Source organism: Paralichthys olivaceus, chromosome 8 (assembly GCF_024713975.1).
Source record: "Paralichthys olivaceus isolate ysfri-2021 chromosome 8, ASM2471397v2, whole genome shotgun sequence".
NCBI classification, from domain to species: Eukaryota; Metazoa; Chordata; class Actinopteri; order Pleuronectiformes; family Paralichthyidae; genus Paralichthys; species Paralichthys olivaceus.
This window is the reverse complement of record NC_091100.1, coordinates 12,790,467-12,849,481: the sequence shown is the minus strand read 5'-3', so window position 1 is coordinate 12,849,481 and position 59,015 is coordinate 12,790,467. Positions and strand designations below refer to the sequence as shown.

General features: G+C 40.3%; 6 protein-coding genes across 9 annotated transcripts; 3 read left to right on the top strand and 3 right to left on the bottom strand.

Moving 5' to 3' along the window:
- Positions 1–580: 580 nt before the first annotated feature.
- hgsnat (heparan-alpha-glucosaminide N-acetyltransferase) lies at positions 581–9,618 on the top strand. Of its 2 annotated transcripts, none has more exons than XM_020100370.2 (18): positions 581–871; positions 1,692–1,807; positions 1,953–2,089; positions 2,596–2,714; positions 2,856–2,925; positions 3,237–3,306; positions 3,573–3,676; positions 4,007–4,083; positions 4,227–4,257; positions 4,944–5,104; positions 5,270–5,385; positions 5,505–5,626; positions 5,952–6,078; positions 6,279–6,365; positions 6,485–6,562; positions 6,754–6,824; positions 7,542–7,654; positions 7,940–9,618. In XM_020100370.2, the coding sequence occupies exons 1-18, from the start codon at positions 778–780 to the stop codon at positions 8,119–8,121; spliced, it is 1,875 nt and encodes a 624-aa protein (XP_019955929.2). In that variant the 5' UTR covers positions 581–777; the 3' UTR covers positions 8,122–9,618. The 2 variants fall into 2 exon arrangements, with proteins under 2 accessions (XP_019955929.2, XP_019955930.2); XM_020100371.2 differs by lacking the exon at positions 581–871 and adding an exon at positions 892–1,394.
- A 516-nt stretch (positions 9,619–10,134) lies between these two features.
- On the top strand, positions 10,135–18,477 carry rbpja (recombination signal binding protein for immunoglobulin kappa J region a). The gene is made up of 11 exons (XM_020100373.2): positions 10,135–10,361; positions 11,935–11,973; positions 12,056–12,151; positions 12,244–12,409; positions 12,777–12,951; positions 13,101–13,238; positions 13,388–13,500; positions 13,924–14,064; positions 14,792–14,947; positions 15,101–15,204; positions 16,085–18,477. Exons 1-11 carry the CDS (start codon positions 10,342–10,344, stop codon positions 16,425–16,427), a joined length of 1,491 nt encoding a protein of 496 aa, XP_019955932.1. The 5' UTR covers positions 10,135–10,341; the 3' UTR covers positions 16,428–18,477.
- Positions 18,478–19,792: 1,315 nt separating this feature from the next.
- On the top strand, positions 19,793–27,943 carry stim2a (tromal interaction molecule 2a). The gene is made up of 12 exons (XM_020100368.2): positions 19,793–20,261; positions 22,155–22,285; positions 23,292–23,403; positions 23,513–23,624; positions 23,756–23,871; positions 24,190–24,364; positions 24,466–24,643; positions 24,789–24,950; positions 25,138–25,238; positions 25,327–25,574; positions 26,110–26,296; positions 26,432–27,943. Exons 1-12 carry the CDS (start codon positions 20,138–20,140, stop codon positions 27,795–27,797), a joined length of 3,012 nt encoding a protein of 1,003 aa, XP_019955927.2. The 5' UTR covers positions 19,793–20,137; the 3' UTR covers positions 27,798–27,943.
- Positions 27,944–33,804: 5,861 nt separating this feature from the next.
- LOC138411163 (uncharacterized) lies at positions 33,805–36,904 on the bottom strand. The gene is made up of 5 exons (XM_069530254.1): positions 36,769–36,904; positions 36,268–36,636; positions 35,214–35,330; positions 34,602–34,648; positions 33,805–34,442 (listed from the first exon to the last, which is right to left on the bottom strand). The coding sequence occupies exons 1-5, from the start codon at positions 36,803–36,805 to the stop codon at positions 34,380–34,382; spliced, it is 633 nt and encodes a 210-aa protein (XP_069386355.1). The 5' UTR covers positions 36,806–36,904; the 3' UTR covers positions 33,805–34,379.
- Positions 36,905–37,831: 927 nt separating this feature from the next.
- On the bottom strand, positions 37,832–40,270 carry LOC138411161 (uncharacterized). Of its 2 annotated transcripts, none has more exons than XM_069530249.1 (5): positions 40,123–40,270; positions 39,536–39,955; positions 38,928–39,050; positions 38,727–38,788; positions 37,832–38,534 (listed from the first exon to the last, which is right to left on the bottom strand). In XM_069530249.1, the coding sequence occupies exons 1-5, from the start codon at positions 40,157–40,159 to the stop codon at positions 38,415–38,417; spliced, it is 762 nt and encodes a 253-aa protein (XP_069386350.1). In that variant the 5' UTR covers positions 40,160–40,270; the 3' UTR covers positions 37,832–38,414. The 2 variants fall into 2 exon arrangements, with proteins under 2 accessions (XP_069386350.1, XP_069386351.1); XM_069530250.1 differs by having other exon boundaries at positions 40,127–40,193.
- A 5,666-nt stretch (positions 40,271–45,936) lies between these two features.
- LOC138411162 (uncharacterized) lies at positions 45,937–49,287 on the bottom strand. Of its 2 annotated transcripts, none has more exons than XM_069530252.1 (5): positions 49,146–49,256; positions 48,557–48,976; positions 47,973–48,089; positions 47,355–47,401; positions 45,937–47,195 (listed from the first exon to the last, which is right to left on the bottom strand). In XM_069530252.1, exons 2-5 carry the CDS (start codon positions 48,813–48,815, stop codon positions 47,133–47,135), a joined length of 486 nt encoding a protein of 161 aa, XP_069386353.1. In that variant the 5' UTR covers positions 48,816–48,976; positions 49,146–49,256; the 3' UTR covers positions 45,937–47,132. The 2 variants fall into 2 exon arrangements, with proteins under 2 accessions (XP_069386353.1, XP_069386352.1); XM_069530251.1 differs by having other exon boundaries at positions 46,566–47,195; positions 49,142–49,287.
- Positions 49,288–59,015: the final 9,728 nt, after the last annotated feature.

Here is a 59,015-nt window from a genome sequence, read left to right as displayed (position 1 = left end):
CCATGTACAAATCTGCAATGCAAGATCAGTCAAATTAAATAATAGTCAAAATCTATAAATATCAGTCAAATAACATAAAACAAACGAGTCAAACTAGTTATCAAAAAATGTATAAAAAATAATTATAATCGAGGGTCAGAAAAAATAATTATTCAAAGTAAAAAAAGCGTGTGCTGACTTTTTCGTTGTTTAATTATGACATGAACATTTGGTGAGAACTCTAATGAATACAAATTCAAGAGGTTAAGAGGCTCGTTCAAATCAATGATGGTGTCTTTAGACATAGTTGTTACAGAGTGACCAGACTTGTTGCGAACAAAAATGTCTATGTCTATCTTTTGCTGACCCGGGATTATTATTATTATTATATATTTCATATGGATATTCTTTTTGTTTTTACAGCTAGTCTTTCTAATTAGCATTATTTAATTTGGTTGAGCTTGCATTGTGGATTTGGATTAGATTGTCTATACATGGCTGATTGTTTCCACATTCTGCACATTGGTAAATAAAGTGAAAAAGGGGAAATACATGAATGTCACCATGGCAACAGGCAGTAAATATGACACACACTACAACGCACAGGCTTCAGTGTGGTGTTAATGAACCAGAGGCCTGGCTGCGTTAATAATGAACTTTGTCCCTTCTCGCTCTCACTACAATGTCAAAACAAGGAAGAGTCGGAAGTGGAATCAGTTATGGAAAAGGGGAAACTGGAGAAAAGTCTAAAAACACATCCTCTTCGGTCGAGGGGGGAAACAGCCAACACAGACAGACATGACACGACTAGATAGATACATGTTGGTCCTCGCTGCCGCTGCTCTGCTGGTCGCTGTATGTGTGGCTCCACCGGCGGCTGAAGCTTCTGCCTGTGAGTAACCTGCAGTGTTCACTACTGAGAACCACCAGTGCTAGGTAGTTAGCAACACAGCTAGCTAACATGTCAACAACTGTTCGCATTAACGTCTACACGTGTACAGATCACATTTCACCGGTGAATGAAGGTGTCTGTCGTAAACCGAGTGAAGACAGTTCGCAGCTAGATTGAAGTGTTTGACTAGTAAGCCGTAACACTTGCTAACCAGGAGCTGACTCGAGATCAGCATCGACTGGAGAAATCGAGTCATCGGCGGAAGCCTGAGCTCTGGATGTTTGAACTTCCCTCCTGGGGGTGTTGAACGGATTAATCCAGCATGTGACCATGGAGCTGTGCAGCCGAGACTTCAGTCCGCTCACATTCTTCCCTCCTCAAGGCGGCAGACACAGCTGCTAGCTGCATGTAGCTCACACGCAGTCTGGACTGGTGGTTCTCTCCAGCGACCTTTCTGTAGATCCAGCACACACTCTTTATGTGTGGAGTCAGTTTGTCAGTAGCAGTGATCCGTTGCTTTGAGGTAAGTCAGTGAAAGTGTCTGTAGCGAAGCAGTCAGGGTTTGTTTATCTCTCGTTTGTCCACGTTGAGTTATGGCAGCTGGGGTTATTTTCATAGACTGTATATAAATTTTACAATAATGCTTTTAGTTCTAATGCAAACCCAGCGTTTTGAGTTGATGGATTATTAGGATAATGTCTATAACTGCTCAGAGACCAGTGGCTGCACAGAGGGGTGTGGTCAGACACACTGTGGAGCTGCAGCATCTTCTGCATCTGTGTTTTCTTCCTGCATTTCAACGGATGTCTCTTTTCTCCAGCTGGCTTCACTCATCACAAACACAGTGTGCTGAAGATGGACGAGGCCTCCCTGACAGTCAACAATGAGCTGGGCACAGAGGTGGTGGTGTCCTGGGTGTCAGAGCACTGCTACCAGGTACATTCACTCACTCACTCACTCACTCACAAACACATCTGATATGTTCCTTCAGTCTGCTCTGTGGTTGTATGGCTTTAATCACAGACAAGAAGGAAGATGGTGTTTTCTAATCTGTGCCTGGTCTTGTGTCTTTGTGAGCTAGTGTCTGCACCAGCAGCTGGGAGTTGTAAGAGCTGCACCCAGTCCTGGACAGCCCAGCTCTGTTGACTTTGTTGTGAGCACACAGCATGACATAACACTACAGCTCAACAGCACCCCTGTCAACCTGGAGCTGTGCACGTAAGTTTAATAACACTGACATCTTTCCCATACATGAAAAAAAGGCATCTTCTAAAATGTTTACAGTTAATGTTCAGGAATATTACAATAATATGATTTACTGTGTAATTGTTGCACCAACCAATTGGAGACAGCTGAACTAAATTTGTCCCAAACAAGTAACATTGCTTACTTTCTGTGATGCACTCATGTGACAGCTTGGCTAATCATGAATGAATATAACAATTCAGGGTCTTCACAGATCCTTAACAGTCACCATGTTGTGCCACATCTTCTAATTGAATACTGATAACCCATATCCAACCAGTATATGAGGAAAACACAATTTTTAAAATAGGCAAACGCACATTGTATCCAGGCGAATGTGTTGTGTTGAAGTGTTATCTTGTTACAGAAGCACTGTTGAATGACAGTTTTTCAGAACCATGTAAAGAATATGTCCTTTGTATGTTTATTGTCTGGCTGGTTTGCTACGTATGTGTTTAATGTACCGCGTTAATCCGCAGGGTTCCGTTCCACTTTGGGGAGCACGGGAACTACTCTCTGTGGGTGAAAAGTTTCAACGACTCCTCAGTGGCGAATTGTTCTGTGGTGACTGACGCAGACCCCATCAACAGCTACATACGTGAGTCACACCCAGTTTAACAGTCAATCTTGTGTGACATGGAAATATGTCATGCTTTATAAGTGTTGTTATACTGTTCATCCCTGTAACATTGTACCATGTACAAACTACATCTAACTGACACCATTCCACTGTTCACAGCGATATTAGTGGCTTTTCTTATCTTTGCTGGACTGACATTGGTGTCCTGCATTGGAAGGATAATATTAAGGTAATGTCATGTTATCATTTCATTCTTAATCTTTATGCAATGAATTCCCAGATAAAACTGTGATGCTACCAACAAAATCTACTCTACTAACCATGTTTTAATGTAACCATAACACGATTTCATTGGATTTGTATTTTTAGTTAGATATCTCTTGTGGTCCTCTAGCGTAATCATCTCTTGTGTCAACAAATATTATTACTAAGCACAGAGATGCACTGCTGCTGTTTCTTTGTTTTCCTGATGTATCGTGCACTTTGAGCTTGTGCGTATTATAGAAATACTCTTACACTGGTTGAACACGTCTTGTCCAGGCTCGGCGTGGTGAAGAATATCCTCTTCCGAATCAGTGGCTCGATGGAGACGGAGAGGCTCATCAACTCTGTGAGTGGTAATATGTAGGGAACTATTCATTGATGGGTAAAGAAAGAAGCAGCATCATTTTGTTAATGTGACACTTTTATTATTAAAATACCTTAAATAATATTTCCTGCATTTATTTGTTAGGTAAGTCTATTATGTGCCTTTGTGAAATCAACCAAGGCTTCATTACTCTCTCTAATCAAATATATTGAGTAGTAACTCAAAATCTGTCAAAAGCTGCTTTTAACCGAATAATGTTAATATTTAACTTTAATTTCACCATCCAGGAACTGGGCTCTCCTGGCAGGACGGTGCCACCATATACTGACAGCATCCTCCCTCCTCCACCCAACCCCAGCAAGAGGCTGCGATCTCTGGACACATTCAGAGGGTAAACCCCATTCCATCACCCCACCCCCCCTTTACCCCTGCGGCTCAACTTGCTCAGAGAAGTTCCGCTTCTTATCTGAAGTACCACTTGATCTGATGTGTGATTACACCGTGTCATTGGTTTCTTGCTGCAGCGTGACTTTTTGCAGCTGACACCAGATTGTCAGTCATTAATAAACCCTTACTAATAATATCAACATGGATCCAGTTCTCTGAAGTAGTAATATTTGTTTCAAGTAATATTTCTCTCAAGCAAACCATTTAGCTGTAGTTATGTAATCTTTCTCATGGTGCTTTTCATTAATGGTGCATTTTATTTGTTTCCCGTCAGAATTTCTTTAGTCATCATGGTGTTTGTGAACTATGGAGGGGGGCGATACTGGTTCTTCAGACACGAAAGCTGGAATGGTGAGTCCTGACTAGTTTTACTTTTATTGTTGTTTTTTTAACCATGTTAGTAGTTATTCACAGATCTTTGTAAACTGGTGCAGTATTATCCTTGGTATTGTATTTAATGTCCAAACCTGGGTTTTCCATTTGTCTCATTACAGGTCTGACTGTTGCAGATTTAGTCTTCCCTTGGTAAGATCAGTCTATCCTAAAGATTTTCTCTCGTATGTTTTAGTTCTGCAGGTTAGTGAACCCCACTCGAGCATTGGAGTTACAGTATCATGTTATACAATCATAATAAGAAGAAAAACAAGAATTACAAGTTCTTTATTTATACAGCCCTTCTCAAAATGTAGTTACAAGGTGCTTCACAAATAAAAAACAGAAAATAACAGTAAAACAACTCGGTCCGCTTTGTCTTTAGACGGGAGTTTGGAACAATTAAAGGGCCCCTACCAGAGGATCTCAAAGTGCGAGCAGGGTTGTATGGGGATAAAAGTTTTCATATGACACCATATGTGTATCTTGACAGAGAGCCAGAACCACAAACTCACTCAACCCGATCCAATGCAGTTTCCATTCATTGCAATGTGATTTCAAAATCCATTACCTCCTTTCTTGCTTTCCCAGCTGGTGTGTTGTGTATGTTACAACAGAGTTTGGTTCTTTGTGCTTGTGATATGTATTTTTAAGTGTATCTATTACTATTATTGTTATTATCATTTTACCTTTCTTGCAAAACAAAGTGTTCTTAGATTGCAATCACCTGTCAACAAATACACCCTGAATTTAACCACTAACCCAAAATAATGAAACCTACCAGTTCCCTTGAATGCACTGATCTCAGTTCCTCACATTGTGTTTCCCTCCTCCACCAGGTTTGTGTTTATCATGGGGACATCCATCGCACTGTCAACCAACTCCCTGCTGTGTGCAGGCTCAACACGCTGCTCACTGCTGAGGAAAACTGTGTGGCGGAGCCTGCAGCTCTTCATCATCGGTGTCTTCATCATCAACCCAAACTATTGTCAGGGACCATGTGAGTTAACCACTTAGTAAACCATTTATTTAAATAATCATTTATTTATTATTCTTTAACAGTGATCCAAAGTGTTGACTCTTGGTGTACTTTGTGACTTTCTTTACGTGTTTGTGCGTTGCTGCCTGCCTGTTTGCTCCCACTCTCTCCTCATCCACCCCACAGTATCTTGGGACAACCTGCGAATCCCCGGTGTGTTGCAGCGCCTGGCCTGGTCGTACCTGGTTGTAGCCTGCCTGGATCTGCTGGTGGCAAAAGGTCACCTCGACATCCTCACGACGGTCAGCCAACAGCTCCATTTTACCCACGTTCTTTGACCTTCTATTTATTGCTCTGCCGCCACATGAGTCCCCTGAAATAAGCTGAAACTTAAGTGTTTGATTAATTGTGTGTTTTCCAGAGTGCTTGGTGGTCCCCATTCCTTGACATCTTGCTGTACTGGCCTGCCTGGCTGTGTGTGATCCTCTTAGAAATCCTCTGGCTGTTCCTCACTTTCCATCTCCCGGTACCAGATTGTCCACTGTGAGTTGATCAGGGCATGTTGTTTTGTCTCTTTGAGTCCAAGGAACATTTCCCATCTAGCAACAAGTCATTTTCTCATTACAATGAGTTTGTGTGTCATGTGATTAAAACCCTTGTTTACTGCGGAGTCCAGTGATTGCAGACAGAAGCTATAAGAAATGTAAACTGATAAAATAGGTAGTGAATGAATAAATAAGCAGAGTCTAAATTGAAATCACTACTTTCCAAATCCTCGGTCCAGCTTGTATTGGTTTTTAAATCTTATTCTTGCTCTCGATGGCTGTTATCCTCCATTGTTGACACTAGAGTCACCTCTTTTCAACAGAGGCTATCTGGGCCCAGGTGGGATTGGGGACATGGGCCTCTACATGAATTGCACTGGTGGAGCGGCTGGTTTCATTGACCGTTGGCTGCTGGGAGAAAACCACATCTACCAGACTCCATCGTCGAGGGTTAGTGACCAGCAAAGCAAACTGGAAGAGCACACACACGTTCAGTCTTTTTATAACTTGGGATGTTGAGCTTCAGCTGACTTATCAGGTTTCTCTCTCACAGGCTAACACACATTTCTAATGACATGACAGGTGATGGAAAGTTAAACTGCACCAGAACTTATTTACAAGTTTCCACCTCTGTTTCCATTTTGATTCAGGTGATTTATGCAACCCGCATGCCTTTTGATCCAGAGGGTGTTCTCGGCAGCATCAACTCTGTCCTCATGGCTTTTCTTGGTTTACAGGTTTGTCACTTGAATATGTCTCTTTCTTTTTGTCTTTTGCTTTTTTTCACATATCTAACGTCCAAATTGCCATTGATAAAAGTGTGTGTTTTTAATTGTTGTACTTTTAATATCCCCAGGCAGGAAAAATTATCTTACACTACAGAGATCTCCACACAAGTATAATTTCAAGGTTTCTAATATGGGGTCTCTTTTTGGTAAGCACATTGAGTTGCTATATCACGTTTTACATGTTTGTATAAAAAATGGCTGTTAAATGACTCTTTGGGACACTTGCATTGCAGTGTAGTACCTCAGTCACAATGTTTTTGACTTTTCACTTCACACATTTATTCCGAGGACCATTTCCCCTTCTTGATTTTATAACAAACTGTCTTGTGACTCTCAGGGAGCCACATCAGCAGTTCTGACCAAGTGTTCCACAGACCAGGGCTTCATTCCTGTAAACAAGAACCTATGGTAACGTTTTCTTTTATGCACTTTCAAACAAAACATGTTTTGGGCAGCATTTTCTTTTTTATAGCACAGCTGTTGACGGAATGTGTGGGGAAGTTCTAAGCGTCCTAAATATATGTCCTATATATATATATGTCCCTGAACACACACTCGTTCCATCACAAAATAAAGTGAGACTTGGTAAGATTTTGAGCACAGGTTCAAGTCGGACAACCAGCCTTGAGAGTTGTTTATCTAAAGCCCCTGTGATTAATAATCTATCCACTAATTTCAGCAATCTCAGAAGTCTGTTTGTGGCTCCAGAGCCATTCATCTGATCAGCTTCACACTGGACATGTTGAATTTGATACAATTTGGACACATGATACGTTCAATATTAATAAATGTTGTATAAACAAGTGACAAGTGACATTGTTGATCACGACAACAACAATGTGTTCAGGAAAACAATAACTGAGTCTCCAGTTCTTGGTTCTGCGGAGTCCAGCATCACCAAACTTTGAATGAAGGGGTGAACAGCTCTTTGTGCAGCAGCGGTGCTGCAGCTTCAGGGTTCTTTGCCTCAATTACTGCAGGTCACTTTAACAGTGTCAGAAAAAAAAGCTGTAACAATGGGCCAAACAAACAGGCCGGTTTAGAGCTGCCAACTCTCCAGAACTACAGAGTTAGCCTAAAAAATGTCTGAACACTTCTGCATGTTTCTTTCCTCTTGCTTGCTAGGTCTCTGTCCTACGTGACAACGCTGGCCTGTTTTGCCTTTGTGCTGCTAGTGCTGCTCTACTTCATAGTGGACGTACAGAAGTGGTGGTCAGGAGCACCTTTCTACTACCCAGGTTTGTAAAATCATCAGACATAAAGCCGGGTAATGCAAATTTTTGAGCTTATAACCAAATGCTCGCCAAGGCAGGCTATGATTTCCCCAAATAATACAGTTTGATATGAATTTAGAAACCAGGGTTTTGTTGTTGGTTTGATATTAGTAATTATAAGAATAGTGAGTATGACACCACTGAACAGGCAGTGTCTGTCTTTTAGGGTACTGAGAATAAGATCTGCCAAATGCACCAACCGCAAATTCTGTCTGAAATTGTTTTGACTGTTGCTGTGTGTGATTCCAGGTATGAACTCCATCCTCGTGTATGTGGGCCATGAAGTGTTTGAGGAGTACTTCCCCTTCCGCTGGCGTATGGCAAACAGCCAATCCCACGCTGAGCACCTCACCCAAAACCTTGTGGCTACTTCCTGTTGGGTGTTCATCGCCTACGTGCTGTACAGAAAGAGGATTTTTTGGAAAATTTAGAGGGACCCCTAAACAACAGTAGCAGAGGACTTTGATGACATCAGAATTGCTGGAGTTCTAATCTGAAAATGTTTGGAGCACAGATAACCGGAGACAAGAAATGTATTTTATCAAAACTATGATGTTTCTCTGTTTCTGAACATATATAGGTTTCTTCTTTCAATCTGTTTAACTGCTTTTTTTTTACGACCATTTATGTTTAAAAGTTTTTTTCCCCCCAAAGATCTTCAGTTATGAAGCGTCTCATATCTGCCAAATATCTCCACAGACTCAGGAAGAACATGTCCAAGAATAGTTTGAGAATTTGAAAACTAACATTGTTAATCTACTGTTTGACTTTGTGCTATAGATGCAGGTTTCATTCCTCACCCTGGAAAACCCCAACACTACATTAAACAGGCCTCTTGTTCACTTCCCTTTCTTTTGCTGCCTAATAACAGCATTACTCTGAAAGCTGAAGTAGTTTTTTGCGAGATTGTGAGATCCTTTTCCACGACACAAGAGATTTAAACAAAAGTGAAACAGTGTGTTAAGACTGTAAAATAAGAAAGATTTGATCATCATTTATTATTGTCAGGTAGAAGGCATTCTCAATCCTCAGCACCTTTGCTTAGTAAAGATCCAGTGTTGTGATATATGATGCTGTATTTTACCAAGTAGTGAGGGAGGGCACATCAGATGATGCTTGTCTTGCATTTTGATTAAATGCATGTTTGTCATCAATGGGTTTACATAAACAAAAGTCACTGAATTGAATTACTTTTGCCTTTCCAGAAATTATTTGTCTTTCTCTTGACCAAAATCTGCTATTTTTCAATAGCTGTTTTTTTTCATTCAATTAAAATGACTCATGAATTTCGATAAAGAAAGTTCTTTTTTGTTGTCCAGCTAAAGTAGTTTTAATGAGATTTGAAAATACATAGTGTAATTTAGAGGATTTGTAGGTATTATTTAAATAATGTGTTTCAGTTCCATGGCAATGATAACTACAGCCTGAAAAATGACCATAACGTTGAATTAATGCCAGAAGAGTTTGAACACATGCTGAACATAAAGACTGTCACAAAGGGAGGATTTATCACAGGACTGTTTTTAGACCTCATGTTTTTACTGGGTTTACCTTATAATCTGCCAGAGTTTATATTTAATTATGTCTTATCTCACTGCACAACTGTTGTCATTACTCCAACCATACTGTTTAAAAGTGCCTCATCTTGTGATTACATTCTAAATATAACTCTTATGAAATGACTTATGAAAACCACGTTGTGTATGTCGAGTATCTAAAGACCGAGCGAGGTTTTTAAAATATCATCTTAACTGATGCAATTCCTTTTGTTCTACTTTTTATACACTTACATTTTTTAAAAACATTTATAAACTAAATAGTAATATCATGTAATAAATCATATTCTGAAAGTACTGCTGCTGTTATGTATGTTACTGCCACTGGATGCTTGAATTTCCTCAGGGATCAATAAAGTATCTATCTATCTATCTCGTTATTGATTACTATAAAAACATATTAAAACAATGCGAGCATGTTACACAGTGCATTATAAAAATGTAGTAGAGTGGAAATATATTTTTTGGGTATATGGAGTAAAAGTACCTGAAAATAAATCTACTAAAGTAAAGTACAGATACATGAAACGTTCACTGAAGTAGCTCCCAGCAGTGTGTAAAGGTCATGTGAAGAAGTCTGTCTGTGTTAGTGCTTGTGATAATAATCTCCAGGCTGTGTACAGAGGTGTGAGTTTGTGTGTATTGCTCAACGAGCCTCAGTGAGTCGTGGGAATCGAGTTACAGTTCGGCTGCCATGTTCCAAAAAAACAAAAACACCACTGAGGGCTGCTCTCGCGATATCTCCGCTCTGCCTCCATTCAAGTCGACGGTGAGAGTTTTCCTGCTCTCGCGCGACCTCGCAACTTTCCCACGCCTGTTGTTTTGGCGTCTGTCCTCCCCCCTCCCCCCTCCTCCCCCCGCCTCCACTTCTTCTCACCCCTTTGCCCCGTCACTCCTCCCCCCTCCACCCCCACCCCCTCTCTCAGCCTGTTTCCTCTGTGTGTGTGGGTGTGTGAGCGTGGGTGTGAGCGTGGGTGTGTGTGTGTGTGTGTGAGGGGGGGGGGGGGGGGGGGGGGGGGGGGGGGGGGGGCTGTGGGAGGGATCTCGCGATTGTTGGACTTTTCTCTCTCACAGGGGGGGTGAGTTATTCGGAAGATGGCGCCCGTTGTTACGGGGTAAGTGTTTAAATCAAGGCACCGTGTTGTTGTGGAGAAAGTTTTCTCCCGGTCAGCGTGTTGTGTGTCTGTTGTGTGTCTGTAGTGTGTGTGTAGTGTGTGTGTAGTGTGTCTGTGGTGTGTGTGTGTGTGTGTGTGTGTATGGAGCTGTTACCGGAGCCTCAGCACACACTGAGCCTGATGTGGGGTCAGTTGTGCAGAAAAAGACCCTCATTCTTCCTCTCGGTGTCTGTGCTGCGCTCCGCTCCGTCTGTTGTTCTGACACATTCTCTCACACTTCGCTCACTTCTGTGAACTCTCCACGCGCTCAGCATTTGGTCTCAACAAGCTTCGTCGGTTTCATTTCTGTGTCAGTAAAGTTGATTAAAGTCAAATCTTCGCTAACTCCTGTCGCATCAAATAGTCCCAGCAGAGAGTCGATGGGAACAAATGAGAAGAAGAAGACAGAATAGTAGATTAATCACAGTACAAATGCTTTTAAGAGTGGATTAAAAATGGGGTTTATGAATCTATGTACCATGTGTTATAAAATCACATTCAAACTATCTTACTAACTTTTTTTCCCCACGCAACAGCTTTTTCATTTCTGTTTGTAAAGTGTAATCTTTGCTCCTCACACACTGTTCACAGTCTGTTGTATTAAATATCCATAGCAGAGTATTTCAATCATTATTTTTCCCTTTTAAACAACTTAAAATCACTTTCACATTTCACCATTTCATTTTCTAATCTAAAGCTCCCACATGATAACTCAGTTTAATTTATCCATCCCACTGGGACAATTCATCTGGAACAGCTTGTACAAAATCATACTCAGACAGATATAAGGTATAACAGAGCTAAATGAGGGATATGGGGTTATAAGAACTAATATAATAATATATAATAATAGTTTCATGACAGTAAAAAAAAGTTTTTGTAAAAGTGGATAAAAAAAAAATCTTAAAAATCTTGTCTCAACAACTTCCTTCTGTCTTTTTAATTTCTCTTTCACTATCTTGAGTAAAGTGAAATCTTTATATACAGTATTGAGATATGATATGAATGGATATTGGACTTTTGTTATGTTGATATTAATGAAAATGTTCTTGGAATAATTAACCTTGGAATAATAACCTAGCCTTGGTCTTAAGGTTATGAATTTGAGTTTTCAATGCAAAAGAATAACTAGAGTGGCACTTAATAGAGCACATACCTTATGAAACCTCAGTTAAATAAACTAGATCTGGATCTGCACCTAATTGACCATCTTTATAAAATAAATAAATGTGACTTATTTAGTTCATAGAGATCCATGAATTCTTCTCTAAGAAATCAAGGAAAATAATGAAAAAACACTTGCAATGTTAAAGAAAGTGGAACACCCCCCCCCCCCCCCAAAGTTTATGGGTTCTTTCCAGACCCACCACATCCTTCCACCAAGTTTCGTGGTTATCGGTCCAGTAGTTTTTGCGGAAGGGTTATTACTGAGGTAATAACAGCTTCACAGATGTCATTGACACTGTACTCACTTGTTTTGTATGACAGGTACGTGTAAACACCTCCTCATACTCTGTTGTTTTTTGTCTTGCAGGAAGTTTGGTGAGCGTTCTCAGCCTCAGCGTTTGACAAGGTAGAGGGAAGCAATTTGATTAATGCAGATGCTTGAACAGTTTGTACTGTGATGTGTTATAATGTGTTTTTCCTCCAATCAGGGAGGCTATGAGGAATTACTTGAAGGACAAAGATGATCAAACAGTGCTAATACTACATGCAAAAGTTGCCCAAAAGTCATATGGCAATGAAAAAAGGTTTGTATGTGACTGGATGATACATTCTTGAGTGTCTGTACCAGTCAAAACAGATGCACTGGAACTCATGTATGGACGTTTGTTTACTTTAGGTTTTTCTGCCCTCCGCCCTGTGTGTACCTGCTGGGCAGTGGCTGGAAAAGGAAGTTGGAGATTATGGAGAAGGAGGGTTGCACGGAGCAGGAGGCTCAGCCATGTGCATTCATCGGGATAGGCAACAGTGAGCAGGAGATGCAACAGCTCAATCTGGAGGGGAAGGTGTGCAATAACGCAGCACTGCAGAACTTTGAATTCTACATCCTTCTTATGGCAGCTTCATATACTGACATATTCGTCTCCCTCTTCAGGCATTCTAGCAATAAACAGATTGTTTGTCAATCCACTTTAGTTCAACTTTTGTTTATTGCTCCGCTTCACAATGAAATGCAAAGCTGCTTTGCATTTTAGAGCTTTACAATATCCTGTGTTTGTTTCTGCAATGTTCCTACTGTAGCTGCTATTGTGTACAATGATGCATTTAATGAGCTTGTTCTCAGAATCGGATGAATGGGTGATTGTGGGGTGAAGTTGGAGAACAAACACTCAAATAAACCCCCCCCTAATCTGCATCTTCTCCCTGCGGTAGCACTTCTGCACGGCTAAGACGCTGTACATCAGTGACTCGGATAAAAGGAAACACTTCATGCTCTCTGTGAAGATGTTATACGGAAACAGCGCCAACATAGGAGTCTTCCTCAGCAAGAGGATCAAGGTCATCTCGAAGCCCTCGAAGAAGAAGCAGTCCTTGAAAAATGCAGATTGTGAGTCACAGGCTGTGTCAACACACTCGTATAAAGACAGCTGCATCTTTTCCCCTCAAACGTTTGATTTAGAGGCTTCATAGTATCTCTCATCCTTCACCTCTTTTCACTCTCACTCACTCACTCCTCCTCTCTTTCTGTCATCCTAGTGTGTATAGCTTCGGGGACTAAGGTGGCGTTGTTCAATCGTCTCCGTTCCCAAACGGTCAGCACCAGGTATCTTCATGTGGAGGGTGGAAACTTTCATGCCAGCTCCCAACAGTGGGGTGCCTTCTACATCCACCTCTGTGAGTCACAGGTTTTCCCTTTATACTTCATCCTTGACCAATTTTCTCGTGTGCTTCATGATCATTTACACTCATCTGAGGCGTTAATGTAACGGTAGAGCGGGACTTTTAGACATTTAACCCATTACTGTGTTTTGACATTTGTTCAGTGGACGATGAGGAGTCTGAGGGGGAGGAGTTTGCTGTGAGAGATGGTTACATCCATTATGGCCAGATGGTGAAGTTGGTCTGTTCTGTTACTGGCATGGCCCTGCCCAGACTGGTATGTATGCCTTTATGTCAAATAACATGTGAGAAAGTTTACGGTCATTCCAGTGATGTTTTTAAAATATAGTATATGTGATGTCTCTACATATACAATCGGTCAAAAGTTTTACAACACCACACTTTTTTTAAATGGTACAAAAATAAGTGGTAAAAAAATGAATTGCCCAAGATATTAAAAAAAAAGTTCTGCAACAATGTTGTTCTTTTCAGTTGTGGAAAAAACTCTTCAAATGTGTTCAGCTGCTGAATGAGTCCAATTCTTTATCAAACCGAATATTTTAAATGGATTTTCTTTCAAATCTCTGCTCTTAAGTTAAAAAAACAACTGTTAAAAAACGTATGACTGGTAGTGTAACCGTGCAATGTTTCCAAATGTGTCTGCACAAATATACAATATATAACTTGTTTTATTTCTCAGGTCATTCGCAAAGTCGACAAACAGATGGCGTTAATGGATGCAGATGACCCAGTGTCTCAGCTGCACAAGTGTGCCTTCTACCTGAAAGACACAGAAAGGATGTACCTCTGTCTCTCACAGGAGAGGATCATCCAGTTCCAGGTGTGCAATTTTACATAAATCAATTGTTTGTTGTTAGTTATTTTAATTTCTATTCTGTTTGGCACCAAAAGTTATTCAAAATTGACCCATAATCCAAACATGAACTGGTTAAAGAGGCAGATTGTGGTGCTGATCCAGGCCAGAGATGTAGTGGTGTGACTCTGCATTTGTTTGTTCATCTGTTAGTCAGCAGTGTTACACAGATTACCACAAGACTCACTGGAATCATGATGAAAAAACACATTCAATTTTGTTGTGGATTGGGATCAGGGGGCGGAGCACATTTTTTCCATCCTTTCTTTCACATTGTGAGAAAAAGCGTTTTTCACTGTTTTCCCGGAAAAAAATTATTGTTATTATTATGTTTCTTGATGAAATCAATCAGACACATTTATGCAATTGATATCAATGGGTGTGTGTAATTTAGTGCAGCTTGACTTAATTTAAGGGGACTGTATGTACTCTACTAGGTCACATTCTGATTCAGAAAATGTTATGAAGTTGAAATAATGCTTATGTTTCTGCCTTTAGCGAACAGAATATTAATATGTCTGCTGAGGGCATTGATCACAGCTGCTGTTTTTCTTCTTGACCTGAACTCCAGGAAGAGTCTAATCTTTGTCAGTAATAATAATCTCATCAAGGAGAAGCTCCTACCTGACACTCCAGAAGCTTCTTACTCTCATTAGTAGGCAGTGAAATTAATTTACTTCTATTTGTTCTCCAGGCCACACCGTGCTCCAAAGAGACAAACAAAGATATTATCAACGATGGGGCTTCCTGGACTATTATTAGCACCAACAAGGCAGAGTACACCTTTTATGAGGGCATGGGTCCCGTCCCCACACCGGTCACACCTGTTCCTGTGGTGGAAAGTCTGCAGGTATACATGCACAGCCTTTTCTGTTTTTCATCAATAAACATGAGTGACTCTGTGGTTTCAAACTACTTCCTTTTTTCCCTTTACTTCCTTTACTCAGCCTGTAGGGACATTTCTTAAAGTTATGAAACCTTTTTGTTTTAATGTTGTGTCCAGTTAAACGGTGGAGGAGATGTGGCGATGTTGGAACTGACAGGACAGAACTTCACCCCTAACCTCAGAGTGTGGTTTGGAGATGTGGAGGCTGACACCATGTACAGGTGAGTGTGTATGCACAGGGTGTATATTTACCAAGGTTCATGTCTTTGTTGCATTGGTTACATGTGATACAGTTAGTTTTGGTTGCACCTTTTAATTTAGGGAGCGGACCTGAGACTTTTGTAAGACACTTTTGTCCTGTTGTCATAACCTACATGTGCTGCACCTACCTATGCTCATCATTGATTGGTTTGTAGACAGGCATGTGTCTGATGTCGCCGTGTTGAAAATTCGGCAGGTAGTATTATTTCTGTTGTAAATTCACAGAATGAATGAACCAGTTAATGTTCATGTTTCGTTTCCAACTTCATCAACAACTTGAGGCGCAGTGCTCGACACTAGCTTAAATGTGCAAAATTAACTTCCTTGTCGTCATTTTGGTTTGGACTAAAGTGAAAAGTCTGACGGTCTGGATCAAACAATATAGATGTAAAAGTGCCCTAATACACCTGTTACTACAAAGTTAGCAGGCATACGCAGGCGTTTCTAATTGTGGGTAAACCTGCTAAAAAAAGTTGCTTGCCTTTCTGTTTTTTCCCTCTGGTGATTCATGTTCGACGTCATAAACGTGCTGGAAACTGTGACGCTGTGTCACCTCGCTGTCTCGCCAGTGCTGCATCTTGCATAGGGGGCGTTGTTCATGTTGTTTCCAAGATGTAAAAAATGATAAGTATAGTAACATTCATGGCTGTTCATGCAGCTACACCCAAAAGTTCAATGTGCGTCATAACGTGCAGCATCAGTGTCAAGAAGAAATAAGTACCTTATACCTGGGTGTCGTGTTTCTGTCGCTAACAGATGATGGTAGGTTTTTTCACCAGTGGACTTTAGTGTTTAATGGATCAAATACTCAAACCTTGTGTCATCTGTCTGCCCCATAAGATGTGGAGAGAGCATTCTGTGTGTGGTGCCGGACATTTCTGCCTTCAGGGAGGGCTGGCGCTGGGTGAGGCAGCCGGTGCAGGTCCCTGTCACGCTTGTCCGCAACGATGGAATCATCTATGCCACTGCCCTCACCTTCACCTACACCCCTGAACCTGGGCCGCGACCCCACTGCAGTGCTGCTGGCGCAATTCTGCGCTCACACAGCACCTCTTCATCATCACCGGCGTCTTCCTCTTCGCCATCATCCTCGCTGGGTGGGCTCGGGGAGGTCCAGGTGGCTTACAACAGTATTGACTCAGGGATGTCATCAGGAGCGTCCACCATGTCAGTGCTTTCGTAGTAACACCTATCGTGTGTGTGTGTGTTGTTTTGAGTGAATGAGATAGAAAATGGGGGCACATACTTTCCAAAGAGGATCATGGACCTTTGAAGAGCTGCACAGGAACTCTTCATGACAGAGCAGCTGTGGAATCATGAGGAAAGAAAAGGTCACCTTCACTGACGTACTTGGGATTACTGACTCCTCTCTTTAGCTCTATCTTGTGGTTCATTGTGGACACGACATACGCCCCAATCTGAGAAGCTTGATATCTCAAAACTTCACTTAAAAGAAGATGAATCTGCCAACAGACCTGATTTGTAAAAAAAAAAAAAAACATGTTTGTACTGTGGGGATTTTTCTGTTGTGTGTAAGGGAAACATTTTGTTGTAAGAGTAACATAGTTTTTACGGACCAAGAAATATTATTATATTATTTTATTCATATTATATTTTATAAACTTTTGCTAAGGTACATTATGACATTTGCATAGTAAGTTCACTTTTGTTACCAAATAGAGTTTTGTCTCAATTAAGGGTTTAAGGTGGAAACGGCTTTTAGTGAGTCTCTAATAGTCTGACACCGCACCTCTAGTTTTAATATCCACTGGTGTGTTTTGGAACTTGATACCCAAATTCATGCTTATTAACAGAACTTTTCACAATTCCACATGCTGTATAAAAAACAAATGATCCGACTGTGTTTTTAAGTAGGCACTTTAGAGAATGAAGACGCGTATGGTATCTGGCCCCAGTTATTCTCTTAGATCTTCTGTGATCGGTCTCTTTACATCCAGATGGCCCTTTTTGATTAGTGTAGTGTATTTGATAATATATTACACTATCAGTGTTCCGTAAGACCAGGGTCTAGATTTTCTAATCAACGATCTGTTTTCATACCAGTAAACTGCATCGAAACAAAAGTACTATATTCCCAGAGGAGAAAGTAATTGAACAAAGAAAGAATGTCTAAACTGTCTTTAATGTGACTTTTTACTCTTTTATATCCTAGATTTTAAGAAGCCTTAAGAGTCCTTTTGTGCTTACATGTTGGAAGACGAGCTTTAACACCATCTGGAGCTTGTAGTTTACCTGTAACAGCTCAGTATCCCTGCTGGGACTGAGCTGTGTCTGCTGCAGATACAGCAGATCTAACTTCAGTACAATCATCTGTGCTTGTGCTTTGAGTCTTCTGTGATGAGACGATGGCTTGTCCAGACTCAGATTCTCCACCTGCCTTGTTTAGAAAGTAAAAATGTAACTGTGAACTGATGTACTGAGCAGTTTATCTTGCCTTAAAACCACTACCTGCAGTACCTGACTCACAAAGTGCCCTGATTTCCATCACTCTGTTTGAATCATACTCTGTCGTGTTTAAATAATTGGCATGAAAGTCAGTAAATGTGGCTGGTGGGCCAACTTTTTGCTTCAGTTGTAACATATGTGTTTTCACGGTGCTAATGGATTTATTGTTGTATAGTTTTCAGTATTTACATCACAAAAATCCAGCGGCACGTCCTCAGTGGTGCCATCGAACTCCACCTGAGAGGCCTTTGTGTCCACTCCACCGTCTTCCTTCCCTGCACAGTAGTTGTATTATAGGATCACACCGTAGATGAGGTCAAGCTCGTCTCATAACTGATGTACAAACATTTCATGAGATTCTGTTACTGTAGATTTCAGTATTTCAACTGCTTCTGCAGAGGTGGATGTTTCTTTGTAATTTGTACACCTTATAAAAATCTTTGCTTATTTCAAAGAATTGAATTATTGGTCACACGTGTAGATCCACAGTCTACCCGGTCTTTGTGACTGTGCCTTGCTGTTATGTCTTGTCCAGTTAAGTAAACGGTTAGTACACGTACTGTGAGTTCAGCTGTAATCCAGCATGTTAAAACAACCTCATCATGTCATCTGACTTTATGAGCATTTACATTGATCTTGTGTCTTTACTCTCACATCCTGCCTTTTGTCCTCACTCTTTACCTTCCCTCCTCCCTCTGTCTATCCTTCCCTCTATCTGCTGAGGTTCTTCAGTGAGAGGTCAAGAATAAAAATGAGCTGAAGCTGAACGTCATTTGTCTCTAAAAATGGGAACAACACGCACATCTAGTAAAGAATCTTTTAATGGTTGCTGGATCAACATTGCTGATGCTGATGGAGACAGACACTCTACCAGACGTCTGAGGAAGAGTCTTGTGCTTTTGAACTTCAACAACAACTAAATCCTTTAACTGGACTTTTAGCTGTGCAGATTTTCTCTTTTAATTCACGTGGGCATGTTTTGCTCTTGTTGCATCACCCCCATCTCTCCTCTCTGTCTCATCCTCATCATGGAGCAGAGCAGGAGCTGTAGGATAATAACAAATACACATAAACAGTACACTGGTTACACAGGTCCTACTGAGGCCTCACTGGACACTTGCCACATCTGTTGCTCTGCAGGGTGGAGGTCAAATCTGCCTCACTATTTTTAAACTGGGAGCCAGAATGTTGGGCTGTAACCTAACACTTTGTTACTCTTAGTGTGTGTGTGTGTGTGTGTAGTTGTGCAGTCTGTTTGTGTCCCTCAACACAAAATGTTTCAACTGTTAATTTTACTTTTAATTAAGTTGCCATCCCAAGCCACATCCAGACGTCATTAGAAGCCCAAATATTTGCTAAGTCCATCCATGTTGCTTGAGGATTTGTGAACAAGCATACAACTGTCAGACCCAGACAGCCGGGCCAAGACATGACATATGACACTCTATTTCTGGAATGGTGGTCTTGATCTCACGCAACAGTTTTCCTAGTGAGTCTGGGGGCCTTTAATGTATCTTCCTTCCAAGTGAGAATCAGAGAGGCCGTAAAAAATGAGTAGTGGAGTTGGAATGTCTCTTCAGTATGTGTCACCCCTCAGTATTTATAATATTTGGGTATTTGGGTTGGAGTGTGAGTCAGGAAACATAAAGAAGTGTTGGGGGCCCTACTGAAACACACACATAAACAGAGGGAGAGGGAAGAGGGAAGAGGGAGAGAGTTCAGCGCCACAGCGTCACATCTCTGCGTCTCTGTTGGGAAAGGGCTGGCTGGACAGAGAGCAGAGAGGTGGACAGATTGAGACCTCTACGATCATCCAGCTCATGGAGAGAATCAATAACCGACACAGAACAGACTCTCACTGGACTCGAGGAAATGAGAGGGTGCATTTGACCTGAACAGGATCATAAACTTATGATTCCTCCTCAATTTAAACATCATCTGACAAATAAGGGAACTCTCCTCCTCTCTTTTTAAACTTCTGAGTCTGCTGTGTGTGTGTGGCTAAGGATGCTTCAACCTCAGGTTCATTTAATCTGATGTGTTTTTATTAGATCTAGTTTGGATTATTCATCATTCAGAGCAGAATCTGCCTTTTTTTTTGGATTAACCGCCTTTGGAGGAACTTTTACGCACAGCCTTTGCTCATTTGGATGACTCCACAAATCCTGTCCGCACTGTTACAGGCGATATTCCAGGTTGCACACTATAAATCCAGCTCGTCTGATTTCTCAAGCGAATCATCGGTATCAGATCTCACTTCTTGGCTGTGCCCCGTAATAGCAACACGGATATCGCTTAACACTTTTTCGCAGACTGACACTGGTGCGCTCACAAACGGGGGTTCGGTGTCGCGAATATTATCTTCTCCATTTGTTTTAAGGAGTTTCTCAACTCTGGACGACGATATATTGTGAGAAATCATCTGAAATGCTGCCTCTGTCGCCTCTGCTGCTCCTCGTCTTCCCCGCTGCGATCTTTGTGGCCGCGCAAGGCGCCGGGGACCTGCAGGGTGTCAGCCTCCCCGATGGGAGCGCAGGGTTCGACCCTACAGGTACGTGCCCAAGCAGCATACATGGAACAACTAAAGACTCAGATCAAAAAGTATTCAAACTTATCAATCCATCGCTTATAATGCAAAACCATAATACCAAATACACGTATTGGCACATTTCACTGCTGGAGGACATGTCACTGTTGTGAAATATGCTTTCCAGCTGGCTCTCATGGTTTTCATCTATCTTCATATCTATTCTATCTTCAAAGTTCATTCTACATTTTTATAAGAGAAACAACCATTTTTTAATATTCTATTTTAACTTTTCATAAGGAATTTTTGAAGGTGCACTTGACTTGACTAGAAATGTTTTGTCTTGACTTATTTTTCAGCCAGTTGAATGCATTTTGATGATATTGAGCTTCACTTAAAGCTCTATTATTCAACAGGCAGCACGGAAAAATAGTTCAAATTATCCGAAAACCTTTGTTCCCACCTATAACTCCTTCTTTCCATTAGGTAAAATGTTGTTCTCTGGACTTTGTGAAGGGATTTTTTTAAAGTCTGAGTTTAGGACAATCCAGCCTCAGCTCACCTGTGGAGAGGTAGTTGGAGGCATCTGAGGAACTGCCTGAGAAAACTGTCCAGAAATCCCTTTGCATACACTACACATGTGTGGTCGCCAGAGATGTCTCCTCATTGTTTCATCAACAAAAGCCAGGGGACCAATGTCTCTGCTTTACAGTATTACACTGTGGGACTGATGAGATGAACACGGATCACTCGTCCTTTTCAGGAAACTGACAATGTCAAGTGAAACAGCAGATTATCGATAGTTTCAATATTCCATGTCTGTCACGTAATGAACACAAACAGCAACAATGGAGTAATTTCTTATTTAAGATCGTGTCACCCTCTCATGTTCAGTTTGTGTTCTCTCAGGTCCACCTGTTTATCTGGTAGTATAATGATCCATGTAGTGGGATCGACTTTCAAAGGCCTACTCTTATTTCAGTGCTGTATTGTATCGAATGTGCACAGGCTCATTCCAAGAGGATTTACTTCATGTCAAAATTCAAGACATCAAGACCAATATTGTTGCAAAAGACTAATGACAGAAACCAGGATTTACTTCTTCAGCAGGTTACTTTTTTTTCATGAATTCTTGCATACACTGTGGCCGGGGAGCAGTTAGTGTCAGTGGAACTGATCATTGTGGGTTTAACTGGCCAGCATTTTGACCCCCAGTTCCCCTGAGCTCCAAAACTCTAATGTCACAGAGACAAAAATGGAGTCTGACTCACTGACCACTGATAGAAAGCTGTGTCATCTTCCAATGCATTATAGGCTGATAAAGAGAAATGCTAAATGTATTACATCATTTCTGACCGACATTGGAAAAAAGATGGTTCATTCTTTTTCCTGGAAGCATTTTTTTGCTAGTGTGGGATTTGTTTGTCAGGATTATGGAGTTGGTTCATTGTGCATATTCATAGTTGATGTAGACAGAAATGATTGTATTAAGCAGAGCACATAGCACGGATGTGCCCTGAAATTCAATCAAGCCTCACTAAATTGCCTGCACTCACAGATATCCCTTCTATAATTGGCCTGCGGGGATAATGTTTAAAATAATGAAACATTTTTTGCATAGACAAAAAGAGGAGGCAGTATTGACAGAATGAGCACACTCTATGTCTGCTGCCCTAGTTGAAATTATTCATTGTGTATTCACCTCATGAGCAGAAGCAATCACATTCACTCAGATGAGAAGATCTTTCTGCTCTAAAAGGATCAGTGAACTGAAGAGTCAACAGAAATGAACATGCTTACTCTATAGATCAGTGCTGGAAGTGATCAGTCGAGCTGGAAGGATGAATAAATGAGGGTTACTCCGTGGATGTGTTGAGTGAACAATTGATTTATAAAATGTCTCCCTGACACGTGTAGACCCCTGCACGGTGGTGACCCCACCATGTTTGAGCGAGGCCGATCGCTACAGCCTGGAGGCCCTGCAGATCATACACCACATAATGGATGATGACCAGGACGGAGGAATCGAGGTGGAGGAGAGTGTGGAGGTACAACTCGCTTTTCATAAAATGTTCACCACCCTCTCCCCTAATAATCTTGAGACCATTTTCTAAATCACAGTGGGTACGTGCTCCTGCATGCAAGAGGCCGACAGGGTAAAGCAGTTCAACAACAGGTGTCCTGGCTGCAGCTAGAGGCAAATGCTGCTTCAAGGATAGTAACAGTATAACTTTTGCTTTTGGCTCTGTGACAAAATTTGTTTGGACTAAAAGAATACCGAAACACTGGTGACCTTCACAGTTGCGCTTAAGAGTGTGAGTCCTCTCAATGTTTCCTGATCAACCTTTTATTTTCTTCAGTAAGTTGCAAATAAGAGAAGAACTTTTTATCTGCTTGTTCATTGCAAGACTTTTTTTATCCAATTAAAAACCAAACAAAAACTAAATATCACGTAATCTTTTTTCTAAATGAAGTTAATATGCATTGTTTCTTTTTGCAGAAATGTAATAATATATATTTTTATATATAAAAAATCACAATGTCTTTTTGTGTTCGGATAAATATTTCTGAGAAGATTACATTCAGAGCAGAGAGAAATTGTGTTCAGAGAGTCTACTTGTATGTGACATCGGTAGTAAACCCAGAATTCTTGAATGCCTTCGCCGTCCAGAATGCAGTGCACGGATACAGTATCCAGGGGCTCAGGTTGCGGTTGCCATAGAAACTCAAGGGGAAGGGCCTAGGATCATCAGAACACAGCGCAGCCTCGAGATTCCTCCAGCCATCATATGAAGCCTCCGTTTACAGCCAAGGACACATTCCAAGACAGCCCTAACACACACAACCACAAGCATGCATTCGCTGGAGTCCGTAATACACACTCATGCTTCTGTGTCCATTATAGATAAATATAGTCTCAAAACACCCACTCTTTATGCCTGCGGATCATCACACACTTGTTTATTTTGGATGACTAGGTTCTCCTGACCTCGCTCCTTAATGTCTGTATCTGAAAATCTCAACTTTATTCCTGTGTCCCTCCATTTTTTGCAGTTTATCATCGAAGACATGAAGCAGCAGCACACCAACAAACACAGCAACCTGCACAGAGAAGACCAACACATCACGGTTGAGGAGCTCTGGAGGGGCTGGAAGTCATCTGAAGGTGTGTGTGTGTATGTGAAAGAGAGAGAGTGTGTGTTTGTTTCTGTGTGTGTGTAGATGCCCACTTTGTCTTTACCTTCTTTGTTTTCTTTCATCGTCTTGTTTTTCAGTACACAACTGGACTCAAGATGAGGTGCTTCGCTGGCTGAAGGACTTTGTTGAGTTGCCGCAGTATGAGAGAAACTTCAAAGACTTCAAGGTCAACGGAAACACACTCCCCAGGTGAGCATGGCCAACGACGGAGCTAAAATCAACCAAAAAGAACTCTCTTGTGTTGTGATGTCAAAGTAAGTATGTTGTTAAGAGCCACAGCAACGTGGTGAACATGTACTGCCTGTGACGTCTGTGCGCAGGATCGCTGCTAATGAGCCTTCATTCCTGAGCGTCCAGCTGAGAGTTCAGGACCAGAGAGACAAACAGAAGCTCAACATCAAAGCTCTGGACGTGGTGCTGTTCGGACCGCCTGCACGTACGAACAAGCCCTCACACTCCCCCAACTCTTATGTCTCTTGAATGTATCTGTTTCTGTTCTTGTCTCTTTAGATTTCACCCTGGTTATCTGATACTTAACTGACAACAACTGCTTTTGTACCGTTCCACTAAGAAAGTCATAGTAATAACACTTAATTAAAAACAGAGTGAATATAAATGTTATTAATAACATTTCTAAACACATGCACAGTGTTTGAGTAAAAGTCTAATCTGGCATACTTTACCTTTATCTCTTCACTTCTGATTCATTTATGATACATCCACCGTAACTTCACATCTTTTCACTCAACCACAGGTCCTCATAATTACATGAAGGACCTGGTGCTCATTGTGTCAGTGGTGATGGGAGTTGGAGGCTGCTGGTTTGCTCAGGCCCAGAACAAAGCCAGTAAAGTCCACATAACCAAGATGATGAAAGATTTGGAAAGTCTTCAGAGGGCTGAGCAGAGCCTCATAGATTTACAGGAACAGTGAGTAACCAGGAGTTTTTCTTTGTCTGTCACCTGCAGTGCATTATATAAATGACTCGTAGTCTTGTGGAGTTATACCAATAACTTTTACACTTTCTCAGGCTGGAGAGAGCCCAGGAAGAGAAGCGTAATGTTGCGGAGGAGAAACAGAACCTGGAGGAGAAGATGAGGGACGAGATCATGGGAGCACAGGAGGAGGCTTATCGTCTGCATGAGCTGAGGCAGGGTGCTGTCACTGAGCTCAGCCGCCTGCGGTATGCAGAGGAAGAGCTGGAACAGGTAGACGCAATGCACCATTCGCACACCGAGAGAAAACAACACATTTGCAGAATTAAGAAGCTTTGTTTTGCTGTTGTTTGAACCAATGAAAACCAGTTTTCACCAGTTGTTGGTGTCGAACATTTGACCAATGGTATCCATTTAGGTCCGCGGGGCACTGAAGCAGGCGGAGAAGGACATGCAGGCAAGCTGGACTGTCTCAGAGGTTCTGCAGCAGTGGCTCCAGCTGACGCATGAAGTAGAGGTCCAGTACTACAACGTCAAGAAGCAGAGTGCAGAACTGCAACTCTCCATCGCCAAGGAAGAGGTAATGTCTAAAGAAGAATATTTGAAAAACATGGAAAATAGTGAATCAACATTTTATCTTTCATCTTTCATGATTGTGTGACTGGTCATGGTGAGACAATTGAAATGAGTTCCAATGGATATGGAGCTCATCTGTTCTAGACAACCTACTTGCTGTTGACTGATCCACTGCCTTTACTTCCTTGCAGGCAGAGAAGATTAAGAAGAAGAGGAGTTCACTGCTGGGGACTCTCCATGTTGCCCACAGCTCCTCTTTAGATCAGGTCGACCACAAGATCCTGCAAGCAAAGTGAGTGACAGAATTACCTGTGCCAGTTCTGTTCCAGTCAATATGCAATATGTAATGTATTTGACAAACGTCTTTGTATCTCGTTAAGGAATGCCTTGTCTGAAGTAACAGCCTGCCTGCGGGAGCGACTCCATCGCTGGCAGCATGTTGAGCGCCTCTGCGGCTTTCCCATAATTAGGAATTCCGGTCTTGCAAACCTCACTGCTCAGCTCTACTCAGACTCAATTGCCCTGGGGTTGCCCCGAGTGCCCCAGCCACCTTGTTCATGCCATAGCTCTGTACATGGATCTATAGAGGATCTTTTAGAAGAATCACCAATCTTACCACAGATGACAGGTAAGAAGCAGGAATTTTGAGCTTTTTTCTATTTGGCGGCTGCGATGCTGTTTCGTGCGTACCCACGGCCATCATTGTCACTAGTACCATCTGATTTCCTCCACCACTGTGGAGAGACCGGGCTTGGCCGCTATCAGAATCACCCTTCGGGCATTATTTTCGATAATGTTGATTGGCCACATTTATTTTGCTATATACGTATCTTCCCCAGCAACAGTCCCTTATTGGCTACTCGCTTCGCACTTGTTTCCCAAACATTTCCACTGAACCTCTTTATTTATATTTTATACAAGACGTTATTGTGAATTTTAAACACATAAATACTTTAATCATTTATTATAGTTAATGTAAGGCCACTAATATAGGAAGGAAGTGCAATCGTATTGTGATTGACTGGCATTAGCATGTTTATGGCTGACTAGCATGTTGGTGGTTACCTCACCAACGTCCAACTAGCTGAACAATTAGGAACATGTTTTCTGTGCCTGGAGTTACACTACAACACTGTTCTGTTATATTTGGATTGTTGTTCCAGTTGCACCACTGAAGCGTTCTCCTCGAAGACAGGGATCTACCGTGTGTCGGCCACGTCGTCCTGGTGTCATTACTCAGCCACTGACTACCATGATCTCCCAAGACCCTGACCTTCTCATCCCCATCCGAGGTCCTTACCCTTGCTTTGATGAGGAAGAAAGCTTCTTCCGTAAAACACTAAAGAAACAGTACGTCTCCTTGCCAAGAACTTTTAGTGGTTTTAAACAGTTTCAGCAGCACCTGTATTGATGTTTGTTCATAGAGTAATTCCTTCCCTCCTTTCTGCCTCCCCCTTTTCTTCCATTCCTTTCTCTCACTAATAGAGACTCCCAAGAGAAGTACTCAGACACAGAGTACATGACTTCTCCTCCTCTCAGCAAAATGTACCGTAATCCCACTGTCGATGCTTCCTCTCAAAAACTTTATCATGATGAAACTGAGCTACTTTCAGATCCCTCGGTTTCAAAGCCTTTGAGCAAAGAAGTAGAGGTTGGTGTTCCAGTTCGTAAAGTTTCAACAGAAGAGCTTGAAGTAGATGTTGTCTGTAGGAAGATGGGAAAAGACAAATTGCTGGATTCGTCTTTAGAATCTTTGAAGATGTCTAAAGAAGAGTCTTTGATAGATATTTCATCCTGGAAAGCAGAGACAGATACAGATACAATAGGGGATTTAAGTGACACTTCTTCAAGGAGTATATACAGAGAAATAAGTGATTTACCAATGGATGTTAGACAGATTATTTGGAATGAATTAGAAGCATCAGCAGATAAACAGGCACCAAGGAAGATATCCAGAGATATGATGGGGACTTCATTTGACAGCAGCTTAAGAAAAATAACACAAGATGATGCTGAGCATCCGTTTGACTTAGTACCCAGAAAAATAACAAGAAATTCTATAGGTATTTCCATAGACACAGGTTCTAGAAAGCTTTCGTGGAATAAAGGGGAATGTCAGCTTGATTCCCCTGTGAGGGCATTAACAGTGGACAAAATGGTTGAGACAACTAGAACACCAAGAAGGATCTCACGGGATGAGTTGGAGTATTGTACAGATCCTGCTTCCCAAAAGATGCTATCCAGAGAGAAACTTGATGCCCTTATGGATACCTCGTCCTCTGCAGAGTTTAGTTTAGAACCAGCAAACCGGAAGATTCTGAGAAATGAACATGAGTTGTCTGCTGGTTCTCTCAGACGGAGAATTCCAAGAATGGCAAGAGATGACACAGACAGTGCAGTTGACAATCCCGCAGGAAAAATCAGGGATAGAGTTGATGGTCCGGTAGACATACCTAAACATCCAACACAGAAGGAGGAGTTTGGAGCATCTGAATCAAGTTCATCTTTAGGTCGGTTTGGACAGCCAGACCTTATGGTAACCTCCCAGGGGCCGTGGACATCATCAGATCTGTTCAACGCTGGTCCATTGAGCCAGCTCGTGTATGATGGAATCCTTGAGAAATCCTGCAACCCTCCAACACCTCCTCAGGCCAGACTGCCAGCAGACGCGGAGCCTCCTCTGCCTCCACCAAGGGTTGCCATTCCATCTCTGACATCCCCTTCTGAGACTGGAGAAGAGAGGAGCAAGGATAAAGAAAAGAGCAAGAAATCCCTGAAGCTCAAAAGTCTTTTTAAAAAGAAAAATGATTCAACAACAGAGAAGCCTCAAAGTGGTCTTCAGAAACTCTGACAATCAGTTGAAAGTATTTTCTTTTCATTTTCTTAGCATTTTATTGAATCATAAAATAGCATTTTAGAATCGAATTGAAGATATCAGGTAGCACTTCTAGAAAGCACAATCTTACCTGAAGAAGTCAGTGTCTGGAACATTAAATAATATATTGATGTTTTCAATCCCTGAGTTGGGTGGCACTGAGAGAATCATGGTATATGTATGATGCCTAATGTTGCATGTGAAATTTTTTTTAAGACAGTACAGTACATTTGGTGACATGACAGTTGCATATGTTATCAGTATGACACTGCAAAAACCTTTCACGTGACTTACTTTATATTTAAAGATGATGTTTGATTAAGTCTTATTTACACTTATGGTTGATGCCATATATTATTGAATTGAATGTAGATTTGTTTTGATGCTTTGCCTATGGCTGAAGGATTAAATAATGTTTAAATACATGCTGCTCTTCTGTATAACAGAGACAATGCTTGAATTCAGTTTGAACGTCCACTGAAGACACTTCTTGCAGTAGAAAATGAAAGCATTTTGTTTCGAGAAAACTGTGGTTAAATTCAGTGAGGTCTCAATAAGTTTCCCCCTTTGGAACTCGATTTGTATTCTATGACATAACAAATGAAAGAGAGTCTGGTCTGACATTTTTCTTCATTTTCCATACTACAGTTTTTAATACAATGAGTATAAGTTGTTAATCAACATATATTGGAGTTTGACACTCAACATACCAGTAAAATGTACAATGTACAATGTTTTGGTTTCCTGGTAACCACAGCTCTTGGTTTCTGGTAACAGCCACCACCAGATCATCCTCCATGAGGCCTGTGTCTGTATTTCTAACTAAAGGCATTTTGCACTCCTCATTATTTGTGGGAGCCTTGTGCAGAAGCTATATTGAAGCTATATTGACTTCACCACAGTTACCATGATCTGATCAGGCCTGAAGGCAAATTAAAGCAGGACTTGGGGTTATTAAGCTGTTTTCCTTAACGTAGACTGTAAATTTGTGGCATGTAGGTCATGGTGTGTGTTCAGCTTTATCTCACTGTCACCGTCAACCTCTATCTTTACAATCTGCAATATATATTTGACAACATGGCGGCTTTTGACAGCAGATTGTCAATCACGCACCCATCAGGTTTAGGAACATTTTAAAAATCAGATTTATTGTAGGGCTGTTTGACGACACCCACACAGTTCTGCTGAGACAAGTAGTTGTTTGCTTTAAACTTTTAGTCTTGTTTTTTTTCTCTTTCATTCGATTGTTGTTTGCTATTGTCCAGTGCGTCAGAGGGACAGACATTTGTGTTTGGGGCTGTAGGGAAGGTCCTGCTGTTGTGGTCCAGCTAAAAACAAAAGAGAAGGATGAATTGGATCTAAGAGCAGAGCCATAACTTCAGGCTCCCTGCAAAAGGCCATGACTCGGATCACCAGCTGAAATAGACATAAAATAACATTTATTACCTTGTTACCTGGAGCAGATGCTTTCAGAACTGAAACTGCTGGTTGCTGTGTATTTCTTTATTTTGTGCACTCTACTACTCAGCTGCAGCTACCTCAGTCACAGCGTTCTGGAAGCGTTTTCATGAAGTGCAATGGGGCATTTTTGACAGCTGGTGTATCACTAACAATCTAAAAGCCTACAAGGTTGCAAATTGATCAGGGTTAAGGAATCACTCAAGTTCTGTTAAAAATGTGCATAATTCCCAAGAGCAGTTTATTACGAAAACAGTAAAGCAGTTTTTTTCTTTTTTAAATTAGTGCATTTAGATGCATATTTGACTGCTTGAATTGTTTGTTTATGGATTATTTATGTTTCTTTTATTGTTTACAGACATAACAAGTCAGTAGGTACTAATATGACTTTTTAAATCAAATAACTGAGAAATTGCTTTTGATTGAATTAATAATTGATTATTTGAATCTGTCTTGTCTTACTTTGAATGAGTGCCAAGTATTAGGGATATATGAATACAACATTTCCCCTTGTCTTAGGTGAGGATAACTGCTGTACGCTGCTGTGTATTAGTATGAAAATATGATTTATTGGACTGTTGTTATATACTGATTTAATAGCAACTGATGATTGAGAAAACAAATAAGGTGAAATAAGGATATATTGTGCACTCATGTACAATTAAAAACAACCTAAACATCACCAGTGTATAAATTATTACAATCCTTTGTGAAAGAGATGTGAAATATTGAATTGCAGCTTGAATTAATACAGTCCTGATAGAACCTTCATGCTCAGTGAGGACACTTTTTCATTAGACCCCTTGAAAAGAACAGCAGTGCTACTATTGTTAAAGATAGAACATCATGTTTATTCCAGCAGCCACAGTGACTGAGCATTAAAAAACACCATTTAATTCAGTTTGGACACTTTAACTGTGAGGCCCCTCCTTTTTATTGGACTATACGGTGCATTGCATCAACTTTCCACTAGAGGTCAGATCAAGATCATCTTTACTAATCATTTATTACACAGCACACCTCCCTTCAAACAGAATTTTACACCAGATGACCACGAGAAAAATGAAATGCATATGTAAAAAAATGTTTTTATCATTAATGAACTGTCCACAGTGTTGCAGGATTTACACAAATAAAAAGTACCTTGGAGAAACATAAGGAAAGTATTCTTTCAAAAACCCAAAACAGGTTGAAATCTTAAACTGTACAGTACATTTGATTTTCATTACTTACATGAAAACAGCATGAAATTCAGAAGAGGACACTCTGAGAAGCAGAAGATTCATATGAAATATTCAGCTTTACCTCATGAGAAGTAATAGAGAGCATTTACTGTCTGCAGGGGCTTTATGACCACAGATGCTCTGTTGTTTTAAGAAACACGTTGCTCACTTCGTACACACTGTTTCGTGTGAAAACCAGGTTGAGAACATCTGAATGGGAACAAAACACATTTCCTTTTTTTGGGGTGTGATTAAAAGAACAAGCTGTCGTATTGTTGCAATAAAATACAATGAAAAAAGGCTGTCTCATTTCCAGGTTGGTCTGCTGCCACGCTGACATGTACTCATTCCAAATCCTACTGAGAACACCATCTGTGACATGAATGGTCATTGTCAGACCGTGGACTATATTTCAGACAGCTTCCATAGAAATTCACTATTTTACATTGTGCACCAAACGACACAGCCAGTGTAATGGAGCCATATCCTTTCATCGTATCTAAATTTAATAAGATTATTCAGACTGTCTTTAGCACCAGTGTGGCTTGTTAATTAATTTGCTTGACAGAAATCCACTCAAAGTATTTCTGAGTATGTTTTAATTGTATTCAAGCATTTTTGATATCAAATAAAAATCAGTAGAACAGGTTTATGATGCACTGATTGATGAAGATGACTCTGTAAGATGGTCACATTAGGGGACATGAGATTTTATTCCATTTTAATGAAGTTAAATCATTGCCAGACTACTCTTAGACAGGAGACATACTTCCTGTGGTTTTTCCTTTTAAATGATTTAATCCACACAATGGTATAATTCATAGACTAAATATAAAGATGGACGACGTGTCTCCACTTACTCCCACTTTCCAGAAATGAACCTAAAATATCCCGTATTGGAACGTTGCCGTCTTGTGATGATGATGTCACTTAAAACAGATTCTGCACAGCAGTGCTCAGGGGACAACCAATCGTGTGTCAGTCTCAACTGTCAATCATGAGGTTTCACCTTGTTTTTACAGAATCACATTACTAACATAGACTGTATGTAAAGATTACTAATGAATTTATTTTATTCTATTTATTTGACCTGTACCTTCACTTTCTAGTTTGGTTTGTGTACCACCCAGTTAAATGGAGAAGACAGGGTTTCTGACTTGCACTGTAGCCAGCCACCAGGGGGCGATCAAGAGACTTTGGCTTCACTTTTGAGTAGCTGTTATGTCATCCATCTATGTCGATGGTTTAATTATGCTATTGTTGTTGCAAGGAAACAGATAAATGGTCCTTTTTTCTACCTCTCCTGACCTCCTCTATAAATATTCAAATTCCACATGCTCTGAATGGTGAATATTTGATCATCAACCAGCAACAGAAACAGGCAGTACATGACCAGATTAGAATGTCAGTAGACACTCAGTAGAGTGCATACCTCTGCCAAGGCCCAACAGTCCTCTTATGAAACTACATTTAAATTCACTATATCCAGGTTTTTGTTTGGATCTGCACCCAATTTCTCATACTCATAATTATCAGTCCCCTAAATATGCCTGATTTTTTAAATCTAGATCCATGACTAATGAGTTCTTTCCTGATCTGTACCACATCCTTCCACAAAGTGTAGGGAAATATTTAATTCTTAAAGGGGAGGTGGTATGAAATGTTCTATACATCGGTGTATGTGCTTTCATCTACTGTGTTGTGGCTCTCTCTCTCTCTCTCTCTCTCTCTCTCTGCTGTGGTGCTTGTGTGTGATGTGTTGCAGGTGTGTTTGGCTCAACGACTGACTGAGTGGATGATTGACTGTGAGTGTGTAGGTTTGTTTCCAGGGAGCTGATTGGTTCCAGCCTCCAAGCTTGCAGGTTAAGAGGACGGCTTCCACCAGTGCCTGCAGTCTCTCTCTGTCAGCCTGAATTGTAACTTGAAAATGTGAAGTGTGTGTGAAATGTGTGTGAAATGTGTGTGAATTGTGTTCAGAATTGTGTTCAGAATTGTTGCTTGATGTCCATGTACCAGCCTGGTTTGGTAGGGGTGGGTGGCATTTTGTTTAACTTTTGTTTTCTCCTGTATTTGGATTAGGAGTTAGGTTAGGAACTTGTCTTTTTGTTTCTTTGAGTAGGTCAGTTCAGGTTGTTTTAGTTTGTTTATTTGCTTTTGCCCCTCCCCCTGAAGCAAAAACACATTTTTAATAAACCTTTAAACGGTTCGTAATAATTTGTTGCTGGTGGTTCTTGGGAGCTGAGAAGAGGAGAGACTCATTAATCTTGTTGTGACTGGGTTTTCATCTGAGCGGGGTTGTAACACCAACAAACAAACAAACGGACAGGGGTTCAAATATCAGCTACTTGGTGGAGGTAACAAATATCCATATAAGTAATTCAGATACAATCATTCAGAGGATGTACAGTGATACTTGTGTCAACATTCAGAGATGAGGTGGCTGCAGAGCTGTAGTTCTTATGTGTGACTTCCGTTAATGTGCATGAGTCGCATCATCATTGTGAGAGGAAAAAACATTTCTAAAGATCGATGTGCCAGAACCCTCAGTGGGTAAATCATATGTAGCGTTACTGCGTATGTAGGTCTGTGGTCGTTTGTTTGTCAGAGTCGGTTTCCTGTAAAAACCTCTGCTCGCATGGACAGAATGCTGTTGTGTATTGAACGCTTGCTCTTGTGAAATTCTGGAAACTGAGTGTCAGAGTTCTGCGTTATCACTTAAAATAGAAGAACCAACATTTCTTTTTTTTCCTAAAATGGTTTGAAACTGCAATAAAAAGACTAGCATGCACTTCTTTATCGCAAATCTAACAGAACAGACGTGTTACATTTGATTTTCTGTGAAACATAACAAATAAAATTGGCACGGGCAGAGATTTTGGGACCCTTGACCTAATATTTTGTAGCATAGCATTTTCAGGGAATTACTACAGTCAAGTGCTTTCTGTAAATCATGATGAGACGCCTACACTGCTCAGCTCAGTGTGGCCCGCGCTGCTCCAGTTCTCTCAGGTTTGACAGATGCCTTCTCCCAAGTGCTGCTATAATCTTTCCATAAATACAAAGTTCAGTGTGATGGTCAGGACTCGTAGTAGACTACTTCTGTACAGTCTGATGTTTACACACAAGCACATGGAAAGCATGCACACTCCATAAAGAAGGGCCTTGAACCATCTTGCTGTGATGCAATGGTGCAAACCTCTGTACCACTGAGCCACCATTAACCTTGATCAAATTGAATATGATTAGATTTAGGGAAAGTGGCTATGAGCTAAATCTGGTACAAATGATCCAGTTCAAGTTTGTACATGGTCCCAAACAAATTAAATCACACTGAGCAAAAAATAGTGAAATCATGAAAGTACTGTTATATATTTCCTTTCACAAAAGTATACATTTGTAAATTACAAAGGGACTATTTGCTCCATAAATTATTCCAAACAGAAATAACATATGTATGTGATAATATCTCATAAATGAAAAAATCAATAACTTAAAATTTGCTACATAACAAAAAAGAAACCTTTTACTTTCTTTGGTCATATTTTGTTTTTACTCGCACACAGCTCACAAAAGAGAATTCAGCAGGGGCATTGTTTTCAGATGTAATAATAAAGGCAACAGTAAATTACAGTTAAAAAACATGAACTAACAAGGTCACAACAGTTATTATAGAAGTAAATATAAAGCAGTGAAAATGTGAATTTAACTTGTAACTGGACACAAAGCGTGTTTCAGGCCTCTTTGTGGTGTAAAAAGCACTGTGTGTCTTAAACCACAGGACAAACTGACCTAAATTCAAACACTCAGAAATATTTAACTTATTTAATTCTGTTAACTTCCTGCTCGAACAAACGAAGGTGCTTGTGCTCTCCATGTTCTACTGTTGTGTGTATCCATCCTTTCTACGGAACACAACTCTAGTAAGACACATATCTTCATCCTGAGAAACATGTGACAGTAAGAATCATTAGTTTAATATTGTGCTGTTGCATAGAAAGATGTGTGACTTCAATAGATTCTGGACAATTTTATGAGGAAATTGCAGCTAAAAGTAAAAAATGCTGAGAAATATGAAAAAAAAAACCCTAATGTGGGTTACCTGCTTCTGACTGGTTTGTCTTCTCTGATGAACGTGAGGCTCTTTATCTGCAAACATGATTTATTAAGTAGAAGAATTTGTTTAATAATTTAATGAGTTATTTTGGAAAAAGATCAATAAAGATAGATTTTCCAAAATGACTGGAAAAAATGTTTAAAGGTCCAGTGTGTAAGATTTAGGTGAAAGGGAACTATTGGCAGAAATGTTATGTAGAATAATCCTCATGTTTTCACTAGTTTGTTTCATCTAAATTGTATGAATTGTAGTTTTCTTTACCCCAGAAAAGGCCCTTTATATTTAAATACTTTATATTTACATTGAGGGGACCCTCTCTATGGAGGCCGCCATGTTTTTTACATTAGTCCAGACTGGACAAACTAAAACCTTTAAGTTTTTATGACAATTAAAGGCTACCACAGGTTCTTTTTCATGTCAGGCTGAGGTGAGGGGTGTTCAGCTGAAACATGACACTTCAACACTTGATATCACAAAATTCTACACACTGAAACTTTTTAAAATAAAATTTTTGAGGAAATGTGATGAGAAGAGAAACAAACATTAGATTAAGTATAAACTAAGAAAACAGCTGAGGCATCACAGCAGGTAACCTACCTGTTTTCTGAGAGAAGTAGTAAACCAAAATAAAGGCGAGGAGAGAGGAGAGAATAGTGAGGGCTGGTGTAAACACCACCATCCACGGGTTGCATCCACTGTGGTCACCACTGGAATCTGGAATCAAATGCAAATTCACCACTTGCTTAACACTTGTCTTCCTGGTTTATCTTCTTTTATCTTATTCTTTAAGATTCATAGTGGACTGGAAGCGAGGGGCTGACATCCAGAGACAAACAACCCTTCACACTCATATTTAAACCTATGGTCAATTTAAAATCACAAATTATTAACACTGACTATTGGAGGACACCAGAGAATTCGGAAAAAAATTGAGCCCGGAAAAAAAAAATCCTCAGCTATACATCGGCCATATTTACATTAAAAAAAAAAAAGAAGCAATTTGGCAATGATTCTCAAGATGTCGTTATCAAATCATTAAGACAAAGGAATGTAATTGTAGCTTGATACTTTACGGTTTCACCATAAACTCAATTATAAATGAAAATAAAACAAATTGTAAACAATTGTATAGAACTTGAAGAAAATAAGTTGAATTTGGTTTTTTTGGTACATCTTTTCTGCAGTGTTTATTCTGCTTTGAGTTTTCTTATTGAAATTCAAAGGACATGGGAAGAATACAATACACTTTATTGTCCCCGTAGGGAAATTCGTTTTTTTGACTCAAATGAACATCGACACAGAGAGACACCAGCTGACCTACAACCTTTTTGTTGTGAGTTGACACTGCTAACCACTGCACCACCATGCCATGAACAATATTCACTGCCCCATATCTAAACAAGGTTCATTAGTGACGGGTGTTACGTCAGGAACATTTTTAATCCCCCTGCAAAGCTGAACAATGTTGCACTTTAAGATTTTAAAAACTCAAAGCACTTCAAACTCAAGCATTCTCTGATGTTTAGCTTCATGTCGAATTTCAGTAGATGAGTAGTAATAATTTTATAAATTGGATGATAATTCACAAACTTTAATATGATGGAAAAGCTACTTGCTGTACTAGACAGCGAAGTCAGACCACAATACTTACTCAGTAGGATCCTTGTTGTCACATTGCTGTAACTGTGAAAATATTTGGGGACAATCTTTCCTGTATCCACCACCTTCATCTCCTCAGTTCCACAGTAGTAAAGACCCTCATCAGAATCGGTGACGTGAATGATCAGCAGGTCAAAGGAGTTAGAAGAAAAGTTCTTCAAAAACTGAAAATGCACAAAGAAATTAGGTATTGCTTTAAGAGCAAGAGTGGGCTGGTTCTCATGAGAACAATTCCTGTACCACACGATTTTAACTCCAGTGGATAATCTGCAGTCACAGTACAGAGTGACATTGTCTCCTGGTCTGACCGTCACCTCTAACAGCGACCCAGGAATTTCATGGCCACTGCAGGAAACAACTCCTGAATTATTAAAAAGAAAAAAAACAAACATACGACCAGTTAAATCTGATGGATGTAAAAAAAAAAAAAAAAAAACATTTCACGTTATAGGAAAAGACTTTTATAATGAATAGTTTCATTATAAATAATTACCTAAGAGGATGATGAGAACAATATGGTGCCCATCCATGTGTGGTGATGATCGGTGTTGAAGAACAGTGAATCAAAAGCAGCTTGACATTGTCTTGCTGACATGTAACCTGTACAGACTTGTCAGGTGTCAGTGGTGATTGGCTCATCAAATGGAAAAGTTTTGTCAGCAGTTTCTTTTTTTTTCTTTTTTTGTCTGAGACGATCCCTAACTTAGTGACAAGCATTAAAGTCTTAAATTATAATGATGGTTTAATTTCCTTTGAAGGGAAATGTCTCAACCTTCAGATAATATTATCATCAGTCATTGAAATCTTTGTGCCTTAGTCTGTACTTAACGGTATCTGTGTGATAGATGTGTATAGATACGAGGTGGGATTTACTCTGTGACCGTGCACACACTGATCAACTCATGCAGCCTGTGCAGTGGAGGTTATCCAAGAACACAGGCTGTTTTACTCTGGAGGAGAGCAGGAGCTCAAATGTTCCGTTTTTTTTAACCTCTTTTGAGAAAAATTAAAGTCGAAATAGAAACAGGAAGCTGCCTGATATCACACACACATTCACAAAACATTCCAGTGGCATTTGAATCACCAGTGAGTTATCTCAACGCATCATTCATGCTGACTATGATGAAACGTTTTGTGTGGTTTTCTGCTGTTTTTGCCCAGAGAATAAAGAAAAACCCTCCAAACACCACGTTATCCCACAAACTACAGGCAGAGGCAGAAAGTATGCTTAGTCTTTTCCACAGACAAGCCGAGAGTAATTCTGACCAGTTCTGAGTTTTCAGTTCCTCTTGTTTGTACTTTATTTTACAATATTTCACAAAATATACTACCAACATCGACAAAACAAAAATCCTCAAAGCGTGCTAATATCGTTGAGAAGGAACTACAACACAGAGATTATAAACTATACATAGCACCCAAAACAAACAAAAAATGGATCTACAGGCACGACGGAAGTAGCATTAAACAAATGTTAACATAATTACGACCTAACTAAATGTACTGAAGACCTAGTACGCAATATATTAACATATTTAAGACATGAATACAGATTATTACATTTTTTTTAGATTTTATTGAGTGGAAGCCCTGTAGACAGTGAGAAGTGGTACACTGCTAATATACTTTGTGGACCGTTTACACATTATTATACAGCCTATGATCTGAATCATATATTATACATATCCACAGAGCTCTGCAATGCAGAAGGGACTAACAAAATAATTTATTCGTCATAAAACAACATGAAAAACAATGCAACATAAATTGTACTCTTAAGAAATAGACAGACATCAGTATTATATGGCTGAAAAAATACACAATGTATCTGTTGTTGCTTTGTGTCCTCCTGCTGTTTCAGCAGCATCTTGTACAGTCATATATATATTTATATATAGTTTACAGGTGTGGGTGTATTGTCGCTTCCTGTCGCAGTCCATAGACATGCAAGTTAGGTTGAATGTGGATGTTGACTGTAAATGTCACTGTTGTTTGTCCACACACAGCAGAGATCACCACTGCAGGCAGGGGATGAGGGTATGTGTTTGTAGTTTGCTTTGCGTTACTGATTTGCTCAAATAAGCCGTAAAGAATGCCACTAATAAAGCAGTCAAACTTTATGTTTCATCACATCACACTTTACATCCTGTGGGTGTTGATGGCAGAATATGTGCTGAAGTCAGAACTCTGGGTTTTCTTCTTCTTTGATCTTTGAGTGGGCTGTCGGATTTCCAGTGCAGCGTAACACACGTCTTCATCCTAAAGGATTTGACATTTGTTTAACAGAATCACAACCATGTATTGATTTGTTACTTTGGTGTGGTCACTGTCAAATCTTTTTTTTTCTACTTTGAAAAAGTAGCATCCGCTCTGTGTTGCGTGTGTGCAGCATATAGTTTGAAACAATTACAATTAATACACATTATGGTGGATGGATATGATGTGAAATACCTGATTTCCTCTTGTGCGATCACTGGATTTACATTCTTTCTCGTGGACCTCTGGTTCTTTAGCTGCAAATATTAATATTGTGTGAGTTCTAACCACACATACAAGAGTTAACTCTAACATACACTAAAAATATTATAAATATATCATCAGCAATGCGGAGAACTCTTAAAGAAGGCATTTTTAAAAGATGACAGCATGTACCTGTTTTCCTACAGAAGTGATAAACCAGACCGGACGACAGGAGAGAGGAGAGAACGGCGAATGCTGGACACAGAGAGTAAAGCAGCATCCAGCACAAACCACAGGCACATTGTCGACATTCAACTGGAAAAACAAACACACACTTCTACTTATTATCTCTCGGAGTCCAGTTTTTTTTTTTCTAATCTTGTAGCACAATCATCAAAAGTGATTTTTTAATTTGTTTTATTTTTAAATGCGCCTCCATATTTCCTCTGCATATGTCATATGATCTGGCCGGCAGAAAAAACTGTTTATGGTGTCTCAACCATTTATTTACCTTTTCACTTTTGGCAACCATAATAATGTTATATAATAATAAACACATCTTAATATCAATACAACCCTATTCAAAGTTTGTTAGAAAGTCAGTTTCCAACAATATGTGGAACGCTGTGTTCAAAACAGGTATCTAAGATATCAAATGCACAATTCAAGACTCACAATCAAATGTAAGATGTCTCTGATTTAGCAGGAACTAATAATTAGCTAATACTATGCTACTACTGCAGCATATGTTCTTGTTATTTTGGGATTTCTATTGCAAAACACTTAAAGAAAACTCATACCAGGATACTTGCGTGATACAATCATTCTTGTGACACTGCCAAAGCCATCAGGCATATAGTTTTTCCCAACTCCCTCAGTGCTGGATGTTTGAGTTCCACAGTAGTAGAGACCCTCATCAGAGTCGGTGATGTTCAGGATCAGCAGGTCATAGGACTGAGAGGAGTCATTCTTCAATAAAGTGAAACGAGGGAAGGGATCCAGAAAGTCTTTGTGACTATAGTTGATTTCAGTTTTCTCAGCTCGGTATCTTGTCTCCATCACAAGCGTTGGCTGATTCACATGAGAACAGTGCCTGTACCACACGATATATACTCCAGTGGACCATTTGCAGTCACAGTAGAGAGTGGCGTTGTCTCCTGGGTCCACTGTGAAATTCACCACTGTTCCAAAGGTATGAACTTGACTACTGGCAGCAGCCTCTAACATGCAAACACATATCAAGAAACAAAGTTGTAATTTCAATGTTGCAGCATTGTACTCTACAATCAACCCTTCTTAAAAGAACAAAAATAAAAAAATATATATAGTAGTGGTTTGTATATAAGTTTTTAAATTTCAAATTTAAAAGACAGAAAATCATAATTACCTACAAGAAGGATGATGAAAACATGCAACTGATCCATGTTTGATCATGATCGGTAAAGGAAAGACAGTCTAGTCCAACAATCTTATCTTGGGTCTATATCTGTGCAGACTTTTTCGTTGAAGGAAATGAAGGTGGTGATTGGCTAGTTGAAAGGTTTCTTCTGTTGCTGTTTTCTATTGGTGTGATACTAGATATGAGGTCATGTTTTGGCCACTGATGTACAGAAAAAATTCCTTCAGTGTATTTCCAACTGAATTATGACCAAGATATTTCAAGGTTAACACCATACACATACAAATTTAAACCAAGTACTTCCTTTCCTCTGGGGTCGATATTAGACTTTTATGCAACTCAGTGCAAATGACAAATGGATTTTGTTGGAATCTGGATTGACACTGGATTATGTTTTATATCAATGAGTTTATGTTTTTGTGTTTTATTTTATGTGTTGGGCAATATGAAAATATGTGTATATATGTATACTGAATGTATAAAAGTTCAAATCTTATTTATTTTCAGCCAAAAAAACAGATGCAAACAGCATTATTGAAAATGTTTCTTTATAATACATTTAATTAATAATATGTTTAATATAGGAAAAGTTCACAGTGATGTCGCACGAAATGTGTGTTTACAACTAGATGTTGAATCATTTAATATGGTGCATGAAAAATAGAGTCAAGCTTGTCAATCACTGAATTGTACTGCCTTGATTTCAAAATGAGAATTCCTGACCCAAGAAAAAAAACAAATTTTCCAACGGCCTTCTAAGAACCTAGCTGACTGGATAAGAATGATTTCTGATCAATGTTAAGATGGTTGATAATTTAAAAAATATTTTCAAATCAGGACATGGACCACCTTTGGCTATTTGTCATTGTGGGTTTCCTGTGACTTCTAAATACTGAATACTAAATGTATTTATTCAAACATTCATAAAATACACTAATATCAGCTGAACACAAATTAAACCATTTTACAGCTAATTATTTATTTAAACGAAATTTACAGAAAAAAATTAATTGACCTATATTGCAACCAGCCACCAGGGGGAGATCAAGATATTTTGGATTTTGGATTTGGATTTTGGAAGAACTGGAAAGCATGGCTCGGAAGACGATCTAGGATACCCTGCTTGGCCAGCTTCCTACGTGAACCAATCTTGGATAAGAGAAAGATGATGGAAGGATAGATTGAAGGAAGGATGGATGGATGGATGGATTTTCCCTAAAGGCATATCAACTGTGTTCTCGCTCATTGTAGTTGTGGCATACTGAGGCATTTCCTTTGACTTTGTGCTTCCTCAAATCCCAAATGACCAAGATGAGACAGGATCTGTAAAGGACTATTTGAACGAATTGATTTACAAACTAAATGTACTTATTAGAGTCAGTGACTTTAATCCTGTGATCTAGTGTATGACAGATTTCAGCAGGGTTTCTTTGCATAGTCAGAATATATTTAAGTTCATACCTCAGCTTTGGAGCTTTTAATTTAGTCTCTCTAAACTGTGGCTGTGACCGTTGAAGAAATGGAGCTTCACAGTGTTGATGTGTTCACAAGCAGCTGCATTAAGATACTATCACACATTTACCCTTTGTTATGACGAGCAACTGAAATCGGCCAGCAGACTAACAAACTGATTCATCAACTACTTTCTCATGACCACATTGGCTTGATAAGAGCTAACAGGGATCATTTAGCTGGCCAATGTAAAGGTAGCCTGGATAAGTTAAGCAGTGTTTGAAAACATTATTCTATTGTCTGTATTTAATGGTTTTGTGTTATGAGTTTGTATTTGAACTATGCATATTTATTCAGACAGGAAGATACATACTATGGACATTTATAACACTCACAGCACTTTTTGTCTGTGGTCGAACCAACAAGAAGCATCTCAGCGAGCAAATCACACTCCCTTTGTGTGAACGGTGCATGCGTCATCTGTGGCGTGATGTTTGAGTCTTTACTTTTCCACTTACAAACAATGTCTACAGTAAAGCACCAGTTTCAACTGGTTAGTCCTTGCAGCTCTGCAGGGGCTGTTTGTCACTGTGGGTTTCCTGTGTACCTGACCTCACACATTCGATCATGCCTCTGTGCTTATAGCTATTATAAGAAAATAGATTAAAAAAATTGAAATGAGAACATCGTGAAGACTGAAGATTATATCATTTCTGCTTTCTCAATATTTAATAAGATATTTAACTGTCCAAACAACCATCAAAACAACAACAACTGTTCTCAAAATCTTTACCTCAGTCTCAGCTGAAATGCACTCTGGAGTAAATTTCCTCCAAGAATGTATCCACAGGAGTTTGGTGCATCTTTACCTCAGTATCCAGAGGACTTTTAAATGAGTTATCCAGCTATCTTTGGGTTTATCTCGTGTTTTACTGACCCAACTTTAAGCTTCTTAGATCACCATGTCAACCTGTGCTACAGGTATAAACTGCTGTGAAGCAAGTTCACCTCAGATGATCAGATCAAAATGTGACCACGGATGAATCAGGTCACTGGGAAACTTGCTGTTGTAGGTTTTATGTGTCGCTGTTGTTTTAAACAGTTCTGACCAATATATAGACAGTTACATATATAACAACATAATGACTATGGCTGTTCATGTGTACACTTGGATATAAGCTATAGAAGCATACCAGCAGCAGACCTACCCGCTTGATCCTCCATCTGGGGTGGGCGAGGGTCTACAATGAGCCTGTATACATACACAATATATACAATAGCATTTGCAACATGAAAAGTGTGTGTTGGGTATTGAAAAGACCTATTTGCTAATCCAACAATTAATTTTTTCCTCACTTTTATGTTACTGGGAAACTAGTTAATCAATTCGATGTATGTTTTGTAAAGAAGCATGTTGAATGTGTCTTTTATTGTTCTTTACACATCCTTTGGTGATATACACAGTATATACAGTGAATTTGTCTGGTTAACAACATAACTGGAGAAGACTTAATGAGGAAGTAAGAATCACATTTCAGCTGACCAACACTGAACTGGTGCTGCATTTGTATTATTGTCTGAGCTGCCAACAGCACTGTTCAGGGTTAGTGGTGCAGAAAGTACAAGGTTGTCTTTTGAAGTTCTGATTTCCATCACGTCTATCTATTTATAATGCACGCACATCTGGAGCCTGCACTCTGAAGACGGCATTAGTCTGCTGATAATGAGGCTAATCATACCTCAATATGTCTGAAATAGACATGCAGATGAGGAAACCTTTCATGATGAGTTGTACCACTTGATCCAAGAGGTCTCTCATCCCTTGTAATTACTATTAGTGTGATACAGTATTTAATTCCAGGTTGGCTGTTCTTATTTTTAGATGTACTGGATGTTGTATGTGTAATATTACATGTTGGACAATAGTTTCCATTACTTAATAATATACTACATATATCAGCATATTAATATGAGAGCACATTGTTAGTAAAGTCTTTCTGTTTATCTATCTATTAAATCAATCAGTTCGATTCACTGTAACTAAAATACAGAGGCAGCTTTGCATCCACAGTTCTGGTCTTAGTGTAAATATAGTTATAAATATAGTTATACATATAGTTATAAATATAGTTATACATATAGTTATACATATAGTTATACATATAGTTATACATATAGTTATAAATGGTACAAACTTCCACACCGCGGTGAGGTTTGTCTTGTTCTGGGTTTTTGTCTCGTGACTTCCTGTTTTATTTTGAAAATGAACCCTCCTCTGGTTTCAGGTCACTTGCTCTTCCTCACGTGTCACCGCTCTGACTGTCTGGTCGTGTCCCTCTGTTGCTCATCACCTCCATGTCTTTTACAGTCTGCGTCTCTTTGTCTCGTGTCTCGGTGTCTCGTTTGTGTCATGCACTGCAGCCAGTCTTCACAGTCCATGTTATATCTCAGCTTTGCTCGTCTCACGTCACGTAAGCCTGTGTTCTTTGCCTCCTTGAGACTGATCTTTTGTTTGTGTTTTTCACAGTTTATTGTCATGCTCAGTTTAAGTTTCATAGCCGTTTTCACAGCCTCCGTAGGAGTGATTTTTTGTTCTATTTAAGAATGTAATAGTGAGTAGTAGAGGCCCCGAATCTTAAGAGTGCGTTTTCATTTGGTCTTTTTTTTAACCGAGTTTGGTTTTCCTCTTTAGGGAGTGTTTTGAGTTTGTAGTTCTTAGCCCTTTTGTTTTCCTCCTTCACAGAGAGGGTTTGTGTTTATTGGAAGAATTATCTTCTTGATTATTATTTGAATAATTCTTCATAGACCTGATAGCAATTTTTTTCAGAACCTGTTATTTTGGTCACTCTGTCTGAGAGGTTGAAGAAGGTTTAAAATAAAGCCTGATTTAGAATCAGAATCAGAATCAGAATTCTTTTATTTGCAAGGTATGTTTGCACATACAGGAAATTGCCTTGGTGTCATTGGTGCACTACTTATGTACATAAAACAACAATATAAAAAACAACAATATATAAGAAATTGAATAAAATAAAATAGAATAAAATAAAAAAAATTTAAGTAATTCCTCTGCATCTGAGTCCCTTTTCAAGTCCAGGCCTGACACAAATATTTTAAATCTAAAAGAAGGAAGGAAGTGAGTGAGTATAGTGACTTTTTAGCAAACCTAGGGCAAACAAGCATGATGTGTCTTTGCTATTTTCACACCAAAGTAGGTGTCTTTTTTTTTTTTTAAGTCTAAAGACAACGTGCCCATCCTCGGTAACCTAAGCTTTTAAGGCTTCATACACAGTACTTCTAAGGTAATTTAACCTTAACTGATTTACTGTGTCCAACAAGCCCAACATACTCCTAATGTGGCCATGGTAGAAAATGAAAACTAAATATGGGTTGTAATACCCTGCTACAGATGACCTATGGGGTAGTTTTTAAGTGATGAGAAAGTGGGTGACATTCACGGCAGATTCTGTGTAACAAATGTTTTGAATTTGAACAGTGGAATGGGCTGATGGAAAATTGGCTAAAAGCAGCTATCACATCCTGTTAGCGTGTTGGTCTTTGGACGGAATGAACACCAGAAACAGATATTATCATGAACACATCTAAACCTGTCTCAGCGCTGAATGGTTCAAAGTCACTGAGCAGGATTTCGTGGACAGCTGAAGGTTGATCAAAGACACATCAGAAGCCGGACGTCTTCTTTGAACAGAGGCAGGAGATATGAACACCCTACTCTCCCTACGATTCGTACTAAGGTCATAAGATGACAACAGAGCAAACTCCATCTGCCAGTGAAGATAGGGTTTAAAGTGCTGATTAAAAGAGTTAAACTGTGTTGAGATTTCTTTTTTAAATATTTCAAAACTTCAATGTGTTTTGGACAGTGGTGTTGTTTGAGGACAGTAACTGATTTCAGTTGCTCGTCATAAAGGGTAATTGTGTGATAGTATCTTAATGCAGCTGCTTGAGAACACATCAACACTGTGAAGCTCCATTTCTTCAAATAGCTATGTAATGATCAGGAAGAGGGTACCTGAGGCATTAGCTCTACATCGTAGCTTTCTAGGGAGGAGGTTGATGGCAGAATGAAATACAGGTTGTTGTTTATTCTGTGAGATATCACGGGATGACTTATGAAATATGACAATAGTACACATTGTGCATGTCACGTCTTGTTGGGTCTGGGTTACTGTATAGCGTTGTTCACTAGCCTCGCCCACCCTCACTCACAGCCCCTGTAATCATATCACTTTATTTGTGTTTGTTTATTTTAGAACTGGGCTACTTGACAAATGCTGAATGAGCTTTTCCTGAGTGAATCCTGAGTCAAACATGTCAAGCACAAGTTAGTTATTATGATTAAACTTTAAAGCAGAGTTACAAAAATGTATTGTTAAACAGTCAATTTGTTTAACAGAGAAATCGTCCTATAACAATGAACAATTTGCAATGCATTGTGTTTAGATTGTGTTTGTACCATGGACTGTAGATGGAGGATACATCCTCTCTTTCTCTCACTGTCCTTAAATGAGGCCAAAATATCATGAATATAAAATATATAATTAGATATATATAGATAGATAGATGGATAGATACACACAACAATTGCGAGTCAGTCTCAGCTGTAAATCATGATGAGACGCCTACACTGCTCAGCTCAGTGTGGCCCGCGCTGCTCCAGTTCTCTCAGGTTTGACAGATGCCTTCTCCCAAGTGCTGCTATAATCTTTCCATAAATACAAAGTTCAGTGTGATGGTCAGGACTCGTAGTAGACTACTTCTGTACAGTCTGATGTTTACACACAAGCACATGGAAAGCATGCACACTCCATAAAGAAGGGCCTTGAACCATCTTGCTGTGATGCAATGGTGCAAACCACTGTACCACTGAGCCACCATTAACCTTGATCAAATTGAATATGATTAGATTTAGGGAAAGTGGCTATGAGCTAAATCTGGTACAAATGATCCAGTTCAGGTTTGTACATGGTCCCAAACAAATTAAATCACACTGAGCAAAAAATAGTGAAATCATGAAAGTACTGTTATATATTTCTTTTACAAAAGTATACATTTGTAAATTACAAAGGGACTATTTGCTCCATAAATTATTCCAAACAGAAATAACATATGTATGTGATAATATCTCATAAATGAAAAAAAAATTTGCTACATAACAAAAAAGAAACCTTTTACTTTCTTTGGTCATATTTTGTTTTTACTCACACACAGCTCACAAAAGAGAATTCAGCAGGGGCATTGTTTTCAGATGTAATAATAAAGGCAACAGTAAATTACAGTTAAAAAACATGAACTAACAAGGTCACAACAGTTATTATAGAAGTAAATATAAAGCAGTGAAAATGTGAATATAACTTGTAACTGGACACAAAGCGTGTTTCAGGCCTCTTTGTGGTGTAAAAAGCACTGTGTGTCTTAAACCACAGGACAAACTGACCTAAATTCAAACACTCAGAAATATTTAACTTATTTAATTCTGTTAACTTCCTGCTCGAACAAACGAAGGTGCTTGTGCTCTCCATGTTCTACTGTTGTGTGTATCCATCCTTTCTACGGAACACAACTCTAGTAAGACACATATCTTCATCCTGAGAAACATGTGACAGTAAGAATCATTAGTTTAATATTGTGCTGTTGCATAGAAAGATGTGTGACTTCAATAGATTCTGGACAATTTTATGAGGAAATTGCAGCTAAAAGTTAAAAATGCTGAGAAATATGAAAAAAAAAACCCTAATGTGGGTTACCTGCTTCTGACTGGTTTGTATTCTCTGATGAACGTGAGGCTCTTTATCTGCAAACATGATTTATTAAGTAGAAGAATTTGTTTAATAATTTAATGAGTTATTTTGGAAAAAGATCAATAAAGATAGATTTTCCAAAATGACTGGAAAAAAATGATTAAAGGTCCAGTGTGTAAGATTAAGGTGAAAGGGAACTATTGGCAGAAATTGAATGTAGAATAATCCTCATGATGTTTTCACTAGTTTGTTTCATCTAAATTGTATGAATTGTAGTTTTCTTTACCCCAGAAAAGGCCCTTTATATTTAAATACTTTATATTTACATTGAGGGGACCCTCTCTATGGAGGCCGCCATGTTTTTTACATTAGTCCAGACTGGACAAACTAAAACCTTTAAGTTTTTATGACAATTAAAGGCTATCACAGGTTCTTTTTCATGTCAGGCTGAGGTGAGGGGTGTTCAGCTGAAACATGACACTTCAACACTTGATATCACAAAATTCTACACACTGAAACTTTAAAAAAAATTTTTTTAGGGGAAATATGTGATGAGAAGAGAAACAAACATTAGATTAAGTATAAACTAAGAAAACAGCTGAGGCATCACAGCAGGTAACCTACCTGTTTTCTGAGAGAAGTAGTAAACCAAAATAAAGGCGAGGAGAGAGGAGAGAATAGTGAGGGCTGGTGTAAACACCACCATCCACGGGTTGCATCCACTGTGGTCACCACTGGAATCTGGAATCAAATGCAAATTCACCATTCAATATTTTCTAATCTCGTAGCACGATCATCAAAAGTGATTTTTTAATTTGTTTTATTTTTCAATGCGCTTCCATATTTCCTCTGCATATGTCATATGATCTGGGCGGCAAAAAAAACTTTTGGTGTATCAACCATTTATTTACCCTTTCACTTTTGGCAACCATAATAATGTTATATAATAATAAACTAATAAACACATCTTAATATCAATACAACCCTATTCAAAGTTTGTTAGAAAGTCAGTTTCCAACAATATGTGGAATGCTGTGTTCAAAACAGGTATCTAAGATATCAAATGCACAATTCAAGACTCACAATCAAATGTAAGATGTCTCTGATTTAGCAGGAACTAATAATGAGCTAATACTATGCTACTACTGCAGCATATGTTCTTGTTATTTTGGGATTTCTATTGCAAAACACTTAAAGAAAACTCATACCAGGATACTTGTGTGATACAATCATTCTTGTGACACTGCCATAGCCATTAGACATATAGTTTTTCCCATCTCCCTTAGTGCTGGATGTTTGAGTTCCACAGTAGTAGAGACCCTCATCAGAGTCGGTGATGTTCAGGATCAGCAGGTCATAGGACTGAGAGGAGTCATTCTTCAATAAATGGAAACGAGGGAAGGGATCCAGAAAGTCTTTGTGACTATAGTGGATTTCAGTTTTCTCAGCTCGGTATCTTGTCTCCATCACAAGCGTTGGCTGGTTCACATGAGAACAGTGCCTGTACCACACGATATATACTCCAGTGGACCATTTGCAGTCACAGTAGAGAGTGGCGTTGTCTCCTGGGTCCACTGTGAAATTCACCACTGATCCAAAGGTATGAACTTGACTACTGGCAGCAGCCTCTAACATGCAAACACATATCAAGAAACAAAGTTGTAATTTCAATGTTGCAGCATTGTACTCTACAATCAACCCTTCTTAAAAGAACAAAAATAAAAATATATATATAGTAGTGGTTTGTATATAAAGTAAAATTTCAAATTTAAAAGACAGAAAATCATAATTACCTACAAGAAGGATGATGAAAACATGCAACTGATCCATGTTTGATCATGATCGGTAAAGGAAAGACAGTCTAGTCCAACAATCTTATCTTGGGTCTATATCTGTGCAGAGTTTTCCGTTGAAGGAAATGAAGGCTGTGATTGGCTAGTTGAAAGGTTTCTTCTGTTGCTGTTTTCTATTGGTGTGATACTAGATATGAGGTCATGTTTTGGCCACTGATGTACAGAAAAAATTCCTTCAGTGTATTTCCAACTGAATTATGACCAAGATATTTCAAGGTTAACACCATACACATACAAATTTAAACCAAGTACTTCCTTTCCTCTGGGGTCGATATTAGACTTTTATGCAACTCAGTGCAAATGACAAATGGATTTTGTTGGAATCTGGATTGACACTGGATTATGTTTTATATCAATGAGTTTATGTTTTTGTGTTTTATTTTATGTGTTGGGCAATATGAAAATATGTATATATATGTATACTGAATGTATAAAAGTTCAAATCTTATTTATTTTCAGCCAAAAAAACGGATGCAAACAGCATTATTGAAAATGTTTCTTTATAATACATTTAATTAATAATATGTTTAATATAGGAAAAGTTCACAGTGATGTCGCAAGAAATGTGTGTTTACAACTAGATGTTGAATCATTTAATATGGTGCATGAAAGTTTACAGCAGGAGATTTATGTTTTAGGTCCTCAGCTTTGGATATTAAAGTTTACTCTTAAATTGCAGTTGAACAATAAAAATAGAGTCAAGCTTGTCAATCACTGAATTGTACTGCCTTGATTTCAAAATGAGAATTCCTGACCCAAGAAAAAAAACAAATTTTCCAACGGCCTTCTAAGAACCTAGCTGACTGGATAAGAATGATTTCTGATCAATGTTAAGATGGTTGATAATTTAAAAAATATTTTCAAATCAGGACATGGACCACCTTTGGCTATTTGTCATTGTGGGTTTCCTGTGACTTCTAAATACTGAATACTAAATGTATTTATTCAAACATTCATAAAATACACTAATATCAGCTGAACACAAATTAAACCATTTTACAGCTAATTATTTATTTAAATGAAATTTACAGAAAAAATTAATTGACCTATATTGCAACCAGACACCAGGGGGAGATCAAGATATTTTGGATTTTGGATTTGGATTTTGGAAGAACTGGAAAGCATGGCTCGGAAGACGGTCTAGGATACCCTGCTTGGCCAGCTTCCTACGTGAACCAATCTTGGATAAGAGAAAGATAATGGAAGGATAGATTGAAGGAAGGATGGATGGATTTTCCCTAAAGGCATATCAACTGTGTTCTCGCTCATTGTAGTTGTGGCATACTGAGGCATTTCCTTTGACTTTGTGCTTCCCCAAATCCCAAATGACCAAGATGAGACAGGATCTGTAAAGGACTATTTGAACGAATTGATTTACAAACTAAATGTACTTATTAGAGTCAGTGACTTTAATCCTGTGATCTAGTGTATGACAGATTTCAGCAGGGTTTCTTTGCATAGTCAGAATATATTTAAGTTCATACCTCAGCTTTGGAGCTTTTAATTTAGTCTCTCTAAACTGTGGCTGTGACCGTTGAAGAAATGGAGCTTCACAGTGTTGATGTGTTCACAAGCAGCTGCATTAAGATACTATCACACATTTACCCTTTGTTATGACGAGCAACTGAAATCGGTCAGCAGACTAACAAACTGATTCATCAACTACTTTCTCATGACCACATTGGCTTGATAAGAGCTAACAGGGATCATTTAGCTGGCCAATGTAAAGGTAGCCTGGATAAGTTAAGCAGTGTTTGAAAACATTATTCTATTGTCTGTAGTTTAATGGTTTTGTGTTATGAGTTTGTATTTGAACTATGCATATTTATTCAGACAGGAAGATAAATACTATGGACATTTATAACACTCACAGCACTTTTTGTCTGTGGTCGAACCAACAAGAAGCATCTCAGCGAGCAAATCACACTCCCTTTGTGTGAACGGTGCATGCGTCATCTGTGGTGTGATGTTTGAGTCTTTACTTTTCCACTTACAAACAATGACTACAGTAAAGCACCAGTTTCAACTGGTTAGTCTGTGCAGCTCTGCAGGGGCTGTTTGTCACTGTGGGTTTCCTGTGTACCTGACCTCACACATTCGATCATGCTTCTGTGCTTATAGCTATTATAAGAAAATAGATTAAAAAAATTGAAATGAGAACATCGTGAAGACTGAAGATTATATCATTTCTGCTTTCTCAATATTTAATAAGATATTTAACTGTCCAAACAACCATCAAAACAACAACAACTGTTCTCAAAATCTTTACCTCAGTCTCAGCTGAAATGCACTCTGGAGTAAATTTCCTCCAAGAATGTATCCACAGGAGTTTGGTGCATCTTTACCTCAGTATCCAGAGGACTTTTAAATGAGTTATCCAGCTATCTTTGGGTTTATCTCGTGTTTTACTGACCCAACTTTAAGCTTCTTAGATCACCATGTCAACCTGTGCTACAGGTATAAACTGCTGTGAAGCAAGTTCACCTCAGATGATCAGATCAAAATGTGACCACGGTTGAATCAGGTCACTGGGAAACTTGCTGTTGTAGGTTTTATGTGTCGCTGTTGTTTTAAACAGTTCTGACCAATATATAGACAGTTACATATATAACAACATAATGACTATGGCTGTTTATGTGTACACTTGGATATAAGCTATAGAAGCATACCAGCAGCAGACGTAACCGCTTGATCCTCCATCTGGGGTGGGAGAGGGTCTAAAATGAGCCTGTATACATACACAATATATACAATAGCATTTGCAACATGAAAAGTGTGTGTTGGGTATTGAAAAGACCTATTTGCTAATCCAACAATTAATTTTTTCCTCACTTTTATGATACTGGGAAACTAGTTAATCAATTCGATGTATGTTTTGTAAAGAAGCATGTTGAATGTGTCTTTTATTGTTCTTTACAATTCCTTTAGTATATACAGTGAATTTGTCTGGATAACAACATAACTGGAGAAGACTTAATGAGGAAGTAAGAATCACATTTCAGCTGACCAACACTGAACTGGTTGTTATGGGCTGGTCAGGGAAGTCAGGACCCAGTTGCAGAGTTCAACAAAAGAGTTTATTTAACAAAAGGAGGGAGGACAGTTCCTCAGGAAAATACTCAAAAAATAAAGTAGCAACGCAAAAGCTCTCTAGGAAAAGTAGCAACTAAAAATCTCCATAGAAATGGGAAAAGACTCAGGAACAAAAGTACAACTGAAATGGTGTCGAGGCACAAAACTCACAATACAAAGGGACATGAAGGAATAACTCGAGGCGAGGCAATCAGCTGGAGTCACACGAAGCACTGGCTTGGCACTGCAAGGCAAATGAATCATCCGGCACAGGAGACAAAGGGAGAGTGGCTTAAGAAGCCAACCAATGAGGGCATGATGAGCTGCAGGTGTGCCCGGTGCTCTGTGCTCCAGGAGATTGCCCCGCCCCTTGGAGCACACTCTGTATGAGAGAGAGAGAGAGAGATGTTAACACAAACCAAAACATAACCTCAAAAACCAAACCACAACAGTACCCTCCCCTCAAGGGGCGCCACCTGGCGTCCTACCTGGTTTACCTGGAAACCTGATGTAAAAATCCCGCAGCAGTTGCAGGTCGAGGATGAGGGAGCGGCTGACCCAGGAGCGCTCCTCGGGGCCGTATCCCTCCCAGTCGACCAGATACTGGTAGCCCCTACCCCGTCTGCGCACGTTCAGAATCTGGTTGACCGTGTAGGCTGGGTGGCCGTCGACGAGAAGTGGGGGAGGCGGTGGAGGTGCAGGAGGCTGGAGAGGGCTTTCGGTGACTGGCTTGAGGAGGGAGACGTGGAACACAGGGTGGATGTTTAAGGAGGCTGGGAGGCGGAGGCGGACAGCGCTGGGGTTTATTATCCTCTCCACAGGATAAGGGCCAATGTACCTGGGGGAGAGTTTTCGGGAGTCGGTCTGGAGGGGGAGGTCTCGGGAGGAGAGCCACACTTGCTGACCCACCTGGTAGTTGGGTGAGGGAACCCGAAGTCGGTCCGCCAGACGTCGGTTGCGCTCAGCCGTTCTGCCTAATGCTGCGCGGGTCTCTCGCCACACGCGTCTGAGCATGGACAGAGGGGACTGCTGCGTCGGACTCTTGGTTAGGGAATAAGGGGGGCTGGTAACCGGTGTTGATCATAAATGGCGAGAACCCGGTGGCTGAGCTGATGAGGGAGTTGTGGGCATATTCCACCCAGGGCAGGTGTGTAGCCCAGGATGATGGGAGGCGGGAGGCGACGCAGCGTAGAGAGGACTCTAGGCTTTGGTTGGCCCGTTCCGTTTGCCCATTAGACTGGGGATGAAAGCCGGAGGTGAGGCTGGAGGTGGTTCCCAGGGCCCGGCAGAAAGCCTTCCATACCCGCGAGGTGAACTGCGGTCCGCGGTCCGACACAATGTCCTGTGGAATCCCGTGCAACCTGAAGACATGTGTCACTAGTAGATTAGCAGTCTCCAAGGCGGTGGGAAGTTTAGGGAGGGGGACAAAATGAACCGCCTTGGAGAAACGGTCAACCACCGTGAGTATGGTGTCGTTACCTTCGGAGGGGGGCAGTCCGGTAACAAAATCCACTGCTATGTGTGACCAGGGACGTGGAGGAATGGGCAGAGGTTGTAGGAGCCCTGCCGGGGGTCGGTGGGAAGACTTGTTGCGGGCGCACTCTGTGCATGCAGCGATGAAGACCCGAATGTCAGAAGCCATGGATGGCCACCAGAAACGCTGCTGGACGAGAGCCAGCGTGCGGTGGACCCCTGGGTGGCAGGCTATCCTTGACGTATGCCCCCAGGTGAGCACTGATGACCTGGCAGACGGTGGCACGAACAACCGACCCGGCGGGCAACCGTCTGGAACCGTCTGGCCCTGCAGAGCTTCCTGAACCTCCTGTTCAACCTGCCAGCGAACCGCCCCCAGCACGCACTCGGGATCCAGGATGGTCTCCTTAATGGGCCCCCCTCCCTCCAGGGTGAACTGACGGGAGAGTGCGTCCGGCTTGATGTTCCGAGACCCGGGGCGGTAGGTGAGGGTGAACTGGAAACGACCCAGGAACAGGGCCCAGCGGGCCTGGCGGGTGTTCAGGCGGCGAGCTGTGCGGAGGTAGGCGAGGTTCTTGTGATCTGTCCAAACGATGAAGGGCTGAGCTGCCCATGGGGGCATTAGTGAGTCCAAAAGGCATAACCAGGTACTCAAAGTGACCTAAGTGGGTGTTGAATGCTGTCTTCCACTCATCCCCCTCCTTAATCCTGATGAGGTGGTAGGCGTCCCTAAGGTCTAGCTTGGAGAAGACGCGGGCCGAATGTAAGGGGCTGAAGGCGGAGTCAATCAGGGGGAGTGGGTTCTTGTTTTTTATGGTTATGTCATTCAACCCGGTGTAGTCAATGCAAGGCCGCAGGGTTTTATCTTTTTTCTCCACGAAGAAAAAACCCGCCCCCACCGGAGAAGAGGAGGGGCGGATGAGGCCGGCTGCCACGGACTCTGTGATGTATTTTTCCATGGCCTCTCGCTCGGGTTTGGACAACTTGTACAGCCTCTTAGTGGGAAGAGGGGCCCCTGGCAACAAGTCAATAGCACAGTCGTAGGGTCTATGTGGGGGCAGTGAGGTGGCAGAAGTTTTGCTAAAAACTTGGCTGAGGTCATGGTAGTCAGGGGGTACATTTGTTAACTCGATTACCTCGACTGCTGGAGCTGGATCTGCAGGCCTGGCGGGCAGAGCGGAACGGAGGCAGTGGGCGTGGCAGTGGAGACTCCAGTTACGAATGGTGGCGGTGGACCAATCAACGTGGGGATTGTGAAGCTTTAACCAAGGGATTCCCAGAATGACAGAATTCAGAGGTGAGGAGATTACAAACAGTTCTAAATGCTCATGATGGTTACTGGAGAGGACCAATTTCAATGGTTCAGTTTTATGAGTCACCAGTTCTATGAGCTTGCCGTCTACGGCGTGTACCTTTATGGGAGAGGACAGTTCATAAAAAGGAATGTTGTTACTCTTCATAAAATTTCTGTCAATGAAGTTGTCATCGGCACCGGAGTCTACCAGCACTTGGACTGGAAACGAGTGTTCAGGTCCGTGAATCATACCTGAAACCTGAATTCTCGACGCGTGAGAGGAAGAGATGTGGCTCACCAGAGTCCTCTCTAGTACTGGTGAGCCCGGTCTTTTAGCAACTCCGGGCAGCAGGAAACGAAGTGGCCACCTTGTCCACAGTAGAGGCACAGCTTGTCACGCATCCTGCGTTGTCTCTCGGCTGGGGTGAGGCGCGCCCGACCCAATTACATGGGCTCGTCGACTGGTGGCGGTCGTAGCTCTCGAGCGTAGTGGGTGGTGTCGGGCAATCCCGGAGCGGAGCCTGGTGAGCTGGGTTGCGTGCCGGAGATGAGCCGCCTGCTCCTCGTCCTCTGCCGTTCCCTAGCTCTTTCCCTCATCCTATTGTCGAGGCGGATAGCTAAATCAACAAGGGAGTTGAACGAGTTACATTCCTCCCGAACCGCCAACTCATCCTTTAACTCCCCTGCCAACCCCTTAAAAAATATGGCTTGAAGAGCCGAATCATTCCACCCACTCTCTGCCGCTAAAATGCGAAAACTCACGGCGTATTCTGACACCGAAGAGCTACCCTGTTTGAGATCGAGTAACTGGCTTGTAGCCTGTCTGCCCTTTACCGGGTGGTCAAAAACTCGTCTCATTTCGTCAGTGAAGCGGTGAAAATCATTAACCAACTCGTGTTGTTGTGACGATATCGCTAAGGACCAGGCTGCCGCCTGTCCAGTGAGCAAACTCATTATGAAGGCTATCTTAGCTTGAGGCGTAGCATAGGTGTGGGGTTGTTGGCTAAATACTAGCTGACACTGATGTAGAAATAGCGAACAAGTACCTAAATCTCCTGAATACCTGATTGGTATGGGGATGTACGGCTCGCGTGCTTGCAGGCGCAGGGAGGACTCATTCTGGTTTATTTTGGTGGCTTGCGACGAGAGTGCTCGTTCATAGTTGTCCAACTCTGCTGGGTCCATGCTTGGCCGGATGATTCTGTTATGGGCTGGTCAGGGAAGTCAGGACCCAGTTGCAGAGTTCAACAAAAGAGTTTATTTAACAAAAGGAGGGAGGACAGTTCCTCAGGAAAATACTCAAAAAATAAAGTAGCAACGCAAAAGCTCTCTAGGAAAAGTAGCAACTAAAAATCTCCATAGAAATGGGAAAAGACTCAGGAACAAAAGTACAACTGAAATGGTGTCGAGGCACAAAACTCACAATACAAAGGGACATGAAGGAATAACTCGAGGCGAGGCAATCAGCTGGAGTCACACGAAGCACTGGCTTGGCACTGCAAGGCAAATGAATCATCCGGCACAGGAGACAAAGGGAGAGTGGCTTAAGAAGCCAACCAATGAGGGCATGATGAGCTGCAGGTGTGCCCGGTGCTCTGTGCTCCAGGAGATTGCCCCGCCCCTTGGAGCACACTCTGTATGAGAGAGAGAGAGAGAGATGTTAACACAAACCAAAACATAACCTCAAAAACCAAACCACAACACTGGTGCTGCATTTGTATTATTGTCTGAGCTGCCAACAGCACTGTTCAGGGTTAGTGGTGCAGAAAGTACAAGGTTGTCTTTTGAAGTTCTGATTTCCATCACGTCTATCTATTTATAATGCACGCACATCTGGAGCCTGCACTCTGAAGACGGCATTAGTCTGCTGATAATGAGGCTAATCATACCTCAATATGTCTGAAATAGACATGCAGATGAGGAAACCTTTCATGATGAGTTGTACCACTTGATCCAAGAGGTCTCTCATCCCTTGTAATTACTATTAGTGTGATACAGTATTTAATTCCAGGTTGGCTGTTCTTATTTTTAGATGTACTGGATGTTGTATGTGTAATATTACATGTTGGACAATAGTTTCCATTACTTAATAATATACTACATATATCAGCATATTAATATGAGAGCACATTGTTAGTAAAGTCTTTCTGTTTATCTATCTATTAAATCAATCAGTTCGATTCACTGTAACTGTGTAAATATAGTTATAAATATAGTTATACATATAGTTATAAATATAGTTATAAATATAGTTATACATATAGTTATACATATAGTTATACATATAGTTATACATATAGTTATAAATGGTACAAACTTCCACACCGCGGTGAGGTTTGTCTTGTTCTGGGTTTTTGTCTCGTGACTTCCTGTTTTATTTTGAAAATGAACCCTCCTCTGGTTTCAGGTCACTTGCTCTTCCTCACGTGTCACCGCTCTGACTGTCTGGTCGTGTCCCTCTGTTGCTCATCACCTCCATGTCTTTTACAGTCTGCGTCTCTTTGTCTCGTGTCTCGGTGTCTCGTTTGTGTCATGCACTGCAGCCAGTCTTCACAGTCCATGTTATATCTCAGCTTTGCTCGTCTCACGTCACGTAAGCCTGTGTTCTTTGCCTCCTTGAGACTGATCTTTTGTTTGTGTTTTTCACAGTTTATTGTCATGCTCAGTTTAAGTTTCATAGCCGTTTTCACAGCCTCCGTAGGAGTGATTTTTTGTTCTATTTAAGAATGTCATAGTGAGTAGTAGAGGCTCCGAATCTTAAGAGTGCGTTTTCATTTGGTCTTTTTTTGAACCGAGTTTGGTTTTCCTCTTTAGGGAGTGTTTTGAGTTTGTAGTTCTTAGCCCTTTTGTTTTCCTCCTTCACAGAGAGGGTTTGTGTTTATTGGAAGAATTATCTTCTTGATTATTATTTGAATAATTCTTCATAGACCTGATAGCAATTTTTTTCATAACCTGTTATTTTGGTCACTCTGTCTGAGAGGTTGAAGAAGGTTTAAAATAAAGCCTGATTTAAGTCATTCCTCTACATCTGAGTCCCTTTTCAAGTCCAGGCCTGACACAAATATTTTAAATCTGAAAGAAGGAAGGAAGTGAGTGAGTATAGTGACCTTTTAGCAAACCTAGGGCAAACAAGCATGATGTGTCTTTGCTATTTTCACACCAAAGTAGGTGTCTTTTTTTTTTTTTTTAAGTCTAAAGGCAACGTGCCCATCCTCTGTAACCTAAGCTTTTAAGGCTTCATACACAGTACTTCTAAGGTAATTTAACCTAAACTGATTTACTGTGTGTCCAACAAGCCCAACATACTCCTAATGTGGCCATGGTAGAAAATGAAAACTAAATATGGGTTGTAATACCCTGCTACAGATGACCTATGGGGTAGTTTTTAAGTGATGAGAAAGTGGGTGACATTCACGGCAGATTCTGTGTAACAAATGTTTTGAATTTGAACAGTGGAATGGGCTGATGGAAAATTGGCTAAAAGCAGCTATCACATCCTGTTAGCGTGTTGGTCTTTGGGCGGAATGAACACCAGAAACAGATATTATCATGAACACATCTAAACCTGTCTCAGCGCTGAATGGTTCAAAGTCACTGAGCAGGATTTCGTGGACAGCTGAAGGTTGATCAAAGACACATCAGAAGCCGGACGTCTTCTTTGAACAGAGGCAGGAGATATGAACACCCTACTCTCCCTACGATTCGTACTAAGGTCACAAGATGACAACAGAGCAAACTCCATCTGCCAGTGAAGATAGGGTTTAAAGTGCTGATTAAAAGAGTTAAACTGTGTTGAGATTTCTTTTTTAAATATTTCAAAACTTCAATGTGTTTTGGACAGTGGTGTTGTTTGAGGACAGTAACTGATTTCAGTTGCTCGTCATAACAAAGGGTAATTGTGTGATAGTATCTTAATGCAGCTGCTTGTGAACACATCAACACTGTGAAGCTCCATTTCTTCAAATAGCTATGTAA

Coding starts and splice junctions, on each gene's coding strand:
- LOC138411161 (XM_069530249.1), bottom strand. CDS start 40,159: ATGGATCAGTTGCATGTTTTCATCATCCTTCTTGTAG. Junction 39,956..40,122: donor TTTCATCATCCTTCTTGTAG/GTAATTATGATT, acceptor TTTGCATGTTAG/AGGCTGCTGCCAGTAGTCAA. Junction 38,789..38,927: donor TCACTTCTGTAGGAAAACAG/GTACATGCTGTC, acceptor TAATATTTGCAG/CTAAAGAACCAGAGGTCCAC.
- LOC138411163 (XM_069530254.1), bottom strand. CDS start 36,805: ATGGATGGGCACCATATTGTTCTCATCATCCTCTTAG. Junction 35,331..36,267: donor GACAACAAGGATCCTACTGA/GTAAGTATTGTG, acceptor ATTTGATTCCAG/ATTCCAGTGGTGACCACAGT. Junction 34,649..35,213: donor CTACTTCTCTCAGAAAACAG/GTAGGTTACCTG, acceptor TCATGTTTGCAG/ATAAAGAGCCTCACGTTCAT.
- stim2a (XM_020100368.2), top strand. CDS start 20,138: ATGCTGCCTCTGTCGCCTCTGCTGCTCCTCGTCTTCCCCGCTGCGATC. Junction 24,644..24,788: donor CAGAGGAAGAGCTGGAACAG/GTAGACGCAATG, acceptor GTATCCATTTAG/GTCCGCGGGGCACTGAAGCA. Junction 26,297..26,431: donor CGTAAAACACTAAAGAAACA/GTACGTCTCCTT, acceptor TCTCACTAATAG/AGACTCCCAAGAGAAGTACT.
- hgsnat (XM_020100370.2), top strand. CDS start 778: ATGACACGACTAGATAGATACATGTTGGTCCTCGCTGCCGCTGCTCTG. Junction 2,090..2,595: donor GTCAACCTGGAGCTGTGCAC/GTAAGTTTAATA, acceptor GTTAATCCGCAG/GGTTCCGTTCCACTTTGGGG. Junction 4,258..4,943: donor GCAGATTTAGTCTTCCCTTG/GTAAGATCAGTC, acceptor CTCCTCCACCAG/GTTTGTGTTTATCATGGGGA.
- rbpja (XM_020100373.2), top strand. CDS start 10,342: ATGGCGCCCGTTGTTACGGG. Junction 12,152..12,243: donor TCATATGGCAATGAAAAAAG/GTTTGTATGTGA, acceptor TGTTTACTTTAG/GTTTTTCTGCCCTCCGCCCT. Junction 15,205..16,084: donor GAGGCTGACACCATGTACAG/GTGAGTGTGTAT, acceptor CTGCCCCATAAG/ATGTGGAGAGAGCATTCTGT.
- LOC138411162 (XM_069530251.1), bottom strand. CDS start 49,178: ATGGATCAGTTGCATGTTTTCATCATCCTTCTTGTAG. Junction 47,402..47,972: donor CTACTTCTCTCAGAAAACAG/GTAGGTTACCTG, acceptor TCATGTTTGCAG/ATAAAGAGCCTCACGTTCAT. Junction 47,196..47,354: donor TACAAACCAGTCAGAAGCAG/GTAACCCACATT, acceptor CATGTTTCTCAG/GATGAAGATATGTGTCTTAC.